This window comes from Schistocerca nitens, chromosome 8 (genome assembly GCF_023898315.1).
Source record: "Schistocerca nitens isolate TAMUIC-IGC-003100 chromosome 8, iqSchNite1.1, whole genome shotgun sequence".
NCBI lineage: Eukaryota > Metazoa > Arthropoda > Insecta > Orthoptera > Acrididae > Schistocerca > Schistocerca nitens.
Window position 1 is genome coordinate 160,252,559 of NC_064621.1, and position 72,089 is coordinate 160,324,647.

Sequence of the window (72,089 nt, forward strand, 5' to 3'; positions counted from 1 at the left end):
GAAGTTGCAGCATTAGAAATTTGCAGCGAAATGCAGGAAGATCTGCAGCGGATAGGCACTTGGTGCAGGGAGTGGCAACTGACCCTTAACATACACAAATGTAGTGTATTGCGAATACATAGAAAGAAGGATCCTTTATTGTATGATTATATGATAGCGGAACAGACACTGGTAGCAGTCACTTCTGTAAAATATCTGTGAGTATGCGTACGGAACGATTTGAAGTGGAACGATCATAGAAAATTAATTGTTGGTAAGGCGGGTGCCAGGTTGAGATTCATTGGGAGAGTCCTTAGAAAATGTAGTCCAGCAACAAAGGAGGTGGCTTACAAAACACTCGTTCGACCTATACTTGAGTATTGCTCATCAGTGTGGGATCCGTACCAGGTCGGGTTTACAGAGGAGATAGAGAAGATCCAAAGAAGAGCGGTGCGTTTCGTCACAGGGTTATTTGGTAAGCGTGATAGCGTTACGGGGATGTTTAGCAAACTCAAGTGGCAGACTCTGCAAGAGAGGCGCTCTGCATCGCGGTGTAGCTTGCTCGCCAGGTTTCGAGAGGGTGCGTTTCTGGATGAGGTATCGAATATATTGCTTCCCCCTACTTATACCTCCCGAGGAGATCACGAATGTAAAATTAGAGAGATTCGAGCGCGCACGGAGGCTTTCCGACAGTCGTTCTTCCCGCGAACCATACGCGACTGGAACAGGAAAGGGAGGTAATAACAGTGGCACGTAAAGTGCCCTCCGCCACACACCGTTGGGTGGCTTCCGAGGTATAAATGTAGATGTAGATGTTAGATGTAGACATTGGAGGTTTCACAATTCCGTACCCATGCCGGGGTTAAGAGGCAATACGGTGCAGCCTTTGTGTTAACAGAAGTGGACGGCGTGGCACCGCGCCTCGGAGGGCCCAGGCGTGGCACGTGGGCCGAGGAAGACGCGGCCCCGGAAGATCAAAGGCTCCAGTTGGCCCCGTGATAAGCTGCCACGCAGACTGAACTAGCGGAGCGCGTAGCCGACGCGAAAGAGTTCTCATCGGCGCAGCAGCCAAGTGCCGGGATTAAATCCTTCTCGCTGGGGGTCCTTTTGAGCTCAAAGAGACTGCCAGTCGATAGCTTCGTCCTGACCCGAGCCGCTCTCTGCAGCAATAAAATTCTTTGTCTCGCTGTAGAGGCTCCAGATGTTCGTCTTCACCTGTCAGCAATAGACTGCGTGTATCCCCCCCTATCTGCCAGCACATTTACTCGTACACAGATAGCTTCGCGCCAAAGCACAGAGAACGGTGGCGCACTAACTCATCACATTCTTATCAAGACCTCAGCTCTACGTTTCTCTTTACCAACCTAAACGAGTCTATTTAGTATGCATAGAAAGAGGAGAACTATGGTCTTAAAACGTACCTCAGTAGGTCATCATGCCACTAAATGGATTCAACGAAACGTTTTTTAGTTTTTCCTAGGTCCTTCCCGTTTTTCTAATAACTGGCATGTATATCACTATACCCTTAGTAACAATTCGTTAGACATATAATACATTATAAACTGCAACTGATAGCACATATTCATTTGAATTTTCACTCTGAAAATGCGTTGCCAATGTGGACGAAGTATAGGGTGAATAAGTCTTTCTGTTATTGGTTCAAATGGCTCTGAGCACTATGGGACTTAACTGCTGTGGTCATCAGTCCCCTAGAACTGAGAACTACTTGAACCTAACTAACCTAAGGACATGACACACATCCACGCCCGAGGCAAGATTCGAACCTGCGACCGTAGCGGTCGCACGGTTCCAGACTGTAGCGCCTAGAACTGCTCGGCTACTCCGGCCGGCTTTCTGTTATTACAAAATATTGTTACTGAGGAATTATGCTAGATACAGCTATGTGGTTTGTTTCAAATGATAACACATGGAGTTTTTATGAATACAGTTCTACATGTGCTCTGGCCGCTTCACTTACAGAAATTTCAACAGTGGGTAGTGTTCCAACAGGATGAAGCGACGCCCAACTGGATACTATTTGTCTGCCAGTTCTTGGACGAAACCTTTTCGGACACATAGATCGGTAGAGACGGTCCAACATCATAGTCAATACGTTCAACAGAAATAATGCCTTTTTTGTGGCATTGCGTTAAGTTTAAAGTGTTCAGCTCACCAATTTGTGAAGTGCAAAACTCTTACGGTGCGAATACGAGATGCGGTAGAGGCGGTGACGGGGGAGATTTTGGCAAAGACATGGAGATACATTTAATGTCGCCTCTACGTTCTAGGGGCAACAGATGGAGCACATAGATCTTTTGAGATAAGCTACCATTTGCAACAAACCGCTATGCTGTATGTAGCACAAATCCTTAGAAACAAATTTTTGTAATCATGGAAAGACTTCATGTCACCCTGTATAGTGCGATTATGATACACACATACCCTAAAATGAACGAAAAAGTCGTTTTTTGAATGTAGGCCATCTATATAATTGTTGTCTAGAGCCACGTTTTGAAGTATAGCCTAACTACGTAATCCTTTTGAACCAAGGGCAGAAGATTAGAATTTGATGCGCCGCTAAAAAGGTCGTTTCAGGTGGGGTATAAGCTCTAAGTGGGGCACAGTTTGGAAATGAAATCTGCCACGCAGTTTCGAAGTAATCGTGCAGGCATTCGCCTAATCGGCTTAGGGTAATCACGGAGAAACTAAGTCAGTATAGCTGGGTGGTGATCTGAACTGTTGAACCGTCATCATCTCTGATATGAGTCTGGATACTACGCCACCGCGCTCTGTGTAATTAATTTAGTCGTATGACATTCTGAGTCAGTCTCGGATTAGATTTAAAAATAGCTTTCTGTTTTCGTTATCGATGTACGAAATTCTGCGAATATTTGCCATATGCTAATATCCAAAAATCTGCTGGGGCATTTCAACAGGAAATTAATTATAGGGCACATTTTATTGGTAACTGAATTTTATTGTTGTTTTATTGAAGCAGGTCTGATACGACGGTATGTGTGAGACATTTGGGTTGAAGACTGACCACACTACATAATACACACGAGAATCTTTTACTTTGGTTAGCGCGCCTGTATTAGAGATTTTGGTGTGGAGTACTGAAATGGCTGATGCGGTGACTCATGAGCAGTGTGTGGGTTTACCTCAAATTTGACTTCAATTGGATGGTGATTTAAACGAAAGGTCCACATTTCAAAAAAAGTTTTACTAACTGGGAAAATATTTCGTAGTGGCAGCTTGTTTTCACTTTGAGAAATGTCTCACAAACGGATCGTTCGCTGTCCCATGTTTACAGAAAAGTTCTTGCTTTTCTTGTCGTGTGTGTCCACCAGTGTCAGTTTTCGTTGTTATTTATGGTATGATACATTCCGTATATGTAGCAGACTACATGCCAGAAATTTCGTAAGAACAGAGTTGTTATAATCCATCCTTACCCTATTCCCTGTCCCTGAGCTAAATGAGATAGATCAGTTCGATCCAATTGTCTATCAATCCTTTTATTTTTCAAGCCACCTGCCACAAAGCGTGTGAGGTTGAGAAAGTTTTTAAAAAAGTTGCCGTCATTATTGAGCACTTTTAGTAGCGCCTGCGGACTAGCAACCCGTCAAACACACTTACTGAAAATGTCAATTACTGAAATCAATTTATTAATTTCTAACTGGCTGGTGTTTTCATCTCTTACAGAATTACAACGTCTATCTCGTATCGTGGAATGTGTTTACTGGCCAAGACCGCGCATTCCTTGCGTCGTAGATTTTGACATCAGGGCCCAGAAGAAGTGTCACCCTTCTTTCTTCCCTGGTGTCTATAGAACTGGGTACGTCTGTTTTTAAATATCTCGTTATAGAGAGTAAAAACTGTTTACTCTGTTATTAATTTATCTCCAGTCGTCAAAAAACAATACAGCTAATTAGAAATGAAATAATAAGAGGCGCATTGGTTTTTATGCTTCATAAGAAAAGCGTTCAGTTTCGTAGGTCATTCATGCCTATGTCCACGCACATACACGCGTTCAGGAGCAGATGGCGTGACAATTTCTCGTGCTACGTTTCGCGTGTTTGCTCACCAGACATTTTCTGACGTAAATTGCCAAGCGTGGCAATCACAACAAGTGATAAGGGGCAGGAGATCGCGTGCTATACGCAAGAATTTTTCGAGGTATTTGAATTTTAAGGGGGAGGTGGACTTCTCGAAGGTGTTTGCGAGGAGATATTGACCAGAAGCCTACGCGAAGATTTCTCTTGCAGTATTAATCGTGTTTCCTGCTTCCATATGGTGCTACGCTGAGTGTAACCACTATATCGGCAAATTTTTATCGTACACTTTCTGATTGTGACGGCGTTATGCATTATAGACCCCAACAAGTAAACTGGGTCAAATATTTTCGGTAACCATGATGTAATACTGATTCGTACGCCGTTACGCCAACAGCCTAGCCGCAGTGGTAACACCGGTTCCCGTCAGATCACCGAAGTTCAGCGCTGTCGGACTGGGCTAGCACTAGGATGGGTGACCATCCGGTCTGTCGAGCGCTGTTGGCAAGCGGGCTGCACTCGGCCCTTGTGAGGCAAACTGGGGAGAAACTTGATTGGGACGTAGCGGCTCCGGTCTCAAAACTGACATACTGCCGGGAGAGCGGTGTGCTGACCACATGTCCCTCCACATCTGCATCCAGTGACGCCTGTGGTCTGAGGATTACACGGCGGCCGGTCGGTATCGTTGAGACTTCCAAGGCCTGTTCGCACGGAGTACGCCGTCGCTAATTCGACGAAATTTATGGAACAGATGTATCATTGGTGCTTTGCACATCACAAATAATGTTGCACTGTGTCTTACATAACTGCTGCCTTACGTATTCTGGTAAAGGGCGTGGGAGTTTTTGTACGCTTTGTAGAGCGTTTGGTGCTGTTACGTTAGAGAAAAATTAGCGGTTATATTTGAATTTCTGCGGAAGCCATGACTATATTAGCGTCCCTCCCTCTTAGATATCATATTCCGTAACCTCTACCTCACGATGAGTTGTGTCGGCCAATGGCAATCTCTATTTGACTGTTTAAGAGGACCGTAACAATACTCACGATAAATTCAGTACACCTTCTAACAAGAGAACCTCCCCATCGCACCCCCCTCAGATTTAGTTATAAGCTGGCACAGTGGATAGGCCTTGAAAACCAGAACACAGATCAATCGAGGAAACAGGAAGAAGTTGTGTGGAAGTATGAGAAAATAAGCAAAATATACAAACTGAGTAGTCCATGCGCAATATAGGCAACATCCAGGATACCGTGATCTCAAGAGCGCCGTGGTCCCGTGGTTACCGTGAGCGGCTGCTGAACGAGAGGTCCTTGGTTTAAGTCTTCCCTGGAGTGAAAAGTTTGCTTTCTTTATTTTCGCAAAGTTGTGATCTGTCCGTTCGTTCATTGACGTCTCTGTTCACTGTAATAAGTTTAGTGTCTGTGTTTCGCGATCGCACCGCTAAACCGTGCGATTAGTAGACGAAAGGACGTGCCTCTTCGATGGGAACCGAAAACATTTGATCGCATAGGTCAACCGATTCCTCCACAGGAAAACACGTCTGATATATTCTATACAACACAGGTGACGGCATGTGCGTCACATGACAGGAATATGTTTTCGACCCACCTAACTTGTACACTTGGCGAATGGGCTAAAAGATTCGTCTATCTTGCCCGATTTAGGTTTTCTTGTGGATGTGATAATCACCCCCCAAAAAAGTAATGAAAACATAAGAGTTTGTGACATAAACTGTAAATAAAAAATTAAACTTTTCACCCAAGGGAATACGTGAACCAAGGACCTCTCGCTCCGCATCTGCTCACGCTAACCACGGGACCACAGCGCTCATGAGCTCAGCCTCTCCTTGATGTTGCATATGTTGCGCATGGAGAACTCAGTTTGTATATTTTGCTTATTTTTTCATACTTCCACACAACTTCTTCCTGTTTTCTCGATTGATCTGTATTCAGTTTTCAAGGCCTATCCACTGTGCCAACTTATAATTAAATCTGAGGGGGGTGCGATGGGGAGGTTCCCTTGTAAGAAAGACATCAAGATTGCAGCACCAGCATACCCATTTAACCTTTCCTCCAATTCAACCTTTCACCACTCACGAACTTCTGTTACCCATAGTTGATGAATCATCAACTTTAAGTAGTTCTGTTTCACTCTATGTGCCATCAACATCGTCGTCGTACCTAGTCTTGAGATATGTGAAATCAGTTTTGAGCGAGAAAAAACACGTTTCTGAGTCACAAGCTAAAATTTCTTTGCAGACGTATGTGACCATACTTTCTTCAGCACTCAGTGATACAGATAGCCTTGAGCGAAACTGTTTATATTACATAGATGTGAAGCGTTTCAGTAATCACGATCTTCAGAATCTATAGTGTAAATAACGGTGGTGGTGGTTAGTGTTTAACGTCCCGTCGACAACGAGGTCATTAGAGACGGAGCGCAAGCTCGGGTTAGGGAAGGATTGGGAAGGAAATCGGCCGTGCCCTTTCAAAGGAACCATCCCGGCATTTGCCTGGAGCGATTTAGGGAAATCACGGAAAACTTAAATCAGGATGGCTGGAGACGGGATTGAACCGTCGTCCTCCCGAATGCGAGTCCAGTGTGCTAACCACTGCGCCACCTCGCTCGGTGGATATGGAACGGATATGGAACAGCGATGTATTTACTATAACATTGAATCAACCTACAGATGACTGTATTACATAGTTACCACTCAAAATTGGCACAATGCAAGAAAATATCTTCTGAGAACTCCCATTTCAAGAAAATACGTGACCTGGATGAAGACTGAGTGACAGCTGGCATGCAGTATCGTGCGAACAAAAACTATGTATGTTTGTATGTCAACGTTTTGTCTTCACTACATTGGCGTACCACAGCGTATTTCCTCTTGGTATTATATAACATTATTTTGGATATGCTTTTTGAGTATACGTTGAACTTTATGTTTTTGTATGTATAATTACGACTTTCATAAGGCTTTAGTCTGCAACCGCACTACATAGCTATTAACCATTAAGACGATACCTCGGGGTGCTGTTATTCCGTCCTCTAGCGACGCGTAACATTTTCCTCGTGCTTACCAACATACCCCGTACCGGTGGCATTGGCTGCATACCGCTCACATGTCAAGAATTTGCAGTCAATTGATTGTGCTCTGTTCATTGTCTTTCAGGAGCTGTTTGATTTTATTGTTACAAGTGCTTTGTTGACTCATCTATTGCTTCACTTCATGTTCTATGAAATACGGGGGCTGGTTGAAAATGTGGAAACACCTCGATAAATACATCCTTGAACATAAATGCAGGTGCTAATCAAACCTGGAGGCTGCAATGTTGTATTTAACAACGAACGTCATCTGTGCAATGTGCACAATACGTTGCAAGTGTCAATCGTGGGAAAAACTGCGTTCTGTGTAATTGATGATGATCATGTCCCATACTCCGAGGGGCGTTGGGGACGATGCGGGAGACCCGCACGGCCGTACTAGGCAAGGTCCTAGCGAAGGTGGTTTGCCATTGCCTTCCTCCGACCGTAATGGGGACGAATGATGACGACGACACTACATCACCCAGTCATCTCGAGGCAGGAAAAATCCCCGATCCCGACGGGAATCGAACCCGGGCCCCCGTGCGCGGGAAGCGAGAACGCTACCTTAAGACCTTCCCCGTATTCCCGTAGATTCAGTCACTATCATCAGTTGTTCATAAGCCACCACTGTTAAACATCTCTGCTTAACTTCAAATACCATACATTTCATATCACTATTTGACTAGCTAGTCTAGTCGTTAGCTTCGTTGGCTACTGACTTGCAACTCTGCTTCTGTTTCCAGCGACAATGATTGTATGGTGGGAAACTCTCGAACGAGATTTACTCGTCCTCGTGAGGACTGGAAACTGGCAAAGTGTTTTGAAATTAATATTTAGTGGTAGAGTCAGACAGTAATTCACAGAAATAACCAGTCCCAGCCGAGATCGTCCTCCTTCAAATCACGAAATTAAGTCAAAATATACTTCAATCGTGCAAGCAAGTAACTACATTTTCTACGCAGCTGAGCTGAAACTTTCGAGTTCTGTGAAGTTCTTTGTAACAGTGCCAACAAATATACCTTCCAAAATGTGTTGGGAGTATAATGACAGCCGGCCGTTGTGGCCGAGCGGTTCAAAGCACTTCAGTCCGGAACCGCGCTGCTGCTACAGTCGCAGGTTCGAATCCTGCCTCAGGCATGGATGTGTGTGATGTTCTTAGGTTAGTTAGGTTTAAGTAGTTCTAAGTCTAGGGGACTGATGACCTCAGATGTTAAGTCCCAAGGTGTTTAGAGCCATTTGAACAATTTTTGTATAGCGACGAACAGCCGATGTGCCATCAAATTTTCGCGCAGCTTGAAGCCACACAACTTTTGTCAGTACCATCTTCATAAGCACACTTCTCCTTTTAGTAATCCGCGTACCCAAAGACCACAATGGACTGAGGTGACAGAACTCAGGGGGTAGCTATATGATGATATACCGATGGTGGTAGGATCGTGTACACAAGGTATAAAAGAGCAGTGCATGGACGGAGCTGTCATTTGTTCTCAACTGATTCGTGTGAAAAGGTTTCTAACGTGATTATAGCCGCACGACGTGAATAAACAGACTTTGAACGCGGAATGGTGGTTGGAGCCAGAAACATGGGACATTCCATTTTTAGAAGCATTAGGGAATTCACTATTCCGAGAGCCACAATGTCAAGAGCGTGCCAAGAACAACAAATTTCAGGCATTGCCTGTCACCACGGAAGAAGTAGTGGCCGAAGGCCTTGACTTAACGACCAAGAGCAGTGGCGATTGCGCAGACTTCTCAGTGCTAGCAGACAAGCAAGACTGCTTGAAATAACCGCAGAAGTCAATTTGAGACGTACGACGAACGTATCCGTTAGGACAGTGCGGCGAAATTTGGCATTAATACGCTACGACAGGAAACGACATCGCCTGCAGCGCCTCTCTTGGACTCTTGACCATACCAGTTGGACCCTAGACGACTGTAAAACGGTAGCGAGGTGAGATGAGTCCCAATTTCAGTTGGTAAGCGCCGATGGTAGGGTTCGATTCTGGTGCAGACCCCATGAAGGTGTCAAGAAGGCACTGTTCAAGATGGTGGTGACTCCATAATAGTGTGGGGTGTGTTTACAGAGAATAGACTGGATGCTCTGGTTATGTTAGGCTACTTGGAGCCCATCTACAGTCGTTCGTGGACTTCATGTTCTCAAACAACTAAGGAATTTTTGTGGATTGGTTCAAATGGCTCTGAGCACTATGGGACTTAACATCTATGGTCATCAGTCCCCTAGAACTTAGAACTACTTAAACCTAACTAACCTAAGGACATCACACAACACCCAGCCATCACGAGGCAGAGAAAATCCCTGACCCCGCCGGGAATCGAACCCGGGAACCCGGGCGTGGGAAGCGAGAACGCTACCGCACGACCACGAGATGCGGGCAATTTTTGTGGATGAGAATGTCATTGGAACACGGGTGTTCGCTATAGATTTGAAGAATATTATAGATAATTCGAGCGGCTGATTTGCCATCCAGATATTCCTACGTTAGTCCCAGATAACATGAGTTCCATAAAATCGAGAGGCCAGTTGGGGCACAAAATCCATCACCGGCAACACTTTCACAATTATGGGCGGCTATAGAGACAGCACAGCTCAATGTTTCTGCAGGGGACTTCCAAAGATTTGTTGAGTTCTTGCCACGTTTAGTTGCTGCACTACGCAGGGAAAAAGGCGGTCCAACACGGAAGTAAGAGACACGCCGTGACTTTTGTCACCCCAGTGTGTACCACCGCCAGGCGTCCGGCCGTGGATCAAGGGTCAGAGCGCAGTGGAGCTGCGGTGGCCCCAGTCGCTGTACTAGATGTGCCGGCTGGTGCCGCGGCTGAGTCGCGTGGATGCGTCGCGCAGCTAGCGGCGACCGCCTAATTAGGCTAACACGCCTAATTAACGGACAGCCCGTGCGCGCCCGCGCAGCACCACGTAACAGCTGGCTCTGTCCTGCACGCCTCTGGGCAGACACACGCAGATTGTGCACGGTTTAGCAGTACCTACCCCCCTAACCAAATTCCTAAACTTGTTCACTTACACGTAAACCTACCCAAGCTATATACTTCGATTTTAATCGCCTTTGAGTATGTTTTAGTGTAGGGCGACATAAAAGACACAAGTTTTTTTATACGAGCCCATATTGCCGTTAAGGGGGTGAAACATCCTCTTGAAAAAATTGAGTTTAACGTTTCTGAATGAATACCGTTTGTTATGGCGTAACCGCAAGCGCCCGGAACGAGGACAACGAATGAAAGACCAGAGAAGAAGGTAAAAAGACGTCGGCCAATGGGACCACACTTAACGCTGACAGGTAAGGTGAGATTCTGAAAAAGCTCAAACGGGCAATTCAGAACCGGAGAAAAGGAATGTTGAGCAAGGGCGTGCGCATTCTCCATGACAACACTCGCCCACACATCGCTCGGCAAACCGTTGCTCTCCTGCAACAGTTTCAGTGGAACATAATCACCCACCCACCCTATAGTCCTGACTAGGCGCCCAGTAACTATCACCTGTTCCCTAGGTTAAAAGAACATTTGGCCGGAAAGCGATTTAGCTCCGACGACGAGGTGAAAGAAGAGGTTCATAACTTTCTGAACAGCATGGCGGCGAGCTGGTATGACATGGGCTTACAAAAACTGCGACAGTGTCTACAAAAATGCATCGACAGAAATGGTGATTATGTCGAAAAATATCTAAATGTTCAAGCTGTAAACTGATGTAAACCACTGTAGAAATAAACAAGTCTATGTACTTATAAAAAGTAGGAGACCTTACTTTAGGGATTACCCTCGTACAATTTCTTATGTTTTCTATCAGGGAAGGATTGATGTTTGTAATATGTTCGATCCTACAGTCCTCACTTCAGATGACAAACACACGAATTTCTTCTAAAGCAAACTAAGTGATTGTATTCTAGTTAATTCCACCTCCGTTGTGAGACAACAAATGTGCTCAGTCAAACGGAAACTGATAAGAGGGAAATGTCACTATGTCCCTGCGACCGAAAAGTGCTCAATTGGTACATCCTTTTGATTGTGACAACTTGTGTTTTATGGTCTAATAGTGACTCTAATAGTGGCTCTTTATTGATTTACGTAAAGTTTTTGAAGACTGTTGTGCTATTATTTTTAATTATTGATCACGACTCAGGGAATACGCTTCATCCTTGTGGCCTGTTTTCTTGTGCTGTCATCCACAGACTCTGTAATGATCGAAAGTGTGTGTGTATGTTTCAACGTAACTGTTAGACTTCGAAATTAAGAGGGTCGTTCCGAAAGTAAGGCCTCCTATTTTTATTCATGATCCCACAGGAGATACACGAATCACAAGAGCACACCTAAATAGAGCAATATTTCAGCTACAGACTCATTTTTCCACATAGTCACCACCACTCGTTATGCATTTTGCAACGATGAACCAGAGCCTGCATGCCACGCTTGTAAAAATCGGAATCAGCTGAGGCTAACCACAGCATCCCAGTCTTGAAAATGTTCGCCACGTAGTCCATCTTTCAAAGGCCAAAAGAGATGGAAGTCTGCAGGCGCTAAATCGGGACTGTACCGTGTATGTAGTAACCCAATCCAGCCGAATTTTGCAATGAGTTCTTGGTCACAAAACTGGTGTGGAGCTTGGCGTTATCATGTTGAACGTAAAAGCTGGTCTTCTTCTCTGGCATTGCCCTGGAAAGTTCGGCTTTCAGCTTAGTCGGTGCTGTCATGTAGAGTGCTGAATTGAGAGTTTCGCCGGCTCCAGGACATCCGAAACAACCACACACTGGCTATCCCAGAAAACTGAGCGCATCACTTTTCCTGTGTCTCGAATTCCTTCTTTGACTGACAATTCACATGTCGCCATTCCACGCACTGTCTTTTGGATTTCGGCTCGTAGTGGTGACACCACGCCTCATCTCCGGTGACGACGTTATTCAGAAAACTGTCACCTTCATATTGATCCAACAGGTTCCCACCAATTTCCATTCTTTTCTGTTCTTTGTAAGCATTCAAGGGACCCATCTCGGCAAACTTTGCGATAACGAAGATGTTACAACATTGTTTCCAAGGCATTACAGCTGACATTCAGCTTTGCTCACAATTCGCTGGTCGTTATCCGCCGATCAGCACAGATGAGTTGATCAAGACGCTCTTCATTGAGAGAGATGACAGCTGTGCAGGGGCGACCGGGCCGTGGCTTGTCATACACCCCCTTTTCATCACCTTGAAAATAACGTACCCATCGCTTCTCATTGCTCACGTCTATTGTATCGTCTCCATGCACCTTCAGCAAGCGTCGATGGATTGCAATCGGCTCAATTTCGTCAGCAGTGAGGAATTCAATCACACATCGCTGTTTTAAAATCGCGTTTCTATCAGATTCCAAATTGTAACACTTCTCTGCTGGTGCCAACTACCACAGAACAACGGAATCACCTGCAAATCAAAGAGGAAGGTTCAGGCATTAGCACTACATCAACGACATCTGGTGTGGATATCCAGAGTCACCACAAAAAAAATAGGAGCCATTACTTTCGGAACGACACTCGTAATTCGCTGAATGCGAATTCTTTAACATCAGCTATAGATCCACCAAGGAACAGAGCCATATGAAAATTTCTGCAGGGCCGTGACTCGAACCCACGTTTCCGGCTTGTCGCGAGCGCCCACCTTAACCACATCGTGATATGTAGCATGTAATAATATTGTTATGTATTAATGTGAGAGTACGAGAGAGAGGGACAAGACATTCTTTATTACTCTGTGGCGTAGTGCACTTAGATAATTATTATTAGATAGTAAAGCTTTTGTTGTTGTTAAGATTCAGTTTCATGGGAGACGAGTTTGATCTTAATTGTGTAGTACAAATCGACGCCATTGCGAGATTGTGAAAGAAATTTATATGATAGAGAATCGCTAATTCGTGGGCGAGAAGAATTACATTGACACTAAGGTCAATAAAACTTCGTTCATTTCAAAAAGGTACGTGTTATTTCCACAAACGACGTAAACTCGAGTGTCATCAATTAATGAATACCAGCTGGAGAGCAATTCTGACGGGAGCGTTCAGTTCTAAATAATTTGATGCTTTCTCCGGAAAAGACGTGATTTCACGGATCATTTTGTTTTTTTGCCACCAATGTTTCTGAGAACTGAAGGCAAATCTGATTGCTATGCAACAGAGCCCCGACGAATATTTCTCCGCTACTTAAAGATTAACACTTTCAGCTTCGATACAGCATCTGCAGCAGCTGGAGCAGATCAGCATAACAACGGAAGCGTATAGTGTGAAAGCAGTTTCAGCCATCGCCCTGTGTCCCACCAACGGTGTATGTCTGTGTGTGTGTTATGTTGAAGTGAATACAATCACTCATACATAGGCCTATAAAGCCACAACACAAGTTGGTGTGGGAAACAAAATGGCTCTGAGCACTATGGGACTTAACTGCTGAGGTCATCAGTCCCCTAGAACTTAGAACTACTTAAACCTAACTAGCCTAAGGACATCACACACATCCATGCCCGAGGCAGCATTCGAAGCTGCGACCGTAGCGGGTGCGCGGTTCCAGACTGTAGCGCCTAGGACCGCTCGGCCACTCCGGCCGGTGTGGAAACATCTCAGTATACTGTATAGGCAAAATACAAATAACAGTAAGTGGAGACAGCTGTGTGATTTTATAATCGTCTATCCCTGCACGGCTCCTGAATCGGCCCAAAATTACCCCTGTCACACTGTCTACATCTTTAAATCGTACTTTACTGTATTTCGAACAGCTGTGGATCGTCAACATTGTCTTTCAGACATGCATGTAGGTTCCCGTTAGTCGTTCTCTGAATAGACATAAAATGTAATATAAATTTACAGCAGGAGATTATATATATAAGCAATACTCACCGTTACCCGATCAATCGTTGTATCGGTATATAATAACCGGCTTTTTCAACAGTTGCGTATCCGGCGACAATGGAGAGTGTCCTCATTTATGTACTTGCGAAATCACGTATTCGCTCTCCTTTCTGTACTGATTTAGTCCACTGGAAACCGACAACAGATTCAAGTGACCAGTTAAATGGGCAGTGACGAAGACGCGTGTATTCAGTCTCCGAGTATGCGGAGACAACGAGTTCGGAGATGACGTTATAGGAGCCGCTGGAGAATTTAAAGCGGGTACATGGAGCTGATTTCCTGTTTCTAGTGGACGGACTTGTAGTAAGAAGAATGGATGATATATGGGAGAAGAGAACTGTTTGTTGGATTTTAGGAAATGACGGAAGACAGAGACGGCGAGTAAATGGAATGCGAGTAGCTAACCGAAAAAAAAGGAGTGGCGTGAATGATCAGATTAATACGTCAGTTGATGTTAAACGCTCTCGTAAAACAATGATGACCAATAACACTAAATAGCAGGGACATTGCGAAATCAAGAACTGCTGGATATACAAAATAGGAACTAATAAAATTTAATGAATGTACAACTCTACATGCACCATTTTGATGCTAGAGTGCAATATATTTATACCATGCTACACCCTCTACAGTACCTTCTAGTGACTCTGCCAAACTCACGTAACCCATACAAGCAGCAGTAACTGTCTTAATTACAGTTCGTCGAGAAAGAGTTATTATGGCCATCTCATCTTCAGTGATTCACTACTTGGTCAGTGCCTCCCGTTTCTGTGGAACTGACTTTGTAATTGCCGTCCTACAAGCAAATCCGGCTTTAGAGGCGAGGAAGCCCTTCGCGTTTCGCCACGTGCTGAGCAGAAATGTTGACGGCAGAACAATCTAAAACGTCGATGCGAGGATGAAAGAACTCTGTTACGTGGCATACGATACACGCAGTAGAAAATTACAATCTCTCAGTAATTTCCGATGCCTTACCATGAGGAAACAGAGGGGTTATCTCGATGGTCACTTTCCCATTAACTGTCTTCTAGTACAGTTTTCGTTGTTTTCCTTGATGACAATTACAGAATTGGGCCGTTTTCTCCACTTTTAAAGGAATTTGAAACACAACAGACGATATTCGCAACCAAAAAATAATACGCGTCTCTCCTGTATTATTATACTCAGTTATAGCTGTGCGATGAATCTCAGTATGTCAAAAGTTCGGAAGACTTATAATACCGCCCTTGATAGTAGAAGATCCATTTATCTGATTCGTGTACAGTTTTAAATGCGTCGGTACTACAACTACCTTCCCGGCTATATTTATTATATACTAATCGGTTGGATCTAGCAGTGAAACTTACTTTCATTTCACGACTGTTCCATCCTGTGGTAATTTTAAGCATCAGCGAACTGAGTAAAGGCAACTGTGTCTAACTTAAGGACCGAGATGCCCCTTTACTCTCGTTATTGAAAAGACTTGAGTACACGCTGAAATTGTCATGAAGACTGCCAAAGCTTTCCGAAAATTTACTTAGGCCATGGGAGTATTTAACGCCAGACTGGCATTGAGGCCTTTATACGGAAAGAACTAGCTCAATGAAATTACGAACGTATGAGCAGCTGCCAAAAGCAATACGGGGGAAAAGTGGAAAGCCTAAATAAACACGATACTGGATTTTCGTTCTCAGGAATACGTATGCTTTACACGTTCCTAAATAACTGCACGGATTTCGAATACATTCAGCTTACGTATTCTTTGTTGTGGGATCAAACGTACTGTAACTAATAATGACAAAACAATATCCAGTTAATGTAAGTTGGGATGGAATCATTTAAGACGTTACATTTACTTTTTTAGTGAAGTAAAAAGTAAAACTTTCAAATTAGGAATTATTTTAAAACAGGCAGGTTGGTGGACGTATCAACTCTAGACGCACATCCATCTCAAGACAGTGTTTGTACGACTCTGAGGCATTACGCATGACACAAAAGTAATTTGTTGTATATACACACAGAAAAGAAACTGAGGCACGAAAAGCAATGTGGCAACCTCTTCCTATCCAATAACCGCAGTACTGGCTATTTTTAATGTTAAGGTGGACGATAAAGGTCTCAGGGAAGTTAAAAAACAAGCCCGGTTGCAGAGTTTTGTTTATGTTCGCAGTAATAGCTGTGCTAGTGGAAAACTTGCAAAGCGGCAGGCGCTTCTGTGTGCAAAAGTGCGACCAGGACGCCGGCGGACAATGGCGGCAGGCAGCCGCAGAGGTACAAAGCGACGCTGCGACCTGTGTGGAGCACGCTAGCTCTGCGACGGCCGGAAGGCACAGATAGCGAAGCGCGGCGCTGCACCGCGACACCTCGCCAACCACTAGCACTGCAAACGGAGCCACAGTCGTCTTCAGCCTTTAGCCGATAGTAGGGGAGGCGACTGTGAAAGAGCGGGTTGGGCGGCTCCACGGAAATTAATGGTTCTAGATGGAAATCACTTTACACATTTTTTGTAAAAGTAAATAAAATAGCAGACAACAGTGCCACCTGGGGAACCTCTGTTGTATCAGGGTTGCCCAGGGAAGTGAAACTGTTTGCGTGGACAATCGTAACCTGGACATTTGTTTTTAATAATAAGAGTAAAAAAAAAGCAGAAACTAGATCATTTGGATGTGACGTTAGAAACTGCTGCAACCAAGTAACTAACAGGACTTAAAAGAACAGTTCCCCTGATAAAGTTCTCGGAAAATCACGTGAGTGATTAACTGATGCAAAAGTATCAGAATGTGCTCGTCTTTACTTTCAGAAATACAGCAGTGCTTCGAAGAACTGTCACCCCATCATCTACAAAACTTTGGAACATATTGCTGGAAAGATAAAGCCAGTTTGAGAAACTGTGGACTCTCCTGGTTGGAACAGATGAATTTCACCTAGTGAAAACACTTTCGCATATGAACAATTAAGGTGAGCGTAGTACAAGGGGCGTTCAGTAAGTAATAGAACACATTTTTTCGGCCAGTTTCGGTTGAAAAAAATGCAGAATTTGTTTACATCGTGAACATTTTCCCTCCAGCCCCTATAGTTTCTTAAAGTTCGGATATGTGGCGACGCTGTATGTAGCCTTCAAAACGGTATCTGTGACAGAGGTGCGTTCCAAGCAGAGACCTACCATTGTATTTCTTTTGGTGGAAGATCATGTTGTTGTTGTTGTTGTGGTCTTCAGTCCTGAGACTGGTTTGATGCAGCTCTCCATGCTACTCTATCCTGTGCAAGCTTTTTCATCTCCCAGTACCTACTGCAACCTACATCCTTCTGAATCTGCTTAGTGTATTCATCTCTTGGTCTCCCTCTACGATTTTTACCCTCCACGCTGCCCTCCAATACTAAATTGGTGATCCCTCGATGCCTCAGAACATGTCCTACCAACCGATCCCTTCTTCTAGTCAAGTTGTGCCACAAACTTCTCTTCTCCCCAATCCTATTCAATACTTCCTCATTAGTTATGTGATCTACCCATCTAATCTTCAGCATTCTTCTGTAGCACCACATTTCGAAAGCTTCTATTCTCTTCTTGTCCAAACTATTTATCGTCCATGTTTCACTTCCATACATGGCTGCACTCCATACAAATACTTTCAGAAACGACTTCCTGACACTTAAATCTATACTCGATGTTAACAAATTTCTCTTCTTCAGAAACGCTTTCCTTGCCATTGCCAGTCTACATTTTATATCCTCTCTACTTCGATCATCATCAGTTATTTTGCTCCCCAAATAGCAAAACTCCTTTACTACTTTAAGTGTCTCATTTCCTAATCTAATTCCCTCAGCATCACCCGATTTAATTACACTACATTCCATTATCCTTGTTTTGCTTTTGTTGATGTTCGTCTTATATCCTCCTTTCAAGACACTGTCCATTCCGTTCAACTGCTCTTCCAAGTCCTTTGCTGTCTCTGACAGAATTACAATGTCATCGGCGAACCTCATTTATTTCTTCTCCATGAATTTTAATACCTACTCCGAATTTTTCTTTTGTTTCCTTTACTGCTTGCTCAATATACAGATTGAACAACATCGGGGAGAGGCTACAACCCTGTCTTACTCCCATCCCAACCACTGCTTCCCTTCCATGTCCCTCGACTCTTATAACTGCCATCTGGTTTCTGTATAAATTGTAAATAGCCTTTCGCTCCCTGTATTTTACCGCTGCCACCTTTAGAATTTGAAAGAGAGTATTCCAGTCAACATTGTCAAAAGCTTTCTCTAAGTCTACAAATGCTAGAAACGTAGGTTTGCCTTTCCTTAATCTTTCTTCTAAGATAAGTCGTAAGGTCAGTATTGCCTCACGTGTTCCAGTGTTTCTACGGAATCCAAACTGATCTTCCCCGAGGTTGGCTTCTACTAGTTTTTCCATTCGTCTGTAAATACCATAGTGTAGCAGATATTCATAGGCCCTATCAGAATGTCTGTGCAGACCTGTCAGTGAATAAAAGCACTGAGTCATTAGGCGAGGTGTACGTAATCATCTCAACAAGGTCTCTCACGAAGCTGCCAGATCTCCCGCATGCCGGCCCGCCAAGCACAGCTGTGACTCTTGCAATGTTGGAGTCAATCATTAGACGTGACTCACGTACCACAAACAAACACTCGCTGCGCACCTCGACGTGTCTGTTAGTAGTGCTGTCACACTCGTCCATCTGTTCGGATACTGAAAGGTGTGTGCGCACAAGGTTTCTCATCTGTCTTAAAACCCCGGATCTCGAACCTTTCGAGTTCCATCTACTTGGTCCCATGAAGGTTGCACTCCGCCGCAAGCATACATGGATAACGAAGACTGTATTGATGCATCAAGATGTTTGAACCTATGCCTCCACTAGAGTGGTACCATGCGGTTGTATAGGCCTTCACAGTAAGGTGGCGTAAGGTTGTCGCATTGAACGGAGGTGATTTTGAAAAATACTATTTTGCACCCTAGTCAGTGGGGAATAGTATGGTGTATTGGAATCCCGAATAAAACCAACCTGCTTCCAGAAAAAAATTGTTGCATTATTTACTGAATACCCACTTATTCTGCTGAGTATGTTTAAGTTGTACGAGGTGCGGCTAGAAAAAAACCTGACTGATGCTGGAAAAAACATTTATTTACAATTATTCACAATTTCATGTTATCTCCTTCAATGTACTCTCCTCCTCGGTCTCTACACCGCTCCATACGAATTTTCCACTGTTCATAGCAATGCTGCAGATCATTTTCGGTAAGTCCATACATTACCTCCGTCGCTTTTTCTTTTACTGCTTCAACAGTCTCAAATCTAGTTCCTTTCAAAGCTGACTTGACTTTAGGGAAAAGAAAAAAGTCACAGGGGCCAAATCAGGTGAGTAGGGTGGATGATCTAAGATGGGAACGTTGTGTTTTCCCAAAAACGTCTTCACTGACAACGCACTGTGAGCTGGGGCATTGTCTTGGTGAAGGATCCATGACTTTTTTCTCCACAAATCGTTCCGTTTTCTCCGTACTCGCTCACGTAGGGTAGCCAGGACGCTAATGTAGTAATGCTGATTCACTGTTTGTCCCTCTGGTACCCAATCAATGTGCACAATCCCTTTGATGTCAAAAAAAACAATCATCATTGCCTTGAATTTCGATTTTGACATTCGTGCTTTTTTTTGTCGTGGAGAACCAGGAGTTTTCCAATGCATCGATTGGCGTTTAGTTTCGGGATCGTAAGTAAAAAACCACGATTCATCGCAAGTAATAACATTTTGTAAGAAGGTGGGATCACTTTCAATGTTTTCCTGGATGTCAGAACAAATCATTCTTCGGCGTTCCTTCTGTTCAATTGTGAGACACTTTGGAACCATTTTTGAACACACTTTGTTCATGTTGAAACTTTCATGAAGAATCTGCCTAACACTTTCCTTGTCAACTCCTGTTAACTCAGACACTGCTCTGATTGTTAAACGGCGATCTTGTCGAACAAGTTTACCGATTTTTTCAATGTTTGCATCAGTTTTTGCTGACAATGGTCCGCCAGTGCGAGTGTCATCACTGGTGTCTTCGCGGCCATCTTTAAATCGTTTAAACCACTCAAACACTTGTGTTCGCGATAAACAATCATCGCCGTACACTTGTTGTAACATTACAAACGTTTAGCTTGCAGATTTTCCTAGTTTGAAACAAAATTTGATGTTAACACGTTGTTCTTTCTGTACACTCAACATTTTCCGACGCACAGACAAAACGTCAACTACTTAAAACAGACGCCACGGGCAGACTGAGTGCAGGAGGCAGATGAAACTCGAGCAGTAGGCGGAGCGAGAGTCACGTGACAGGCCACGCGACTTTCAGCCTTATTGCATTCGTTTTATTGTTTCACCAGTACTAGTCCGGTTTTTTTCTAGCCACACCTCGTAAAGCATCACTGTCACGGATACTGTTGAGTTTCAAGATGAATGGGAAACGGAAATTATAACACTAGCAAAAATATGAGAGCGAACGGTGAACCACCTTCATTTTCATATTAAATTTTCATGTCCTTCCTGAGAACAGGAATATACTTGAATGAAGTTCAAAAATGTGTTTGTGTGTGTGGACGTGTGTGTTGAAGGGGGAGAGACGTTTACTTTAATAAACCTGCAGCTACCTCCAATCACTGCTTTGAGAGATCACTAAAATTCATTCAGCGGTTCCCCAACACGCTACATCTTAGCAAAATCAAAAATCACTGCTAAATACAGACTACTTCAATAAAAAACTAGATTTGAAACCATCAGATACGAGTATATCATTACTAAGCGGCGAAGATCGCACTTAAATGGTACAATTTCAATAAATTTCAAAAAATCGCAAGCAGTGTATTTGAAATACGGAGATAAGGAGCTATGCGAAAAAATAGGAGGCAGACTCAAAAATAATTTCACCTTCCGTTCTACAATGCATTATCGAAAAACCGGGCTCCTACAAGTGCACTATTTTCCAACATAATCTCCTTCCATTCCTATTCACTTCGTCCAGCAGTCACAAAACTTGCAAATCCCTTCTAGGAACAAGGTTTTTAGTTGGTCTCTAAGCTAATTTTGACCGCTGACTGCGCCTCTGAGGAAAATCGAAGACCTCGCAAAACATCCTTGAGCGGCCCATCCAAACGAATGACGTTGGGAGCAACATATGGACTATAGAGAAGGTGTTCCTGTAGTTCAAAATCCAATTTACTCTTGGTTTCAACAGTTTGGTAAGCCCTGTGTGGACAGGCGTTGTTTGCAGCGAATTGTTGGCTTAGTTTGTTTTCCAACTACTCACTGTAAGATTCCTAGTTGATGATTGTTCCTTTTGTCGTGTTCCGTTCCAGTGGAAGCCCATTTGTGTCCCAAAAATGGTACTATAACCTTTCCTGGCCATGATAGTCTTAAATTCTTTTGTATTTGATGATCCAGTTTGTTTCCATTCCATACTCTGGGTGGTACTGTGATAGAGGTGAGCCTACGTTTCGTCACCGGTGTCTGTCCTCGTCAAAAATGAGTCGCCTGATCTGTTGGTATAGTAGAATGGACATTGGGAGACGTCAACATGCTTGACTTTAGTTGTTCAGTACGTAGTCTTGGTACCCATCGAGATAAAAAAAATTGAAAATGAGTACATCATGGATGATTTGATAGGCAGAACCAAGACTGATGCCCAAATACGACGCTACCATCTCGCCGGTAATTCACCTATCCGCTAAAACCGTATCTTGAGATTACTGAATCTTTTTGACTGTGGTGGACGTCGAAGCAGGTACTATTTCCTCCTCAAGTGGCACACTTGTCCAACCACTTTCAAACATCTCGGTCCACAAATAAACAGTTATAAGTGATGTGCGTGGTACTGGAAATCAACCATTAATTGCAACCGCTTTTACCCCTTGTGAACGAAGAAGTCGATTCACTGCTCGTTGCTCCCCCTTGGTCAAACTACTAGCGGAGCTGACATTCTTACGCTCTCACTGACAGAACGCAGCTAAAGTGGTTGAGGCTGAATGACCCGTACATTTGCAGAAGGCAGCGTGCGGATTTTAAAGGGATTTCATAACAAAAATGTTGATAATTTTTAAGTCTCCATAATATGGTGATGGGCAGGCAAAGAAAAATATGTTGAGTTGAATGGAGTGAGTGGGTGAAGAATACAAGGCAGAAGAGGGTCAAAGGCCTGTTGCTCCCTTTGCTCTTTCAATTTCATCACGCGATGGTGAAGACAGTGTTTTGGCCCGTTTTATTTTGCCTGTCCTATAGTATGAAAATACACCCGAAAAATGGTTAGTTAGCAATTGAAGACAGGTATAAAAGGCGGTCATTGCGTTCACGACTGAAGACCACAGGAGAAAAGGGTGGGAAGTACGTTTTTTGTCAACGTCGCTATAGTTTATTCGTGTAACTTATATTCTGCATTTTACAGAGCACAAATGCTTCGTAAATGGCTGTGCAGCTCGAGGCAAAATAAATACAATAAAAATAATTCGTTTGAAGGGTAGCCACAAAAATGGTGACGCTTTTAATGTACATATACAGGGAGAAAAGGCGATAAGTTAAGTGCCTACTGTGACAGAAGGACGCACTTCTATGTATGTCGCACTGTACTATACTAACAGTGGATTTTTTAAAGTATTGAGTTCACGAACGTGCCCTTAATTGAACAGCCAGCTGTTTATTATGCACTTCTAACTTAACCTTAAATCATATCCTCAGTTTCATTCTGTCTGTTTTTTGCCATACATCTTGAGTCATACAATGTGCCATGGATCACGAACATGAAGGGCGCAGGAAAAAGAAGATGGGGGAGCACTCCAAGAAGCTGAATTTATATCACAAACATTTTTTTCATTTATTGTAAATATTTAAAACCTATGAATGAAGAAAATGTTTTATACGTATAATTTGGTACTACCTCCTCTGCCCTTGAGCAAGATCATGTCGCACTAGTTTCAATTGCCTCCTATACTTATGGGAAAAATGCTCTTACATCATCTGAAGTAATTCTTACTCCCATTAATATGTATTATCAAAAGTAAACGAAGGTTTCATGAACAGAATATTAGTGTACGAACTCTGGTGTTACATGTTTCGAAATTGGTCTCCGTGGTTTTCATACTGTGAATATGTATACAATTACAGAAACTAGCCACAGTCTTTCTGCACCAGACCAACTAGTTTCTTTTCCTGCAGGCTCCAAGTTTCCCTTTGTTCTGGTTAATCTCTAGTTTTGTTCTGGAAAGTCAGTGGTACAAGTGGAATCGACAGTTTAGAAGCCCTGTAAGCAACATATCGTTTACAGGGTAGAAGTAATGAGGTAAGAGGTAGCTCTATTGAACGCCCATATTTGCGACCAGTAACATTTGTCACGGAATAAGACAAGAGAGGATCTAACGAAATGCAGCAGTTAATTATTAATCCGATTAAAACGAGGAAAGACGAACGGCGCTGCAAAAGGCGCACCTAGCCGTGTGACGTCCTTTAGCGTAAGCTCATAAGCCGTTTAAATGTTAATTAAATGTCTCAACTTTGACGCGCATGCTTAGCTCGCTTTAAGCCATTCCTTAGCTCTCAAAGACATTTGAGCAAGAAGCGTAAAATCGCATACACGGATACAGAGTGAAGGATCAGCTATTAAAGTTTATTCTGTACTCAAAAGTTGATGATTCCGAAAGTGAGACCAATTTATGAGCGTTGGTTAGTAGAACAAAAAAAATGGTTCAAATGGCTCTGAGCACTATGGAACTTAACATCTATGGTCATCAGTCCCCTATAACTTAGAACTACTTAAACCTAACTAACCTAAGGACATCACACAACACCCAGCCATCACGAGGCAGAGAAAATCCCTGACCCCGCCGGGAATCGAACCCGGGAACCCGGGCGTGGGAAGCGAGAACGCTACCGCACGACCACGAGATGCGGGCGGTTAGTAGAACAGGTGGCCCGTAGGCACGGAAATACAAATATACGACGGCGTGATTAAAAGTAATGCCTCTGAATTTTTTTATGTGAAAGCTCGGATAGCTTTTAAATAATACGAAAGTTATTAACATTCTACATCTTTTTTCTTCATGTCTACATATTTATTTCTCAGTATAAACTATAGTCACCCTGGCTACGAACAGATTTCTCCCAACGACAGACCAGCTTGTTGATAGCGTCACTTTGGAGTATTTGACTTAGCTGACGGACCGACACCTTCACCTCTTCTTGTACCACTTTATCTGTCTGAGTGAAGTCCTCGAAGGTGTTCTGTAAGTTTTGGAAACAGAAGAAAATCGGATGGGACCAGGTCCGGATTGTATGGAGTAAGATCGATGGCAGCGTAGCCAGTGTGTCTGATTGGCAGACCACACACGAGCGCTGCGAAATCTGCAGCATTGCCACGCTGAAGTAGAGAGTGCTTCATGTGTGGACGAACTCTTCGAATTCGAAACGCATTTCTTCACGCTGTTTCTCACATACCGACATAGTTAAACACCGCCATGTGGCACGCTACGATTCGGAGCCTCCGATATCCGCAGAGGACTGCAGACATGTAGAAATGAACGATAAAAATGTAGAATGTTAAGAACATTTACTTCATTAAAAGTGCTTTAAGAGTTCTGACGTCATAGCGTGGAATAGCACGTTCGGGAGTCTTTCCGAACGTGCAGAGCAATATCTGGCATGTCAGATATTCTGAGCGTGCGTCTGAGCGTTGACCAATGAGATGGCACAACGGCACCTACGTCACAAGCACGATGTCTCCCTTCAGTACAGAGTTGTGAGGCGCCATATTTTGGCATTCATTTCAAGCCTATATGTATATATGCTGCTTCTGAGCACCAGCAAATTGAGAATCACTGGAAAACCCGTTGTTAACTGTGTGATTCGTTCCAATAAAATAATGAGAAACATAATATTCGTGGCAAAAGAATTATTGTAACTTGCGTATTATGAGAGTAGGCTATTAGAGGGCAGCGACACACTGAAAGTCCACCCAAAACGCATTGTTCTTGGTACAATTTGTTATAATTAAATCTCAAGTAGTAACATACCTACCATTAAAGTTTTCAGCAAGCGGTAACATAATATGATTAGATGCGAGAAGTGTGATGTTGATTTAGCGTAATGAGTAGCCTCACTGTCCAGTATTGAGTTGTTTGTTGGAGGCAGTGGTTCGTGTCTTGAAACTTCCCAGTTACTTTTTCCTAACATTCCCGTTTTTATTAAGTCCTGATACTTTATTATTAATTTAATACAAGTATATAATATATCTGATGTTATGTAAATATAAGTTCTCCTTATTTTTGAGGGGTGACTTTGTTAGATTGGCTTAATCTACAGGACAGCTTGCGCTACTTGCATAAAGATATTTTGCTCCTTTTTCTATTACGCTTCGAAATTCACATGTTGCAAAGATTCTGCTGGGTAGGAACTGTGATCAAGTAAGTCTGACCTTGGGGTTTTTCTAAAATGTGGGAATGATGAAATAACGTTTATCTTATGCGGAGAAGTATTCCAAATTTGTAACACTGTTTGTAATGGAACTTTTATAAGCCTGTGTCCTTATTGATTGGACATGGTACTTTCCTTTTCGTGGAAGAGGGAGGAAATGTGCGTTTTAATACAGCCTACGTGATCTGCCTTGGCCGCTGAGTAAACAGTGTGATTTACGAACTAGAAACATCCGTCAACTGCCGCTGGAGTGCCTTGCGATCACGTATAGCACGTTGGTGCCCACGTACCGTATGCACAAGTCGCATCGTTTCTGAGTGTTCAGCAGCACGTCGAACTTGGCACGCTCAACGTTAACGTTCGACAGCACGGTCCGTGTGCCGACGGCTTTACCATGAACTTTAAAACGTCGATTGGAAGCACAAGCAGAGTTTTACAAAGCGACCTTGATGGGCGGTAAAAAAGAAACATGTACATATTTTAAAATCATTTTTATTAGGTTTTAGCTCTTCGCAAGGAAGATAGGTGCAGAATTTGATAAAGGTTCGATTAAAAGTTTGTCATGTTTTATAACACGTACATCAGTATAGATATCGTCGCAGAAGAAGCTGAGTAGCACAGTCACCGTGGTGTAGTGCTTACGATGTTACACTGTTGCATGGAGGGTCGTGAGTTCGAAACTCACCTTAACTGTAAAATTTTAATTTCTATATGCTGTTCGAGTACAATCTAGAAGTATCCACAAATGTCAAGAATCATTGTACTGGGGTGTTCTGAAGCCGTATATACACTGTGTGTTCTGGCCGGAGGCTGTTCGCTCAGCGCTCTTGTATGTGCAAGTGCTGAATAAACCTTCGTTAAGTAAAGTTAGTAGTGTTCGTCATTCATATAATTACACCTCCTTCCACGTGAAATATTACACGTACTGAAGCAATTTCCTTGCCATACCTGGGTTTTACATAAAGTACCTCATCTAGATATTACTGAATATGAGCCATACAAGTGTATCACTGCAGAACAAATTAGTTTATTTCTACTACCTTTTTACCACCGAGCGAGGTAACGCAGTGGTAAGACAGAGGACTCCTTTTCAGGAGGACTATGTTTCAAACTGACATCCGGTTATTCATGTTTTGGTGTTTCTTGATTTTCCTAGCGTAAGGTAAGCGCTGGGATGATTTCTTTCAAAAAGTGAGCCATATTTTCTTCCCTATGCTTCACCAGTACTAGCTAGCTCCGCTTCAACTTACCTCGTTGTCTTCGAATTTGCAAGAATTGTATTAGGTGTCAGTTTCCATGTGTAATTTTGTAGTTTCTTAGAAACGACGTTATTCTCATTGTGTTCTAACATATTTTTTACCAGATATTCCCTTATTAAATAATAAGGTGGTCGTAAAGTAAACTGAATAAAGCAAAAATGTTGCTTATTTGGTTACTGCTTTCATATATCCGTACAATTTACATTACAGTCCAGTTATATAATTTACAGGGAGATAATGGCGCAAACTAGTTTCTGAAAGCAATAACTTAAAGCTTGATCTGGTTATGTTCGTTGCAAAGTAGCTATCCACCGTAAATCAAATTCGTTAAGCAAATGCAATGTCACTACCACGATATTCTTCCACAGTTCTGCTTCAGTGATCCATGTAGAAAGTATTGACATACAGAATTAGAATTTTCAAAGTGCAATAATTGAGCCTGTGATTTGAACGGACAAATTATGGAGTTATAAGACGTAATAATCTCTTATTTTGTGGCAAAAGGACTAAGTATACTGCCAAGCAATGTTTCGTAGATAGAGCACTGACTGTTCTAAGCCGCATGCAGTGAAACAGAAGTATCGATCCCGTCGTTGCCGATGCGCTATTGTGTCACAAATTCTGTGCAACGGTTTCATTCCGCCGTGAAATGCTGTGGCACTCTGTCATACGATCCGCAGTGAAATGCTGTGACGTGGCAACGGGGAAGCTGTCGATCGCCATATGACGATAGATGACCAGACCGCAACTCGACAGCAAGTAATTGCAGCTTCACCACCGGCTAGCATTAGTGGCCACACTGACCTTTCCCTCGTGGCTTTTACGAGCCACAACCGGGCGATGACTCGACAGCGCGAACAGCCCCGTCACGATTTGCACTGCGTTACGAAACAACTGGGCGGCAATGAACCACATGCGATTCATTTTCGACCGAGGTCGCCGCTCTAAACTGAATAGCCATTTGTAGGTTATAGTGCAAGGGATACAAAACTTGACAGGTACGTTAGGCGTCTGAATTCACAGTGGTGAAGTTCTAGAATGATCGACGCGAATTCATAAGAAGTGTTGCTTGTGTACACATGTTAAGCTGAACCCGATGTTCACGTTACCGTTTTATAAAAGCTGCGAAGAGACCATATCATACTCATTTTCAGTAGACGTAGTTTCAGTCCTATTCCCAGCTCAGGAAAGAGTCTGACCACTTCTCACTTTTGGTAAATAGTATATGTTTTAGTCTATGGTCACATTTATTCTTTATTTTGTCTACTGGCTATCGTTTCGGTACACAATACCGTCCTCAGGCTATTCCCTAACACGAAGTTGTCACGCTAACTTCCCAAGTACGTTTGTCAAAAAGTTTGAGGATAGTACTGTGTACTCAAAAAGGGAAGCCAATAGGGAAAATAAGGAAAAAGTGCTACTATAGACTAAATTTATTTTTTTGACATGTTGATCGCTGTGCCAAGCGGCAGTAGTCGGGAATATGTTCACGTTTTGGATACAACTGGAACGGATGCTGTAATCTGATTTTTGTTTTGGATCAAGACAGGCGTAGTAATTTCTTATGGAGATAGCAGGAATGTAATCTGCTTTCGGCAATCCAATATAGTTCAAAAGGAATCAATAAGGGAAGCAAGTGTTTATAGAGGTTTGTGAACATGATTCACTTACACAAATATTGTTTGTCTAGATAGCACTTTACTTTTTTTTTAAATGGATAACCACTTTCCGCAGACAGCCATCATCAGATCAAAACAAAGAATCAGTTCGTCGTATTACGTCACATAATACTATCTGATACTATATGATCGTACCCAGTATACACTGATCAGCTGGAACACTATGACCACTGATCTGTTATCAATATAAACACGTCCAGGCGACAGTAGCGTCACCTGGCGAGGAATGACTGCTAGTCAGACACAAGCACGGTCAGTCAGCGGCTTGTCCGTGTGTAGAATGGAGAAGTCGCACGATCCATCTGAGTTTGACGGAGGGCAGATTGTGATGGCTTGGAGGCTCGGCACAAGAGCTTCGGAAACTGAAAGGCTTGTCGGGGGTTCGAGGAGTGTTTTTGTGAGTGTCTTCAACATGCGGCGAAACCAAGGTGAAACCACATCCAGACGACGTGACATTGGGCTGTCACTCCCCATTACGGATGTCGTAGTCTGGGTAGACTGTTAAAACAGGACAGGCGGAGAAATGTGGCGGAATTAATATCAGACCTTAATCCTGGGCAGAGTACAAGAGTGTCCTAACACACAGTGCACCGAACACTCGTAGCGATGGACCTCCGCAGCCGACGAGCCATGCACGACATCGGCAAATACTACTGAAATGGGCACGTGAACACCGGCAATTGACTTTGGCACAGTGGCAGGGCGTTGCATGGTCTGCTGAATGTCGATGGGAGGACGTGAATCAGTCTTCTTCCAGGGGAACAGCTCCTTGATGCCTGTACTGTGGGACGGAGACAAGCTGCCAGCAGCTCCATTATGCTCTGGGGAACATTCACGTGGGCATCAATGGATCCAGTGGAGCTCATGCAAGGCTCAATGACAGCCTAAGAGTACCGTAGACTGGTTGCACACCACATACACCCCTTTATGATGATCACGTTTCCAGACGGCATGGCATTTTTCAACAAGGTAATGCGCCATGTGATATAGCCAGGAGTATGATGGAATGGATCCAGGAACAAAGTGACGAGTTCTGATTGATGTGCTGGCTCCCCAACTGGCCAGATTTGAGCCCGATCGCACACATCGCGGATGTGATTGAACATGGTGCCGGAGCTTTTCGCCCCAGTCCCCGGAATTTACGGGTATCAGATATGTGTGCAGATGACGCGCTGGCTCTCTCCATCGACCAAACAAGGCCCCATTGATTCCATGCTACGGCGTGTCGTCGCTGTTACCCGTGACAAAGGTGAACATACCTCTATTACCTAGGTGGTCATAATGTTCTGGCTGATTAGTGCAAGTACGAGTACTCAGTGAACCTACCTGTAAATCGTTAACATGCAGTTATATTTAGAATCAATGAAGCAGCACGTACCGTAACGTACCAATTACTTTTTTACAGAGTCATCCGTATTTTTCTGGTTTGATGCATCCCTCCGTTTCTCAGTATCAAATGCCAAATTTTTCATATTTGCGTATTTCCTAAGATTATCGTCCGTTGTTAGCTATTTAACGTGTTTTGAGTTGCTGTCAATCAAAAATTGTTCCTAGCACCGCTCCTCCCAGTATAAAAGCGATTATGCGTGGGTGCTTTGGCACGCGTCTCGCCAAGCAATTCATGATCTTGGTAAAATTTCTTCTCAGACTTACTTATTTTCATCATGTCTTAAAAATTAAGTGGATAAATAATATTATAACATCACTCTGTAGGACCATATTTCAAACGTTTGCAGTTACTCCCTCAGTTCCACAAATGCAAAGAATTCTCTCAGGATGGCAATCAGAGACATCGTGAACAATAATAAGAAGCTCTTAACATTCATTCAAATTATCGTAAAAATTACAACAATTAAAAATGTCAAGAATGATTAGGTGACTTCGAAAGCCGCGTAGCTGCATGAAGATACTGTATTCACAACTGCCGGTTTCATGTCGGTATAGACGCAGATTTATAGTATTTATATTTTGATAATGTAAATGGGCAATTATAGAGTTCCTGCACTCGGAAAATTATTCATGTTAAAAGTCAGCCGACGTTGGTGATTTGTTATAAATTGAATACACCCAAGAGATTCTTGTCAAAAATGAACAAAGTATGACTTGTGAATGAGCCAGACCGGATTACATCTCGAAGGATATATTCGAGGTTTTTTTGTAGACATCAGCTGCATAAAACTGGTGTATGTAAAAAATCCCTGTGATATGCGCACTTTCGCCATATTGCTTACAGACATATCTTGTAGACAGGCCTTGGAGGCTAACAACACACTCAACTGGATAGAGAACCTCGCCGTATTTTTAACTTCTCTTAGCTGTTCTCACTGGCGCAACATCCGTGCAGCACTGGAGCTACACGACAAGCACGAAGACACAACCGGCGCCAATAGCCCTACATGTGGCACATTGCTTCCAACATTGTCGTGGACACCTTATGAATACGTCATGTATGTACACAAAGCTGGCTTTCCTCCCAGCGTTAAAAACAATTTCGATATGTTAGCTACATTCGGTATGCAGCAGTGTATTACCTAAAATGCACCAAACATAAAATTACGAGCAATTACATTTTGTACTGCAAATCTTTCAAAATATGAGCTGTGTTTTACTTAATTTTGAACTATCAGAATAACTGCAAGCTGCTTGAACTGAAATCTAGGCACTCCACCAATCCGGTTGCTTTTGCATCACATCGCGTGTCGCATTCGTGTATCGCGTATCATATCTCCTCAGTAAGAATCATATCTTACAAGGTGCTCGAATGGATACAATTTATCACATGGCAAACACCAATACGCTCATGCAATCCATAGAAACAGCTCGTGCTGCTGCCACCTGTGAAGGCGCAACGCCGCCAGCCCGTATTGGAAATGTGTATATTGGGCTGCCTATCTGCACTCGCGATCTAATCGATGCGACATGCGGAGCAGACGTTTTTTCTACATGTTTTGACACGCCTGCCTCCTCATGGTGCGCTCAACAACTACAGAACAGCGCGTATTAAAAATGGTAAGTTCGAGAGGGGTGGTTTTATGCGTATCCTGTAGTTTCTGTGCCATCGCCTGCTGAAATCGCAGAGATAATTATGAAGAACCCTGTATTTAAGATGCAATACACTGAGGTGGCAAAAGTCGTGGGATACCTCCCAGAATCGTGTCGAACACCCTTTTGCATAAACTCCACGTGGCATGGACTCAAAAAGTCGCCGAAATTATCCTGCAGAAATACCGAGCCATGCTGCCTCTATAGCCGTTCATAATTACGAAAGTGTTGTCGATGCAGGATTGTGCGCACGAATTGACCTTTCGCTTATGGCCCATAAATGTCCGATGGGATTCATGTCGGGTTGTCCGTGTGGCCAATTGATTTGATCGAATTGTGCACAGCTTTCTTCAAACCAATCGCTAACAACGGTTGTCTGGTGACATGACATCGTTGTTTGTGAACATGAAGTCGATAAATGGCTGAAAATGGACTCCATGTATCCGAACAGAAGCATTTCCTTATAAATAAATATTTCCCTGAGGCAATTACGTCTCTTTTTATTATCCACGATAATGATCGAAGCAGACGAAGTGAATTAAAATTTGTGCTGCGGCCGGGTCTCTAACTTTTTTTTTTGTAACCATATATATTTATTTAAATATTTTAACAACGAAACATTTAAAAAAAGACATTTTATTCTATTGATCTATTATCCTAGTGATGGATAATATTATTGTCATTTTATATGTTTTCATTTTTACATTTTCCTTTTTCGTTTTTCTCTTATTGTTTGGTCCATTAAACCCTTTTACATGGCCATTTGTCGTCTTTTTTTTTTTTTTTTAGGGGTGTAGAAATTGCAGGACAGGCATAACAGTTTATATTTGGCATCGTTGCATTGATTTGAGTTTATGTTTCTGTATGTGATGCACTTGTGATGCCACAGGCACATTGTGTATTCTGGTTTGATCTCTTCCTCTAGTTACACTGTTTAGTGGGACAGTATGAAGGAAACGTCACCATGATAGGTGGAGCAGAAGTGGAAGAAACTTTTTTTTTTACATATACTACAGAATATACCTAATTGAAGAAGAGAGAAAATTTTGCCATATTACATAAGAGAAGCAGAAAGGATAGTGTGAGTAATCAATAGAATTTTATAGGCACAAAGTAAAGGAAATCAAAAATATCTAATAATAATAATAATGAGTAGTTGGCACTTTCCACTAAGGAGCACTTTGTGTCACTGATTTCACTAAGAAGAAAAACTTTATACTACTATAATCTTCTTGCTTGCTAGGCAGAAATGCTAACCATTGCACCACTGCAGTATAATGGTGAACATTGCTGCATGAACTACCTACGCTTAGTGGCCTCGCCAACACAAATTTTAATTCATTTCGTCTGCTTTGATAATTATAGTGACAATATGTAAGGGAAAGATGAATTGAAGTTTGTGTTGAGGAGGGCATTCAGCGTAGGTAGTTCGTGCAGCAATCTTGACCACCGTACTGCGGTGGTGTAATGCTTAGCATTTCTGCCTAACAAGCAAGAAGACCCGGGTTCGAGTCCCGGCCGCAGCACTAATTTTAATTCATTTCGTCTTCTTCGATCATAACCATTTCCATTCAATGATGGGCTGGACCGAGTCCAGTCCGTGTAAACGGAGCCAATACCATTATGGAGCCACCAGCACCTTGCATAGCGCGTTGTTGACAACTTTGGTTCACGGTTTCACGGGGTCTGCGGCACACACTAACCATACCATCCGCTCTTTTCAAATGAAATTGGGACCCACCTGACCAGGCTACGGTTTTCTGATCGTCTAGGATCTAATGGCCGTGGTCACGAGCCTAGGAGAGGTGCTGCAGGTGATGTGCTGTTAGCAGAACATTCGCGTCTGCCGTCTGCTGTCACAGCCATTCACGCCGAATTTCTCCGCACGTTCGTTGTACGTCACACACTGTTATTTCACGTAGTGTTGCTTGTCTGTTAGCCCTGACAATGCGCAAACGCCGCTGCTGTCGGACGTTAAGTGAAGGCCGCCGGCACTGCGTTGTGGTGAGAGACACTGCCTGAAAGTTAGTATTCTCGGCGCACTCTTGGCTCTGCGAGTCTCTGAATATTGTATTTAGTAACGATTTCCGAATGCCCCATGCGTCTAGCTCCAACTACTATTTAGCGTACAAAGTCTTAATTCCCGTCATGCGGCCACAATCACGTTGGAAACATTGAGAGGTGCCATGAGCCCCCTCTCATATTTCTATCTTACTCTGAGTAATTCGATTTTCCTCTCTAATTGCATGAGGTGAAAAGTCGCTATTCCTTCACACGCGGACTTCCTACGCAGCGTCCCTAGTCACCTGGGTGGTCCGGTAACAGGCGGGTTCTGCTGTTTCTTGAAAGGGTTAAGCCGAAGCCGACGGGTGTGAGGGAGTCGAGTGGATGCTTTCCAGACGCCGACGTTGTCATAAGAGCGGCGGCGACACGCCCAGAGGGGCCACAAGGAGCTGCTAGGCTAGAGATTCCGTTACTTCGCAGAAACTTAGTGAAAACCGTTTCTGCCGGGCTACCAGCGAGGCGTGGGAAAGACTTGTGTTCCCAGGCAGTCTTGGCGGGCAAATTCCCGCGTTTTCTGCAAAATCATAACTGTGATTGGCTTGCTCAGGGAATAGCTCCGTGACGTAGCGAAATCGGCGCAGAAATTGGCGCCAAATATCTCCATTGGTGGAATAGTACTGCATAGGCAATAGAGGGGTATTTTCCGCAGGTTTTCGAGTTGCTGATTGGAATGTACAACCACGACCACTGTCGTGGGGGCGGGAATGTTGTGTGTTCGGTTTGTACAGGTGCTCTTGAGAGAGTCGGCTCTCGCTTTTCGGTCAGAGTAGGTTACAAGACTGAGCTCTCGCTGCTCTGGACAGCCTGCCTTCTGTTGGCTATCTAATATACTTTTATTTAATTGTAACTGTTTGACGAAGTTGCTAAAGTTTCGACTTCAACGTAACTTTCCGAGTACAGTTGGCAATTGAGCGTTTTGCGTACAAGCGGCCTATGTTGTCTGTCTTGAGCAGTTTTGGCTAAAGTTGACTGTATCGGAGTTACTGTGTGACTTTGCTCGTTAAAACCAATCACTGTACCGTCAGTGATTGTGTGGCGGTCCTTCTTCGTCTCCCTCAGAGGCGCATTTGTATTGATAGAAAGTCTTTAGTCTGGAACAACCAGAGCAGGATAATTTGTTTCGGGCTATACTCGCGACATTATCATCACCGCGATAGGACGTAGAAGCAACTAGCCATCGCTTCCGGTACGCCAGATCGTGTCCTTGCAGTTAAGAAGACAGCTTGGTAATGTATGTCCGCAGCATCGGCAGATTAGGGAATTTGTTCTGTGATAATGAGAGCTTACCAGAGCGCGCCTGTTCCCGTCTTTCCTTACGTGGTTCTGTCTTGGATGTTCATTGTCTGAGTTCTCACTACTGTAGCAGCAAATAATGTTGGGTTGGCTGGGTGTTTCTCTTAAGATTTGAGTTGCAAGGGTTTGGCTCCACATACCACTTCGTCATAAATGTCACAATCTAGTTTCTGAACAACTTCACTTTCATAGCATTTATTTGAGTATCCAATTTGACGTATTGTAAATGTTTCGTGTGTTTTGTTTGTTATTTTGCGTTTAGTCATAAGAAATCAAATTTTTATTTTGGACAGAACTTTCATTCTGCTAATTGGTAGAGCAACCCTTTCATTTCTCACTACGTTAATGAAACTTTCCTTAATTTCTATCCAATTAAATTATTGCAGGTGCCAAACTCTTTTCTACTCCACTTGCAGGGTCGATTACAGTCAGTTCGCGTTTCTTCTTAATCCATGTGCAACAGCAAAAGTAGGAGTTAGAAAAGGGGTGGCTTAGAGCATCATTTCCATATGAAAATTCGAGAAGAATTTAGTGTTGAATACAGTGCTAGCCCCGGCACCTCGCAACATTTTCATATGAATCGCGTGAGTACAAATGACAGCTTAGCTCTTTTATACCTTGTGTACGCGATACCACCACCCACCATCTGCACATGTGTATACCGTTATTCCACGACTTCTGCCACCTGGGACTTGATTTTCAGCACAAGATAGGCATATCTTAATAGACGGTACTATTAGACAATCCCTACGAAGGAAATTAAGCGAAAAGGCAAGGGTGCATTAATGAAACCATTTGGACTATTAGTAACCCAACAGTAGCAATAGCGGATTGTTATGACGTGCAACCTGGGGAGACGAGCTGGGAGCAGGGCCCTGTGGCAAGGCGGCAGCTGAGTCAGCCGTGGCGGCGCGGCAGAGGCGGCGCCTCTTCGCCCCGAGAGCGGCGGCCGGCGCGAACAATCGCCCTTTGTGCCACGAGTGCCCTCGCCGGCGCTGCCCCCGGACGCCCGCCTCCGCCCCCACCACCACCACCACCACCCACGCTGCCGATCGAAACGGCGCGACGCTCGTCTCCGCCCTCCGACCGGCCGACAGCGGTGCTTTATAGGCCTCGGAAAGCCACCAGCCGCCGTATTGTTCCGGACGTAGCTGGCCCGTGTTCGATGCCGTACTGTTAGCTGTACAGTTTCTTTTACACTACTGGCCACTGGCCATTAAAATTGCTACACCAAGAAGAAATGCAGATGATAAACGGGTATTCATTGGACAAATATATTATACTAGAACTGACATGTGATTACATATTCACGCAATTTGGGTGCATAGATCCTGAGAAATCAGTACCCAGAACAACCACCTCTGGCCGTAATAACGGCCTTGATACGCCTGGGCATTGAGTCAAACAGAGCTTAAATGGCGTGTACAGGTACAGCTGCCCATGCAGCTTCAACACGATACCACAGTTCATCAAGAGTAGTGACTGGCGTATTGTGACGAGCCAGTTTCGTGGCCACCATTGATCAGACGTTTTCAATTGGTGAGAGATCTGGAGAATGTGCTGGCCAGGGCAGCAGTCGAACATTTTCTGTATCTAGAAAGGCCCGTACAAGACCTGCAACGTGCGGTCGTGCATTATCCTGCTGAAATGTAGGGCTTCGCAGGGATCGAATGAAGGGTAGAGCCACGGGTCGTAACACATCCGAAATGTAACGTCCACTGTTCAAAGTGCCGTCAATGTGAACAAGAGGTGACCGAGACGTGTAACCCATGGCACCCCATACCATCACGCCGGGTTATACGCCAGTATGGCGATGACGAATAAATACTTCCAATGTGCGTTCACCGTGATGTCGCCAAACACGGATGCGACCATCATGATGCTGTAAACAGAACCTGCATTCATCCGAAAAAATGACGTTTTGCCATTCGTGCACCCAGGTTCGTCGTCGAGTACACCATCGCAGGCGCTCCTGTCTGTGATGCAGCGTCAAGGGTAACCACAGCCATGGTTTCCGAGCTGATAGTCCATGCTGCTGCAAACGTCGTCGAACTGTCCGTGCAGATGGTTGTCGACTTGCAAACGTCCCCATCTGTTGACTCAGGGATCGAGACGTCGCTGCACGATCCGTTACAGCCATGCGGATAAGATGCCCGTCATCTTGACTGCGAATGATACGAGGCCGTTGGGATCCAGCACGGCGTTCCGTATTACCCTCCTGAACCCACCGATTCCATATTCTGCTAACAGTCACTGGAGCTCGACCAACGCGAGTAGCAATGTCACGATACGATAAATCGCAATCGCGATAGGCTACAATCCAACCTTTATCGAAGTCGGAAACGTGATGGTACGCATTTCTCCTCTTTACACGAGGCATCACAACAACGTTTCACCAGGCAACACCGGCCAACTGCTGTATGTGTATGAGAAATCGGTTGGGAACTTTCCTCATGTCAGCACGTTGTAGGTGTCGCCACCGGCGCCAACCTTGTGTGAATGCTCTCAAAAGCTAATCATTTGTATATCACAGCATCATCTTCCTATCGGTTAAATTCCGCGTCTGTAACACGTCATCTTCGTGGTGTAGCAATTTTAATGGCCAGTAGTGTATATTTACGAGGGGGGCTTTCAGTAAGTAGAGCTACAGAATTTTCCGTAAAGCTGGTTAGCTTTATTCAGGATTCTAATACGCCGTGCATCGACATTCTGCTGCCCGTGGTATGCATTCTTCACTGGGCCAAACAGATGGCAGGTGCGAGATCCGAACTATAGGGTGGATGAGGAACCCAGCGTGCACACACTTTTCAGCACCCCAACTGGTGGACAGGTGTGTCAGCAGTACCCGCAGTCAATAGTTGTGCAGCGAGGTATCTGATCTGACCATCACCTCGAATGAGAGGGTCCACACGTTCCAACGATGTGGGTGTCACAGCCGCGTGCCGCCTGTCGGCACGCGGGATAGGTTTGCACGAACTCATTACAATGATGAGCAACAGCCTTGCCGCAGTGGATACACCGGTTCCCGTGAGATCACCTAAGTTAAGCGCTGTTGGGCGTGGCCGGCACTTGGATGGGTGACCATCCAGCCGCTATGCGCTGTTGCCATTTTTCGGGGTGCACTCATCCCCGTGATGCCAACTGAGGAGCTACTCGACCGAATAGTAACGGCTTAGGTCAAGTATACCATCATAACGACCGGTGAGAGCGGTGTGCTGGACCCATGCCCTCCTATCCGCATCCTCCTCTGAGGATGACACGGCGGTCGGATGGCCCGGTAGGCCACTTGTAGCCTGAAGACGGGGTGTTTTTTTTTTTTTTTTTTTTTTTTTTTTTTTGCAATGATGACAGGCGCCTCGCCCAACAACTCACCATGCTTTTGTTCTCTTGCAGGTCTCCGCAGTAACTCTGCAAGTGCCTATGAATATCTACGATGCTCTGGTTTTCTGCCAAGACAAACTTAGTGACAGCTCTCTGTTTGGAACTCACCTCCGTTACAGACGCCATTTTGAAGGCTGCGTAAGCGCCGTCACCTATCGCAACTTCGCGAAACTATAGGTTCTGAAGCAGGAATATTTCATGATGTCTCACAACAAATCATTTTTTTTTTCAACCGGAATTGGCCGAGAAAAAAATGTGTTGCATTTTTTATCGAACGTCCCTCGTATTTATCTTAACTGATGGTCGATCGCACAGTAGCCACATGACCGTTTTCTATACATTATATTTTAAAAGAAATTTCGGCATGAACTACGTAACTAGGACTATTAGTTACACAGGGACATTACGTAGTGGCCCTCTATGATACTTCTTTATAACTGAGAGCTTTAGGAATCAGTGCTTGGTCATCAAATTCTTCCAGTAGTTCTCATAAAAACTCGAAAAAATCGCCTTTAAAGATTAGAAGACTTCTGAGAGCTCTTAAGTATAAAATATTTGTTGGTTTTTACAAATTTGTCCGTAGCTCGGACAAATTCATGGATTCGCAAGAGAAATTTGCTCCGAAATCTAAACTAAGTTCAGAAAGTAACACCTTAATTCTCTCGAAAGCTTATTAGAAGATCAACTTTTTTCCATTACCAAAAATGATAGACATTAATATTATGTATGTCAACCAACTACCTATGGAGAGGAGAAGTCTTCAGACTGGACAAAGAACAGACACGTTGGATAAAAAAAATAGAAGTTTATTTTTGGGTGACATGACAAGCAAAGGCTCTGCACTTGTTACAAAAAGGACCGCTGTTATTCTAAAACAAAATGCAACATACGCGACTTATCTGACGTAGTAACAATATGGTATAAAACTGTGGACAACATGACAGAAATTAAAACCTGAACGCAATCGATATTAGGGAAACAAACTTTTGAAATGTAATCTCTTCAATAAATTAGCACTTCGTTTTATAAGGGCTGGCAATATACAAAACGGAAAGGCTCAGAAATCAGTTAGCCTTTACTTCACGATCTGCGACAGACTATTTTCTATCAACAATACTATGCTTGTAGTAGACTCGAAACTGTCTGATAAGAAAATATCAGTGCCATCCTTTGATTACTGGGAAAGTACGTGAGCTACGTCATTAACGATCATGGAGCTGACAACACAACTGATATATGAAGTGTGAATTATGTAGAATTATTAAGTACTCAGACAGCGAAAAGAAGTACGGAAAGATGGTAAAATTCTTTTCGAAAGAATGGATATTGATCAGGAAATCAAAAAGAAAAGACAAATATGCGGCAATCATTACAAATTAGGCCTTTGATTAAATCTAAAAGCAACTGAACCAACAACACAACACAACACAGAAAGTGTCCTGCAAGAAATAGTGCTAAAAATTTTTTGAACAAACAAATGTTGCATATTAACGCACCTTTTGTCTGTTTTTTTTTTTTAATTCTTATCTTCTAACATTATTCATTGTGTCGGAACTGCCTCGTATGTCCCTACATTGCTCCGGAATTTAAAGTGATTTCCCCGATGTCATCCTCTACCAATTTTTTTTTTCATTCTTCAGTAAATAAGACTCTTTGATATAATCTGAATATTCATTTTGATTTTGCGACTACAATTTAGCGAACACGCAGAAGAGACGCTTTTTTGTGTCCCGTATCAAATTCGTGTTTTGCTGCCGACGCGATATTGATTTTAAATCGACGACGTTCTGGTCTTTATAAATGAATGTTGTGAGGACCAGGAGAGTGCGTGGTCTAAGTAAGTGGATGGGCAAAGCCAGTTAGTAAACAATATGGAGAAATGGGGCCGTAAAAGTCCAATACTTCGATTTCGCTTTGATTACCTAATATCGAATTTTAATCCCCTTGAAACCCGAAAATATGCACGGAATGACATTTTTGCGAGTGCGTTTGGACCCGACTGTCTTATGATGCCTGAGTCGCTCTGACGTGTGGGTGCTGCAGCACTACCACAGTTGAGTTTACGGTAGAGTTGTTTTCGGCCCACAGAGAGAATTTGGCGGCTGCGGCCAGGCTGCGGTTGGAACGCGGCGGACGAAAGCGGCTTTGGTGTGGCGAGCGGGGCGCTCAGAATGCACGCAGCGTCTTTGTGCGTGCCGCTCGCTGTGTGGGCGAACCCTGCATAGGGTCTTTGCCCGGTAGAGCGTACGCACACGCGACTGCTGCCGTCAACTGGCTCGACGAACATTCCCCCCTGCCCTCCTCGTTCACCCCCCCCCCCCTTCTCCTCCTCAACCGCCTTCACCGTTCACCACACTGACGATTACAATCGGCAACCGGTGCTAGCCGTGCCACAGACACCACACCACAGCAGAACACGCCTCTTGAGATGCAGAGGTTATTAACGCGTCAGCCGCGCGAAGATTAGATCGAACCAGATTAGATTACACGTAATCGCTTTGCGGCGAAAGACGAAAAATTTGTTTGCTTTAATGAAATATCGAAATTCTTCGTATTGCGATAACAAGTTGCACGTTCCGTTTCAACAGCAGGGTCTAACCTTCAGGTAAATCTATATACCACGCAAACCACCTTATAGTGTTTGGCGAAGGGTACCTTGTGCATCAGTCATCTTCCTCTTTCACGTTCAGTCGAAAATTGTTCACGGCAAGAATGGTTGTTGGTAAGCTTCCGTGAAAGCTCTAAACTCTTTCATTTTACCTTCATAGTCTTTTCGCGAGATATATGTAGGAGGGAGCAATACATTTTTTGAGTCTTCTAGGAACTTACGCTCGCAGAACTTTTAACAATAAACCGCGCACCGAGATGCAGAGCCCCTTTCCTTGTGGCATCTGCCTCTGCTGTTGGCTGATAATCTCTGTAACGCTTTCGCGCTTACTATAGTTTAAACTGTGACCAAACGTGCTGCTCTTCTTTGGACCTTCTCTATTTCATCTATCAGTCCTATATAGTACGGATCTCAGACTGACGAGCAATATTCAAGTATTGATGGAACGAGTATTTCGTAAGCCACTTCCTGATGATGGACAACACTCTCTGAGCGTTCTTCCAGTGAATTTAAGTCTGGCAACTGCCTTACCTGCGTTTAATTTTATGTGGTAGTTCCACTTGAAATCGCCCCGTACTCAGAGATTTTATGGATGTAATTACTTCCACTTACTGTTCTGCAATAGCGCAATCACATAATAAGGGTAATTACTATTAAAAACAGTCTTGATCACGATTTATTTAACAAGGTGACCGGTTTCGACCACTACTGTGGTCATCTTCAGACCATTGAGTAGGAACCTCTTTCTGTTTGAGAATCACTAGTAGTGATTCTCCAACAGAAAGAGGTTCCTACTCAATGGTCTGAAGATGACCACAGTAGTGGTCGAAACTGGTCACCTTGTTAAATAAATCGTGATCAAGACTGTTTTTAATAGTAATTATTTATAAGACATTGATCACTGCTGTTCCCGTAATGCATTCAAAAGTAATACATAATAAGGGGTCTGTCTGCCTATTTATGTTAAGTGCGTTACATTTGTTCATGTTGAGAGTCATCTGCCAATCGCTGCACCATGCGTCTATCGTCTACAGGTCTTCCTGCATTTAGCTACAATTTTCTAGATCTGCGACTTCTTTCTATACAACAGCATCATTTGTGAAAAGCCTTATGGGACCTCGGACGCTATCGACGAGGTCATTTACAAATACTGTGAAAAGTAATGGCCCTATACCATTCCCTTCGCGCACGCCCGAAGTTACTTTTACGTCTGAAGATTTCTCCCCGTTGAGAATGACATGCTCTGTTCTGTTTTTCAGGAGCTCTTCAATACAGTCATACACGCATTCCGTACGGTAGTATTTTGTTCATCAGGAACTGAACAGAACGCCTTTCGAAAGTAAAGATACATCGCAGCAACCTGGGCGCCGGTATTTAGCACTGTTCTTGGTCTCGTGGGGAACAGAGCGAACTGGGTTTTCCAAGATTGTTGATTTTCGGAACCCGTGTTGATTTCCACTGAAATTTTCAGTCTCCAGAAATGTCATAACACGCGAAACTAAAATATGTTCCAAAGTATTACAACAGGCTGGCGTCAGAAATAAAGGTTCCACCTTTTCTGCGTCTATTCGACAACACTTACTGAAAGCGAGAATTACCTGCGCTTTTTTCCAATCAGTGGGACGGCTCCGCTCCTCCAGCGAACTAGGGTACACTGCTCTTCGAAGAGGAGCTACTTCTTTAGCATACAATATGTAGAAGCGTACTGATATCCCGTAAGCTCAAGCGGCCTTTCCTCTATCGAACGATTCCAGTTGTTTTTGTATCCCGCAGTCTCTTGTATCGGTATCTGTCATTTTGACATGCGCACGACTATTGAATTTAGGAACTACATCCACTTGATCTTCCGAGTGAAACAGAAAAATATACAAGAATATTTTTTTAAAAATGAATTACACTTTAAAAACGTTAAAAGCAGCAAAATAATCTGATTAAACAGTCTCCGTATTACTTAACACGTAGTGCTCGTCATTTTCTGCTGGATTCGTTTTTCCCATCGGCTGGCATGAAACACCTTGTACACTGCTGGCCACCGTAAATGCAACACCAAGAAAGACAAGAGGTAGCACAACAAAATTTATTTTGTAGATAACATGTTGACCAAGTATCAAATGATTACGTTTACAGACGTCTGTGACATGTGGTTCCTGCCAGAATCAGTAGCCAGATTAGCCGCCATTGTTGGAGATCACCGCTGCCACACGTCTCGGCATTGAGTCAAAGAGACGTTGCATGTGTTCCTGGGGTACAGCAGCCCAAGCAGCTTCCACACGTTGCCAAAGATCATCTGGTGTGGCAGCTGTGGATGTAATCTGGGTCACTCGTTGAGCAACCATGGACCACATGTTTTCTATCGGCGAAAGATCCGGAGAGCGAGCCGGCCAGGGAAGCAATTCAATCTGGTTATTGACGAAGAACCTTTGGACAATGCGTGCCACGTGTGGTCGCGCATTATCCTGTTGAAATGTGGCTGTGGCCGAGCCCTGAAGGTAAGGAAGGATAACTGGCTCCAGCACCTCGGATATGTAGCGCTGGCTATTTCAAGTACCGGCAATGCGTACTAGAGGCGTGCGAGAGTAATATCCAATACCGCCCCATACCATAATACCCGGTGCAAGACCAGTGTGGCGGCGCATAATGCAGCTGTCCAGCATTCTCTCTCCACGGTGTCTCCAAACTCGAATCCGACCATCGTGGTGCTGCAGACAGAAGCGTGCCTCGTCAGTAAAGACAACGTCATTCCATTCTGCCGTCCACATCCGTCTGTCATCACACCATTGGCGACGGAGACGTCTGTGGTTCTGCGTCAGTGGTAGACGAAGCAATGGACGTCTTGCGGACAGACCACTCTGCTGTAAACGGCGTCGAATGGTACACGCAGACACTGGATGATGCGTTACAGACGCAATGTGCTGTGCTATGGTTCGGGATGTCACTGAGCGATCCGTCACTGCCACGCGCACAATTTGCCAATCAGCACGTGCAGTGGTGCACCGAGGTGAATGCGATCGACCACGTCGGTCTGTCGTACCCTCCTGCATCCAACGGTCACATATCCGCATTACAGTTGTTTGGTTTCGTCTAACACGACTAGCGATTTCTCTGTATGATAATCCACAATCTCGGTAAGCCACTATCCTTCCTCTGTCGAACTCGGATACTTGATCAAACGATGTTCGCTGTTGTCTACGAGGCATAACTGATCGTCTTGTGAAACAACCACAAGGTAAACACACGTGCCGAACGTACACTCGTCGAAATCGCCAAGCCTTAAATGGTGCTATGAGGTGGCGCCACAGGCGCGCGTGATGTGCGTCTGCGCTGAAATTGTAATCAGTTGCATATCTCATCGCTGCAAACCCATGGTGTAAATTTCACTTGATTCGGATGCTTCCTTCAGGGTGTTGCATTTACGGTGGCCAGCAGTGTACATCTATTTCTGCAGCATGTTTACCGTTAAACGTTAATGCGCGTTCCGACGCATCTGTCATCAGAAGCTGCACTACCATAGGCTATTTGCTGTTATTATGTCAGCAGTAGAAACAGGTCACCGCTATTCACAAGAAAGAGTCACGATAGGTGCGTTGCGGTATACTGGTTCCGTTTGAAGGTGGCGCTTTCGCTACAATTTTAAGTAATTCACCTTCATCCGTTCTTTTACTGTACTTAAACCTATACCGTCTGCATGTTCGTACGGGTCATGACCGAAGGAATAGCGCGTTACAGTTAGGCCCAATGTTGTTGTTGTCGTCTTCAGTCCTGAGACTGGTTTGATGTAGCTCTCCATGCTACTCTATCCTGTGCAATTGAACTTTTAAGCATGTGTATTGATCTGTTTCAGTTCCATTAGTCCTCAGTACAATTTGATTCATCTCTCCACGCTCGTTTAACCTACGCCTGCATTTCACATCTTCGTAGCTATTGCACTCCACATCCATTTCAAAATGCTTACTGTATTCGAATCTTGGTGTCCCTGTTTTACTCAAGTTGTATCATAAAGCTCTTTCTCTCTCTCTTTACTAGTTACTCGATTTACCCATACAGTATTCAGCATTGCCCTGTAGCACTACATATCAAAAGCTTTTACTTTGTTTTCTTCTTCACACTTACAGTTTTTAAATATAATTTTACGTCGCCGTGTATCAGTTTTCGATCAGAAAAAGCATAACAATATGCAAGTACTACGATTTTAAAAAAATGTTAATTTATGCGAAGTCAAACAGAAAGAGCTCACAACAATATTACTTCAAAGCAATTGCCGTACTCTAAATTCATCATAATCTAACCACGGGTACAGACTGAAGTGAAGTATCAAAGTTGTGCGCTGAAATTAAAACCACAAAACTGGAAACCCGTAAATGAAGTCAATATAATTAAACTTTCATAAAATGAAAAATATCATCTCAGTTCCTGGCAATAATTCATTATTCGATTTCGCTCGCTCAAAATTACGTATTGTTGACTCAAACGACCTGAATATGAAAAGAGAAACCGGTTGGAAACCGAATATTTCTGTTACAGAATGAAACATACTGTATTCTTGCACTGAAATGATAACGTCATAGTGAAGTGAAGAAGATTGCAAATGTTGTCTCCCTAATGAAATTATTCTATTTCTCTCTCCAGACAAGAATTAAAAATGCTTGTAGTATCATGTTCCGTAGCAATGTCTCGTACATACTGAACCTATGTAGCCTGTTTCGTAACTTTATATGCCCTGTTATTTTTATATCGGCTTGCGCTGCAAAGAAAAGAAAGGAGTGAGAAACTAAAATTTTAAGACTTGGTGGTTTGTTACAGAAAAAAAGCCCTCGTTGTTGTAGAGTTTCAAAGGCAGCTGGAATATTCATGTTGAAACATGAAGTGTATGAAAGGTGCCTCGTTCGGCCGGGTGAGATTAATTAGGTATCCGTCTGTTAAGCAAGAACTAGCTGTTGTGCCTCTGTATGGAAAAAAAATGCAGGGCACACTTCCAGATGCAAGCGATAAACCGAGCAGGACTTTGGAGAGAAACTTAATATTTTAAATGATTTTTTATAAAGTGAATGCACTCTTCGAACTCATAAAACGTATTTTTGTCGTGCTGGAATCGAAGTATTCTTAAAAACAACTAATATTTTCCAAGGAGTGCACGTAACAGAATTACTTATTCAAATATATTCTTCAGTGAATTTTTCTGTTAATTAGTTAAAAAATTATTGAATTAAGATGGTGAATTGAAGTAAAGTGGGCTTGGTTGATATAAAGTCAGTCAAGTAATTTATGTAAACACAAATTTCGTAGGAAACAATAGCTTCGGCAGAGAAAATTACTAAGTATCAAGTAACGAAAAATGACATTACTAAATGGCAAAAAAAAAGACTCCCAGCCATCCCTCTCCAGTCGCATGATGCACATCTAACAGCTTCCATGGCATTGGCCGAATTTAAAAATCTTAAATGCTGTCATAATCTACACAGTATGAGGTATCATGTCACGTTAAAATTTTTACAAAATAAACCACGTATTAAAAATAGAAACTGTGTAAAGATGTCTTGAGGCAGCGTAGCTAACGGTGCGAAAATTAGCTAAAATACATTCATCCAGTATATGAGAATAAGAGCGCTTAGCGACGAGAGAACAAACTTACACACAATTTCAAACCTTCTGAAACTTTTTCCCGCTGACACCCTTCACAAAAAAATAAAAGCTAAAAGGTTTCTCCCTTTCACATTTTCGCAGTTCATGCCGTAGAACTTCAGCGGTCTATCATGACGTTTTTCTTCATTACTTCTTTACTGCTAAGTCTATTCCAAATACTTTTTGCAAGCAGCATCCACATGTGCCACCGAATGTTCCTGCAAAATTATACTATTCTACGACGCACTGCTCAGGAGAGATCGCGTCATAAACATTGAGAAGATTCGTCACTTTTGTCTCTCTCGGACCATTATCTGGTAGGTCTGAAAGAGAGAGAGAGAGAGAGAGAGAGAGAGAGAGAGAGAGAGAGAATATATTCAACGCGCGTTTCGTCATGGTAACGTTTGGTCGCCGCGAGGCGCTCAAAAAACTCCAGTGGCAGATGCTATAAGAGGCGCTGTGCATGACATAGACGTCTATTATTGGAATTTCGAGAGAGCACTTTTCGGGAAGAGGAAAACATTACTTTGTCCCACATAAAACTCGCGAAATGCCCGCGACGAGAAAATTTGAGAAATTAGAGCTAATAGAGAGGCTTGGCGACAATCTTTCTTCCCTCGCGCCATTAGCTAGTGGAACAGTGAATGGCGATCAGTTAGTGGTACCAGAAGGACTCTCCTAAACGCGCCGTCAGGTGACTTGCCGAGTACTGATGTAGATGTAGAGGTATGTGAAAAAGTTTATAACGGAGGGCAAATTACGCAGACTATACTCATCCAGAGTTTTTGAAAAATGAGAGCTCTTGTGACATCCAACAAATTTTGGACATAATCTGAAGGTTTTCCTTTACTTCTTCTCAGTTACATGCTTTACGTCAAATATTTAGCTATTTTGTACATGCGAGTTCAATTCTTTGAAGAATCAGGGGTGGTGGTATGATAGTACATTTGTTTTTTTAGCAAATTAAGATATAACTTACAAGAACTGAAAGTAGTAAGACTCCTTCACACAGAGTAAAATTACGTTCGGCTACAATTTAAAAAGAACAACTTCAAATATTTACAAAAAATGTGAAAAATACATAACTAAAAAAATTAGCACTCGATATTGCCACCTTGATATCAATATATCGTGGGAAAAAATATTACTGATACCTATCGATATACACTGAAGCGCCAAAGAAACTGGTATTGGCATGCTATTCAAACAGACAGATATGTAAAGAACTGGAAAACGGCGCGGTTTTTAGATTGGTTACTGCCGGTACAATGGCAGATCAAGTGAGTTTGAACGTGGTGCTATAGTCAGCGCACGAGCGATGGGACACAGCATCTTCGAGGCAGCGATGAAGTGCGGATTTTTCCGTACGACCATTTCACGAGTGTACCGTGAATATCAGGTAGCCGATAAAATATCGTGTCTCCGACATCGCTGGGGCCGGAAAAAGATCCTATCAGAACGGAACCAATGACGAGAGAAGAGAATCGTTCAACGTGACACAAGTGCAACACTTCATCAAATTGCTGCAGATTTTAATGCTGTACCATCAACAAGTGTCAGCGTGCGATGCATTCAACGAAACATCATCGATGTGGGTTTTCGGAGCCGAAGGTCTAACCGTGTACCCTTGATGACTGCACGACACAAAGCTTCACGCCTCGCGCTAGGTCGAAGGTTCGAATCCTGCCTCGGGAATGGATGTGTGTGATGTCCTTAGGTTAGTTAGGTTTAATTACTTCTAAGTTCTAGGCGACTGATGACCTCAGAAGTTAAGTCGCATAGTGCTCAAAGCCATCTGAACCATTTTACGCCTCGCCAAAGCCTGTCAACACCGACATCGGACTGTTGATGACTGGAAACATGTTGCCTGGTCGGACGAGTCTCGTTTCAAATTGTATCGAGCGGATGGACTTTTACGGGTATGGAGACAATCTCTTGAATCCATGGACCCTACATGTCAGCAGGGGGCTGTTCAAGTTTGTGGAGACTCTGAGCCGGCCGGTGTGGTCGTGCGGTTCTAGGCGCTTCAGTCGGGAACCGCGTGACCGCTACGGTCGCAGGTTCGAATCCTGCCTCGGGCATGGATGTGTGTGATGTCCTTAGTTAGGTTTAAGTAGTTCTAAGTTCTAGGGGACTGATGACCACAGATGTTAAGTCCCATAGTGCTCAGAGCCATTTTGGAGACTCTGTAATCGTATGGGGCGTGTCCAGTTCGAGTGACATGAGACCCCTCACACGTGCAGATACGACTCTGACAGCTGACACGTACGTAAGCATCCTGTCTGATCACATGCCTCCATTCATGTCCATCGTGCGTTTCGACGGACATGGGCAATTCCAGCAGGACAATGCTACACCGCCCAAGTCCAGAACTGCTACAGAGAGGTGCCACGAACACTGTTGTGAGTTTAAACACTTCCGCTGGCCATCAAACTCCCCAGACATGAACATTATTGAGCGTATCTGGTATGCCCTGTCCTGCAACGCGCTATTCAGAAGAGATTTCCAACCGTCGCACTTTTACGGATTTATCGACAGCCCTGCGGGATTCATGGTATCAGTTCCCTCCAGCACCACTTCAGACATTAGTCGAGTGTATGCCACGTCGTGTTGCGGCACTTCGGCGTGCTTGCGTGGCCCTACACGATGTTAGGCAGGTGTGCCAATTTCTTTGGCACTTGCAGTGTATTTTACAAAACATGTAGATATATCGACATTTCATCAACAGCCCTAATTCGCTGTGCAAATCACGACCAGCAAAGGTGACGTTTCATTGTGACTGTAAAGGTAGCAATACTCTTATCAAGAGTAAATACGGTGCAGTCTGCGCGGCAGGGCTAGGTTAGCCGTCACAGGTGATCGATCGCTTCCGCGAGACAGGTAGGGCGCACCTGCGAAGGTTTGTGCTCTGAGTGGACCAGCGCGACCCTTGGGTCCGAAGAGCGGCACAGTGGCGAGGGACCCGCCTGTGCAAACAGCGGCCGCGACGCGCGCCCGCTGTTTGCCCTGCTGATAGCCCGCTGTCTGTCAGCCCATTACCTCCAGTGGGGGCGTCGAAGAACACGGGCCCGCATGGAGATGAGGGCCGACCTCATATTCTACTACGTGTCTGCGTCAAGGAGCGGAAGTACCCCTACTGTCTGACAAGGGAACTACCTGACCTCGAAAGCTCAGAACAGCTCGGAAATGTGCTTTGAACAGAAATCGTACAATCCAAAAGAAGTGCTATGAACCTTTCACATGCCGAACGCAGCTGTTGCCTGCTAGCGCCATTCGAGCCTATTGTTGTGCAATTCCTGGGCAGGTCACAAAGATCGTACACTACTGGGCATTAAAACTGCTGCGCCATGAAGATGACGTGCTGCAGACGCGAAATTTAACCGACAGGAAGAAGATGCTGTCATATGCAAATGGTTAGCTTCTCAGAGCATTCACACAAGGTTGGCACCGGTGGCGACACGTACATCGTGCTGACATGAGGAACGTTTCCAACCAATTTCTGAAACAGCAGTTGACCGGCGTTGCCTGGTGAAACGTTGTAGTGCTGCCTCGTGTAAGCAGGAGAAATGCGCAGCATCACGTGTCCGACTTTGATAAAGTTCGGATTATAGCCTATCGCGATTGCAGTTTATTGTATCGCGATATTGCTGCTCGCTTTGATCGAGATCCAATGACTTAGCAGAATATGGAATCGTTGGGTTCAGGACGGTAATACGGAACGCCGTGCTGGATCCCAACGGCCTCGTATTACTAGCAGTCGCGATGACAGGCATCTTATCCGCATGGCTGTAACGGATCGTGCAGCGACGTCTCGATCCCTGAGTCAACAGATGGGGACGTTTGCAAGACAACAACCATCTGCACGAACAGTTCGACGACGTTTGCAGCAGTATGCACCATGGCTGCGGTTACCCTTGACGCTGCATCACAGACAGGAGCGCCTGCGATGGTGTACTCAACGACGAACCTGGGTGCACGAATGGCAAAATGTCATTTTTTCGGATGAATCCATGTTCTGTTTACAGCATCTTGATGCTCGCAGTCGTGTTTGGTGACATCGCGGTGAACGCACGTTGGAAGCGTGTATTCGTCATCGCCATACTGGCGTATCACCCGGCGTGATGGTATGGGGTACCACTGGTTACACGTCTCTGTCACCTCTTGTTCGCATCGACGGCACTTTGAACAGTGGACGTTACATTTCAGATGTGTTACGACCCTTGGCTCTATCCTTCATTCGATCCCTGCGAAACCCTTCATTTCAGCAGGATAATGCACGTCCGTATGTTGCAGGTCCTGTACGGGCCTTTCTGGATACATAAAATGTTCGACTGCTGTCCTGGCCAGCACATTCTCCAGATCTCTCACCAATTGAAAATCTGGTCAATGGTGGACGAGCAACTGACTCGTCACAATACCCTAGTCAGTACTCTTGATAGCCGGCCGCGGTGGCCATGCGGGTCTAGGCGGTTCAGTCCGGAACCGCGGGACTGCTACGATAGCAGTTTCGAATCCTGCCTCGTGTATGGATGTGTGTGATGTCCTTAGGTTGGTTAGGTTTAAGTAGTTCTAAGTTCTAGGGGACTGATGATCTCAGACGTTAAGTCCCATAGTGCTCAGAGCCATTTTAGTACTCTTGGTGAACTGTGGTATCGTGTTGGAGCTGCATGGGCAGCTGTACCTGTACACGCCATCCAAGCTGTGTGACTCAATGCCCAGGCGTATGAAGGCCGTTATTATGGCCAGAGGTGGTTGTTCTGGGTACTGATTTCTCAGGATCTATGCACCCAAATTGCGTGAAAATGTAATCACATGTTAGTTCTAGTATAATATATTTGTCCAATGAATAGCCGTTTCTCATCCGCATTTCTTCTTGGTGTAGCAATTTTAATGGCCACTAGTGTACGTTGTTGGAGGACTTTATTCTGAGTAAGGACGCAACGGTCAAGATATTGTCACTAAAAACAACAAAGTATTGCAAACCTTTTTTTCAGGCATTGTAAGTTCTGCATAAGAGGGATCGTCGATTTTGAAAGAATACAATTTAAGAAACCACAAGTAAAGTCATTTCATTACCAGACTTCACTTTATGCTATTCAGTTAACTTTCTGCAGCAAGTGCAAATCTGTTACAACATGCTTGGCAACAGGCAGGCTACGACATTGATATAAAAGATTTTTATGAATTAGTTATACAAAAGCAACCTTTAATTGCGGAAAGGGTGAATAATTTACAGAAATGTCTGATATAACACTGAATGCAGTATGTCTTGAAGCTGTATTCGCGGCGTCCCCGCTTGACAACATAAGCGACTGAGTTATTCCAAGAGTCATCAACGAGTCGTAACGGTACAGAGTATGCGCAGTATTGTTTACGGTTTCATGAATCCAAAACCGTTACTACAGTTCAGAGGCAATTCAGGATTAAATATCGCAAGTCATCACCCCAAAGAAACTTTTGTTAATTGGTACAATCGTTTCACCGAAACTTGCTACGTATCGCTATAGGAATGTGCCAACTTGGATTGGACGTGGCGGAGCTATATCGTGATCACCATGATCGCTGATTAACCCCAGTTGACTTCTGTGTAAGGGGTTACATTAAAGACAGTGTGTTTCTTGATCCGCTTCCGGGAAATGTCGATGAGCTCCGACAACGAATTCCACAGGTAGTTACCACCATATGATGATGACCTGCTTCATAGAATTTGGCAAGAAACGTATTACAGTTGGGACATTTGTCGTGTTACAAATGGTAGTCACATTGAAGATTTGTAAATAAAACTTGAAGATATACTGCATTCAGAGAGGCATCAACTTTTTTGGAAACTATTTACCTAAATAAAGCTTAAGTTGAACAACTAATGTAATTAGTGTAGCGTTTGATATTTAATTTAGAAGCGAATTCAGAAGTGATGATGAATGTGAAAAACTGGCTGTAGTGACAAGTGGAAACTGTTCTTTCCACTTCGTTATGATCAGTTGATCTAAATCGCGCTCCTGCTCTTTGAAGACTGAACAGCGATGCAACATTGTCAGATCATAAGAAAAAGTTTGGTTTTCAGATAGTGCAATTATTTCAAGCAGAGGACAACACAATAATAAGCCACGCCATTGAAATAAATGTGCTCCTGTGCTTGTTATATTGGTATTTTGTTTAAACGCGCTACCATGGTTCCTCTCTTAGATCTTGCGTATGTGACGAAAGAAATGGCTTTAGCGATAAGACTCTCAGTATTTAATGTGATAGGCTCATACCATTGTTTCTGCGATGAGTGTTTTATCACGAGGAGTGTTTAAGCACTTTTCGTGCAGTTCTGAACGTTCGAGATCATGCACTTCCCTTGTGAGACCAGTATTACAGGACTTTTCCTTTTTCCTTCAAGCAATGGAGCTTGAGGCTTCCAGTGGATCCTGGAGGTACAAGAGTTGTGACTGACGATAAACGGGCAAGCATGCAGTAGAGATAGTAGAACAGAGTGACGAGGTAGTTTACATCTCCATAAAATTGTAATAAAGTGTATGAAAACCTGAAGAAGATCCTCTACTGGTGCAGGAACTAACAACCAACCCTGAATGTAAATAAACGTAATTTACTGCGCATAAACAGGCTAAGAAATTTGGAAATTTGTGGTAAGATCTTACCACACAAAACTGCTGAGGTCATCAGTCCCTAAGCTTACACACTACTTAATCTAACTTAAACTAACTTGCGCTAAGGACGACACACACACACCCAAGCCCGAGGATTCGAACCTCCGACGGGGGAATCCGCGCCGACCGTGACAAAGCGCCCCACACCACGCGGTTACCCCGCGCGGCTAAACAGGCCAAGAGGTTCACTACTGTTCAATCGCTCTATTGGCGTCAATTTACTGGAAATAGTAACTACCGCAAAGTACCTAGATGTAACCATGCGGAGTGATCAAGAATGGAATGAGCACCTAAAACAAACAGTAGGAAAACCAGATGCCAGGCTGACATTCATTGGGAGATGCGTAAAGGCATAAGGGCATTCACCAAAGAAAGAAGTGACTGACGAAGCACTTGTTGGAATGAGTCTTGAGCATTCATCAGTCTGGAATCCTGATGAAGCTGGTTCAAAATAAAAGAGGGGGTAAAGAGGGGGTAAGGGTAAAGAGGGGGTAAAGGGGGTAAAGAGGGGGTAAAGAGGGGGTAAAGAGGGGGTAAAGAGGGGGTAAAGAGGGGGTAAAGAGGGGGTAAAGAGGGGGTAAAGAGGGGGTAAAGAGGGGGTAAGGGTAAAGAGGGGGTAAAGGGGGTAAAGAGGGGGTAAGGGTAAAGAGGGGGTAAGGGTAAAGAGGGGGTAAGGGTAAAGAGGGGGTAAGGGTAAAGAGGGGGTAAGGGTAAAGAGGGGGTAAGGGTAAAGAGGGGGTAAGGGTAAAGAGGGGGTAAGGGTAAAGAGGGGGTAAGGGTAAAGAAAGGGTAAGGGTAAAGAGGGGGTAAGGGTAAAGAGGGGGTAAGAGTAAAGAGGGGGTAAGGGTAAAGAGGGGGTAAGGGTAAAGAGGGGGTAAGGGTAATGAATGGGATATATTGGTCAGTTCGCATGAGAGCCTTATGGAGATATTCGAAAAAGTTTCAATGGTGGACTCGTAGAAAGGAGGTGTTGTGTATCACCGAGAGGTCTGCTGTTGAAATTATGAAAGAATACGTTCTGAAGAAAAGTTGAGAATGTGTTACTTCTTCCCAGATATGTCTCACGAGATGAATATGATGAGAAAATCATAGAAATTACAGTTCATACTACTACTATTAGTGAATGGCACAGTGAAAGGGTGGAGGGAGTAGTTGTACCGCAAATACCCTCGCCACGCACAGTATGGTAGTTTGCGAAGTATGAACACTTATCTACCTTCTCTCATGAGACTGCAGAAAGATGTGTGACTGGAACAAAAACATAAGCTCACAATCGGGTAATAAGGATATGAAACCTCCCATTCGTCACTGATGAATCTTTCGTCCACATGAAGGTTTTGATCAAGCTTCCGGCGAGCACCATTAGACCAGCGTGCAGTAGGGACTGCGTGTACAGGGTCGCATTACTGATATGAATTTGTCAAAAAAGCGTGACAAATCAAATATTAGCAGAACGAAATTGGACCACCCCAGACGCAAGGGCGGCGTGAAATTTGATCCGTGTACGCCATATGAAGCAACAGCGTGAATGCAGAGTGTGGGGTGGACCGCGAGGGACGGGACGCGGACAGGCCATAAATTAGAGGCTGTGTTCCGGCAGAGGGGCGGCGGTGCGCCCTTGTCTCTCATGTCGACGGGCTCTCATTCCGTGGAACAAAAGCGGCGACCCACTAGAGCTCTACTGCAGCTCGTAACCATACAGTTTGGTGAAGTAAACTCCAGAGAAAATTTTCACTGCAGCGGATCTGTAACTTCCTGGAAGATTGAAACTATGTACAAGACCGGATCTCGAACTGGGAGTCACTGCCTTTCGCGGAAGAATGCTATACCTACTGAAGTGTCCAATTCGTCCCGCCCTCTCAGGTCAAACCAGCTCACACTACGTCGCAGAGTGGAAATTTATTCAGGAAACAAACCTCTAGGCTGTCGATAACCATTTCCCTGAGTGCTAGTCCCGTAAGGTACGCAGGACGACTTTTCGGAAATTTGGAAAGTGAGAGGTCGTCTTCTGCTCTTCAACCTTTAGGCACTTGTGCCTGTTTCGTCTTCAGTTTTCACTGCCACGTCGCTCTGGATCTTCCTACTTCCTCTTCTTCCTCTTGGCTGGAATGGAATGGCCTGACGTGGTTCTCTGTACCATCATTCTTTATAGATGATGTTTCCATAACGTCTTATTTCAACCAATTTGCCCATTAAGTTACAAATATTTACCTGATATCCTCCTCTCTTCTTCTATTGTATTCCCTGGTAACAACTAACTTTCCTGAGAATTCTGTTACTGATGCTTGCAGTTTACTTTTGTTTCGTTTTCAAGAGATTCACAATTCACTTCTACATACTAATACAGGCCTTATGAAACTGAAATTTGTTTCCTTCTATATTTTGTTCCGGAATGGTTTGCTTAACATTCCGCATACTGACTGGTATTTCTTAATATTACTTTCTATCTCACTATCCTTATTATAGCTTATATCGCTTTCTAAAAAATTAAGGCTCGAGACCTACTCAAGTGCGGTGCTTTCTATTGTTTTTGATCCGGTGGGGTGTTAAATATGATGAGTCACTATTTTAATTTTCTTTATTGGTATACCGATATTAAATTCCTATTTTACCATTTGATGTAATATATACACTGTTTTTTGTAGCTCATATTCACTTTCCTCCAAAATTGTTACAACATTTGTATGCATAAGCATATTAACAAACTTATTTCTATTAATCTGTGTACCTGGATTTACTTCCTGTCTCTATCTACCAAATAAATCATTACAATGCACACTAAATACGGTTGGTAACAAGCTACAGCCTTGTATAAGTCCCTTATTAGTAGTCATTTCTTCAGTTTTATTGCTGGTAACTTATTATTATTGTTACGTCCTTGGACGGATTTTTATAGCTTCAATAGGATGCGTAAGACATCCAGCTTTAGTCTTAATGTTCCATAGCTTCTTTTTGTTCACATTGTCAAAAGCTTTTTCGAAGTGGGAGCGTTTCCTGGACAGCTCGGTCGGTAAAGCATTTGCCCACGAGTTACGGACACCTTGTATGTTAACATTTATTTTTATCGGTTTCGCATGTAGTACTGTACAGGTATTAGAAGTACAATCCATTGATTTAGAAGAAGTTCTCATACGAAAATACATAGCGTTGCTGAAGTTAAGTCCATTCCTTGCAGCGTGTGGATATTTTAATCGCGCTCTTATAGTCGTTGATGATTGTTCAAAGTTTTTTTCTGTTGCCCCACACTTGTTCACGTCTCGTACTAGTCTTTCAATATGACGTCGTCCTGGAGAGTGGGTGGCGATGTCACTGGTTATGTTACTTTAGCAGTTTCTTCTCTTTTGGCCACACGAGACTGTGGCATGTCCTTCCATAAAATAAGAATTTAAGATGGTGGCTGGGAACCGCGCGGGATTAGCCGAGCGGTCTTAGGCGCTGCAGTCATGGACTGTGTGGCTGGTCCCGGCGGAGGTTCGATTCGTCCCTCGGGCATGGGTGGGTGTGTTTGTCCTTAGGATAATTTAGTTTAAGGAGTGTGTAAGCTTAGGGATTGATGACCTTAGCAGTTAAATCCCATAAGATTTCACACACATTTGAACATTTTTGAACAGGTACACAAACACTGTCTCATGCCAATTATTGCACGAGAATTTCTTTCTCGAAGAAAAAAGAAGCCGATATAGCGCTGCTCCTTAACCAGTGATATGGCAGAGCCTTCGAGGTTGATATTCTGTTCGAGTCCTATCTGGTCCACTACCGTTTCACCTACAGCGTTAACCTTCGTCCGTGCTGGCTTATCTGGAGCGTTCCAGGCGACTGGCGTTGCTTCGCAGTATCGGCTGGACTATCTCTTGGCTCGCGACGCTCAGGTGATTCACTGAACACACTACCCTGCAGCATAACTCAGATGGTAATCTGGCTTGTATTCCCTGCTCTTTAAGAGTGGTGTTTAAAACTGAATATGCAAACTAAGTTTTTTGATCGTGTTTCATTCAGCTGTGAATGAGTGGCGCATTTTCTTCGATCAAGAAAAGCTCTTTAATTCTACTCTGGCATAGCTCGCTAATAACATTGGAGCCTTGTTGCATCTCTGTTAGTGCTGAAGATAACTGAAAAGACATTATTTGCGTTAATAAGATAGAATAATACAAAGCACTATATTTTGCCAGTGGACTTGCTGCAGAGGTAACACCGGTTCCCGTCAAATCACAGAAGTTAAGTCTGTTAGATTTGGCTAGCACTTGGATGGGTGAGCGTCCGGGTCTGCCTAGTGCTCTTGGAAAGTGGGCTGCACTCAGTCTGTGTGAGGCCACTTGAGAAGCTGCTTCATTGAGAAGTACCGGCCCTGGTCACGAAAGCTAACAGTGGCCGTAGAGCGGTGTCTGACCACATGCCCCTCCATATATGCATCCAGACCCCTGTCGCCTGAAGATGACACGGCGGTCGGTCGGTACCGCTGGGCCTCCCGAGGCCTGTTCGGGCGGAGTTTAGTTTTAAGTGTACGCTATAATATACATGTATTTGCGTATTTTTAAGAAATATGATCTCTTAAGGTACAGTTTCTAAAACCATGATTACAATTTCCTTTACTGTTCAAATGGTTCAAATGGCTCTGAGCACTATGGGACTCAACTGCTGAGGTCATAAGTCCCCTAGAACTTAGAACTACTTAAACCTAACTAACTTAAGGACAACACACACATCCATGCCCGAGGCAGGATTCGAACCTGCGACGGTAGCGGTCGCGCGGTTCCAGACTGTAGCGCCAGAACCGCTCGGCCACAAGCGGCCGGCTCCTTTACTGTCTCACAGTACTTGGTGACAAGCGAATAAACGAGTGGAATCTGATTTGCCTGTTTCAGTTGCTTCAATTTTTCCTAGAAAAGATTCTAAGATGTTCTACGGATGTAGAATAAAACATTCACAAACAGATTAAATGAAGAAAGAAAGCCGGCTGGTATGGCCGAGCGGTTCTAGGCGCTTCAGTCTGGAACCGCGCGACCGCAACGGTCGCAGGTTCGAATCCTGCCTCAGGCATGGATGTGTGTGATGTCCTTAGTTTAGTTAGGTTTAAGTAGTACTAAGTTATAGGGGACTGATGACCTCAGATGTTGTTCCATAGTCCAGAATGAGATTTTCACTCTGCAGCGGAGTGTGCGCTGATATGAAACTTCCTGGCAGATTAAAACTGTGTGCCCGACCGAGACTCGGACTCGGGACCTTTGCCTTTCAAGGGCAAGTGCTCTACCAACTGAGCTACCCAAGCACGACTCACGCCCCGTCCTCACAGCTTTAAGTTCCATAGTGCTCAGAGCCATTTGAACCATTTGAAGAAAAAAAGTATTTTTAATAGAAATATTCAATGTAATTCCACATTAGAAACTGTCAATTTTATTGAGTTATCTAATAATTCTCTACGCAACAGAAAATACAAAATTCGGGAAATAATAATTCTAAAAATTTTCAAACATGGATTTCATGCTGACTAGTAGTATTGCCTTTCTTTCTTTCTTTCTTTCTTTGTTTCTTTGTTTGTTTCCTGCTTCTTGAACATCTTCATACCTTTCATCCCTATCTTTTTTTTCCTTCTACTCATTAACAAATATGTCAGACTACATAACTAAAGGGCTAAAATGGTCACCCGATCTCCCACCCCCAGTTGCAGGATGCCTATCTAATGTCTTCCAGGGAAAATTTTGATTTTCAGTATTTCATATAATTATTGACCAAACCGAAAAACTGCAAAATGCTGACATAATGTACTCATCAAGCGGTATAGGTTTACGTCAAGGACTAAACACAACTAGTGTAATATTAAAGCAGTGTGCGTCCGAAGGCAGCATAACTCATGCTGCGCGGACTATCCAGACCATATTCATCCAGCTTTTAGGAATGGGAGAACTTGGCGACTTCCAACAAGCTTTACACGATTTCAAATGTTTTCGAAACTTTTTCTCACTGGTACCGTCCACAAATTAATGAAATGTTTTAATTTGTTCCTTCTTTACTATCATCTCTGTCCGCAATAAATTTTGCAACCAACATCCATATACACCTTTGAATGTACCTGCAAAATTATATCACTTTATGACACACTTCGTGAGATATGACGTCATAAACATTGAGATGTGTCTTCATCCATTATGGTCTTACATCCTTAACGTCAAATGTTTAACACACTAACTCAACTGTAAAATCATCAGACATCTGAAGCCGTTTCATACCTAGGAGATCGATTCTTTAAGAGTCGGGTGTAGTGGAGGAGGGTGTTTATTAGTAACTGCGAATTCGCGACGTAGCAGTCGTCTGTGCTCATTACAGAGAATGTTTTTCCTCTTTCTACTAAAATGGAGAACGTGTATGCACTAGTGGGTAGTCGTTGCTGTCGTCATTAGTTATAACATAAGTGTGATTTTAATATCAGTAGATATAAAAAAAATTCTGCAATCTTTTGAGATTAACTTTGTGTGACACACATTCAGGAATTGCAGCAGATTCGTTTATGAAATGGAAATACATGAACGGGCTTCTTGTTACACACTTATAAACTTCCTCTGTAGATTGTAGACTCCGTAGACTCCGCATTCACGGAGTTTCGAAACGGCTTGAGATTTATGATGACCTGACCACACAACAAAGATACTGTGCATACTTTTGAATTAAAAATCGGTGAAGGTATTTTCCAAATTAGTACCAGAAGTTGCCTCCACCACGCAGTGTAAGGTGGCTTGCGTGTTCCAAAGACATAACTATATTATGATTCCACTTTTAAGCGATCTATGTTCTTTCACTTTTTTAAGGGCTCATTCTCTAGGCAGAACTATTAGAATTCGTACAGTTCCAATTTAGACTTAATACGGTTCCTCTACATCACCGAGGCGGGGGCTTTCCATGAGGCCACGACCTCTTTCCTGCCAGTGGACCAAGTTATCCGCTCGTAATGACTTCGTAAGAAAAGGGAAGAAGGAACTCTGGCGTTTACAGTTCCGCTGGTAACAAGGCCATTAGAGTAGGAGTACAAACTCTGATGATATTAGGATGGAGTAGGAGTTCTGCCGTCTCCTGCTCAGAGACATCCTTGTACCTGTTTTAAATCACTTAGGAAAAGCGCGGTAAACCAAAATATACAAAGAACTATAATGTGTGTGTGTGTGTGTGTGTGTGTGTGTGTGTGTGTGTGTGTGTGTATGTGTGTGTGTGTGAGAGAGAGAGAGAGAGAGAGAGAGAGAGAGAGAGAGAGAGAGAGAGATTGTAAATACAAGTGTTATAAATGAGGAAATATTAGAGTTAAGAAAATAGCTTAAAATTATGTACGGTAATCGATGGACAATTTACAATAGAAATGAACCAAAAATATTACATCCCGGTTCTGTGGGAGAATTTTGTCGAAGTACTACATGTAACTCGAAACTTGGCGACTCCAAATTATTCGTAAATGATTTTAGGTATCGAAATGAAGTATCCGACAAATGATGCTGTGGAAAGGGGTAAGCAATTTGTTGTGCTGGTAACATTTGTTTCTTTTTTAATCCACACTAATATTAAAGCAAATCTGTTCCGTTTAAATAAAGCGATATAATTTTTAGCGACATTTGAAACCTCTTGGGACGAGGTGTTTAGCGATATCAGATTTGTAAAGTTCTGCGTTCAAAATTTCGCATAAACAGATGCGTAATTTTCTTACTGCATTTGCTAAGGCAGGCTGTTGAATGCGTAAACATCGTTGAACTGTGTTCGGCCGACTGCCGGAAACTGTGCGTTGCTTAAGACAGGCAGCTTTTTATCTCGTCTACCTCGGTACTTGTGTTAAGATAATTAACTTTTTATTTCACTGCATACCTAATCAAACGTGATACAGTACCGCTGAACTCTTCTTTCCAAGGTGTGCCGAACGTTGTTGAAATATACCGCCTCATTTCAAGAAATATGGAAAAAGGGATTATTTGCCACTCGTTTCAGTAGTTACTTTGTTAGCTGGCTTTTGGGTTACCGTATTTCAAGGACTATAAGACGCAGTTTGTTTTTGAAACATTACCTCCAGAATTAAAGTGCGTCTTACACTCTCAATTAATATAAAAATGCCCAGCGTTTGATTTAAAATTCCCGCCAGTGTTAAAAATGGCCATATATTCGATGCCGCGGGAAACCTATCTCCGTCTGGTATCACTGTATTCAACTGGCAGAAGCAGTGCACTGATGTGAAGAACATTAGTTGCGGGAATTTGCAAGCTAGCTAACGCTGTCTCCATACCGAACACTGTCTAGCCTATGATACGTCATATCAGTCTACAGTGCCAGTGAACTTCAACTGAAAGTGATCTGCATTATCGGCAAAGTACAATTTTAGAAAAAAATAAAAGGTATTCATATGATGCGGGCTATAACTTTAAAGTAACAGCAAATGCAAAAGTGTATGGAAAAAGTGCAGCTGAGTGGCATTTCGGACCTCCACCAACAGAAAAAACCGTTCGTGATTCGCATGCTAGCAAAAAAGAACTGAAAAAAATGAATAACACTAAATATGCAAATAGCGGACTGAATGCAAAATGTGCAAAATAGCACTGGAATTAATACAAAAATGATTCAAATATTTGCTCGTAAGCCAGCGCTGAAGTGAACCTCAACAGATTTTAAGGGTGGAGTTGGTTGGTGATACAGGTTTATGAAGTGTCATGGACTTAGCATGCGAACCGGAACCATAACCAAAATACCTCATAAAATATCACAACAGAATGAAGAGAAAATGTTATCTTTCAATTGCTTTATTATTCAACATTGAAAGAAAACCAGTGGGGAAGTAAACCAAATAGCGAAACTCCTCTGACATTTGATGTGCGAGTAACAGAACTGTTGCCATCGAAGGTGCTAAAAGAGTAACTAAAAAATAAAAAAAGTGCACATGAAAAAAATGCACTACACTGTTGTCCTTTCATGTTGTGCTGATGGAACTAAACGTAATGCAACGATCTCTTTCAAGCGCAAAACAATGCCAAAACCTTCTGAAATACCAGCAGGTGTTGTTCGCGTACATCAAAAGGGTTGGAAGGACGAGGCTAATATGAAATTACGGATTAGCAGAGGGTGGGAGAGAAGGAGAGGATCTTTATTGAAGAGTTCTTTCCTCGAGCTAGATCGGTTTAGTAACCATTTCAAAAACTGTGTGAAAGAGAAAGAAACACAGAGCTTGCTGTTATTCCTGGAGGGCTGATTTCAAAATTGCAACCTCTTGATGTCATGATAAATAAACCATTTAAAGTGTATACGAGAGAGGAATGGAAAAGATGGATGAAACCCAACATGATTCAATGTCAAAGGGAGCTTTAAGCGCCTTACAAACAAACAAGAGTGTCAGTGGGTAAAACAGTCTAGAGAGAAGATATTATTGTTAGATCTCTCAAAAAGAGTGGCGTAAGTAACGCCTTCGATGGCAGTGAAGACCACCTTATATATGAAGAAGGCAACGATGACCACGACGAGGAAGAGGAAGAGGATGAGGAGGAGGAGGAGGAGGAGGAGGAGGAGAAAGCTCAGATGACGATTTTTTGGGATTTTAAAGGTTATTTTATTTTTATAAACTAAGAAATTTTTCCTAGTCTGACTTTGCAATGTAATAATAAAAATGGTAGTACGTTATTTTTTTAAAATATTTCTTAGAAGTTAAGGTGCGTCTTATAGCCCCTGGTGTCTCAATAGTCCACAAAACACGGTATTAATCCATTGCCTAGCCTTCATTACAGATATGTTGTTGTGCGTAGTGGTAGAAATGTTAAAAGCAAAGAATTTACAATCAAAGAAGTTATTGACTAATACTAAATATAGAGAATGATGTTCATAACTACAAAACATTAAAATAAATAAATAACTGGGATTTAGGTCTACGTGGGATTAGTAGTATCAAGTAGTGGAGATTTTTTGCTCGTTTAGTAGCTATTCAGGTAGGTTCTGGAAGAGTATCTTGATCTCCAGTATATTAAATAGCGATAGTTTCCGTCCATTGTGCCCAGAGTGCAGTATTTCTACATCTACTGCGTAACTGTGTCTAGTTTTCAGACAGTGCTGAGCTAAGGTAGAATTATCTGCAGCTTCCAGCTTCTCTTTTATTCTGTAACACACTGACTTACCCATTTTTCCTATATCTGGCGCCTCATTTATCTTTACCAACACAAATAACTTTACGTCCAGAAGCAAAATTAAAAACTAATCAAACAAATGTTTAGCTACCAAGAGGACATTAACAAACACGACTGCCTTTCTTGTAACTTCATTCGCTATGAGTATATGAGCACCAGTAGGTCTTTTTTAAATAGCACCCTATGTTCTATATTCGGTAATTCACTTCCTCTCAATGCCCGACATGCGTCTCCATTTCCTTGTGTTCCATTTGTTTACTGTCAACTCCAGCAGTAGGACATACCCCGGGTGGCTGTGTGACAGTGCAGAAGAGTCAAAGTCAATTTTATGTTACGTTTCAACAACGGCATGTTTACATGAACGATACGCTGCAATATGATTTTGAACAGATCTTGAGGAGAGGAAGTGGATTGTCGAATGAAAAACTGGGACGCACGCTGTAGAGGGTTCCATACAAACTTATATGTGTGTGTAGACAGTTCATCCATCCTTAGAAGCGAGAGCCCCGAAGGTTTTGCCTGTTAGCAATGATGCTGGCAAGATACCGGTACCGGGAATTCCAAGACTTTCAGGATTGTTTTAATTTTAAGCTTGAAAATAAATTTTTTCATGTCAAATAATTACAGATTAACAGTTTTTCCTTACTTGTACAGTGAAACATTGCTTCTTGCCAAATGTCATGATTGTAGGTCAACCGGAAATGCCTTTAAGGTTTTGGTGTTTCAGTTTGCGAGTATCGAAATACGTGACAAACAGCCGCCTCTTCTGACTGCATTTATTTAGAACCTTACTTTTTTTAGAGCTCCGAGGGACCGCAGACCTTACTACGAGGCATGATTTTAAACTTGATGTATCTACTCGGTCCTAAAAGTATAGGGTGGTATTTAAGAAAGATTTACTTTTTTTTCAATTTCCGTAACGAACGAAGTTACAAGGATATCATGCCAGTCAGTGTCCATTGCTTCGTTCAGTTTTTATTTTCCTCCTGAACGAAAAGTTACTTTGTGTAGTCAAGATATAGTGTGAGCCACACAAGTGTAAAATCAGCGGCTCGTACTACTTACGGAAAATAGGTAGATGTATGAGAGTCAGAGCTGCAGAACATCACTGGCACGGGAAGATTTTTTTTTTTTCATATAATAATGTTCCACAAGTATATACGGAGAAGTCATCAGGATGATATACCAGGTGATCAAAAACTCAGTATAAATTTGAAAACTGAATAAATCACGGAATAATGTAGATAGAGAGGTACGAATTGACACAGATGCTTGGAATGACATGGGGTTTTATTAGAACCAAAAAAATACAAAAGTTCAAAAAATGTCCGAAAGATGGCGCTTCATCTGATCACAATAGCAATAATTAGCATAACAAAGTAAGACAAAGCAAAGATGATGTTCTTTACAGCAAATGCTCAATATGTCCACCATCATTCCTCAACAATAGCTGTAGTCGTGGAACAATGTTGTGAACAGCACTGTAAAGCATGTCCGGAGTTATGGTGAGGCATTGGCGTCGGATGTTTCCTTTCAGCATCCCTAGAGATGTCGGTCGATCACGATACACTTGAGACTTCAGGTAACCCCAAAGCCAATAATCACACGGACTGAGGTCTGGGGACCTGGGAGGCCAAGCGTGACGAAAGTGGCGGCTGAGGACACGATCATCATCAAACGACGCGCGCAAGAGATCTTTCACGCGTCTAGCAATATGGTGTGGAGCGCCACCCTGCATAAACTCCATGTCATTCCAAGCATGTTTGTCAATTTGTACCTCTCTATCTAAATTATTCCGTGATTTATTCAGTTTTCAAATTTATACTGACTTTTTGATCACCCGGTAAATATTGCCGGCACAGAAAATTTACTTGCTCCTTTCCTTACTGTCATTTGCCGTGGAACGTTGCGTTATACGATTTTGCAAATTATCGTCATAACATGCACGTCAGTTGCAGCTGCTTCATGCACAAATACATTCGATATACATAATCCGTAGAAGAAACGTGCGAGCTAAGTGAGAAAGCGGTAAGATAGTGAATCCAAGTTTCTAAAGGTGCTAGTTTGATTCCAGTTTTTTCTTAAATAATGTCAGTGAAATTCTTTGAATAAAGCCAGAAATACTGTTTCCTCGTAACAAGTCTATCGTCTGGTATCAGCAGGGCGTAACAGATTAAAGAAAAATCCTGCTGAAGAAAATAAACGAAAGTAGTCGGAATGTTGTTCGCGTGAGAACGGTAACCTCAGTAGCGATATCGCAGCGGAGATAACCCCGTATCTTGCATCTCTCACTGGCACAACAGCTAATGCTGTGATCAGCTGCTCGCGGTCGGACGAGTTGAGTGAGATAAGACACTGTTACGCAAGAGATTACATTCTTTAGTGAAAACAGTGTTTATACAACACTCGTTTCACTTCCGATCTTAGCTTTGTTTATAAAACCCAAATCGTAAAACACCAAGATACACAAAAAAGGACACATCACGTACGAATTTTCGGAATGGAACGGATTTATGATGTAGATGTACAGAAAAAAATGATTACAATTTCAGAAAAGTTAGATGATTTATTGGAGAGACAGCGGTAAGTCGACAATATTCTAAGCCCCATTTTGTTGCCCTCATGGCAACCAATTCCAGCCTTATATTTAAACAAGGCAATGCCCATACACACGGCGAAAGTTTCTACAGATTGTCTTCCAACAGAAATGTAAAATTTATGTAACAAGCATGTGCCACTGAGACATAATCACCACGATGTCTCTTTCTTTCTTTCTTTCGGCCATTGTCCCGCACCAACGTGGGGACGGCCGTGATACTACGGGTTTGGCAATGTTAGTTTCAGAGGATGTCCAGATGCACCTCCTGATGCTACCCCGAACCCTCTGGGATGAACTTGGTCAGCAGGGTTGACGGGTCTCTCTCCAAATGAGAACATTTGGAATTTTATGAGCAGGGCCCTGCAGCCTGCTAAGAATTTTGACGATCTAGCGCCGCACCCAATTGAGCAGAATTTGGAACTTGCTCAGGACGACATCCAACAACTGTATTAGTGCCAAGCATAAGGGCCAGAGGTAGGCCAACGTGTTGTTGATTTGTTTAATTTGTGAAGCTCTTTCTCTTTGAATTGTAAACATTTGTTTATTTTTACATGCACATCACATCTACCGATTCCCGTCCCAATCGGATAACTTTACACAAAAATACATATTCGGTAATCATTATAGTAGTTTTATCCTAACGGTGAAAGAGGCGTACTAGGAGAGTGGCAATACTACTGACGATAGTAACAGGTAATGTGGTCTTGGACGCTGTGACAGTTGAAGACGGTCAATGTTGCAGTCATATGCGATGTTGAGGTTCCTCAAGTTTTTAAAGTTTGTTTTTGAAATAATCATTCTCCTAGGAACCAAAAAATTTTCATCTTTAGATATTCATCTAGTCTTTTTCTTATTTCAGCAAACAATTTTTACAATGATATTGTGTTTTATGTGCTAGACCCAGGATTTCGTAACTGTATATGAGTAAAACATCGTCCAAAAGTTCCAGCGACATAGATAATTGGTAATAACCCTTCAGACAGTAGTCGTAGTGTGTCTGCTACTTCAAATGGGCAGAAAACACTAAAATTTAACGTGGGAGAAAATAAGTATACTGCCTGAAGCATCTAGAAGGGTTGGAGAAAAAGAAATAAAATATTATGCTTTGAGAGATTATGTGATGTCATTTCAGTGATTGCAAAATCGACTCAGTTTTACAAAGAGTGTGGTAGTTTGATTCCATCTATTAGTACGAAGTTATAGTCCCCTCTGGTCTGCAAGCATGTTCTGATTGGATTGGGACGGCTGTTGTAATCTCTGGGTCAAAGAAGCTGTCTAAATGAAAACGCCGTAAGTATAAATTACCGCCTTCACTTAAACATACATTTGGGCTGTTGCTATAAGGCGGACGCACGTAGTCTTAGTGTAAGTGCGTGTAATGATTTGGGATCGAACTGATGAAATAGTCGATATCGTTCGCATGGTCTCTATACGACAACCTGAAATCACGATATGTGCTCTATGACCGTAGAAGCACGAAGAGAATCAAGACTATAGCTTCCGGGAAGATAACATGGACAGGAAATCGGAGTAAACTAATTTACAACTGAACGTATTGTAACAAAGCAGATGATGTTGGTATTAATGTCATCACTCTGTCCTAGGGAACCAGAATAGTGGTAGTGTGCCCCAACTATTTTATATCCTTTGTGACGGGAGAGGAAATGGTGACTCCGGGTGGAATACATTTTTCAGTGGGTACTGACGAGTGTTCGCTGTATAGACCACAGTGCTGAGTATTGTCGTAATCAGATCGTTTCGTAGATACACCGAATAGTGGGAAATATTTGCTCAGTATTCATACCTGGGCTCTGATTTTTTTTAAACGGCGCTGTAGTTCACTCTCGTCGAAGCCAATGCGGTAAGATAAGGATACGTTATGGAGGCGTCACGCTTTCAACAATAATTCATGTACTTCACTTAAAACTTCCGGGCTGATAGGCCTTGGTCGAACTATAAAACTGTCTCCTAACGTTTCGTCTCCGACTGCGGGAGACATCATCGGAGGTAAAACGGCGAACATTGTATGAATAATTCATGTAGTTTGGCATTCTATTACTTTTTTCTACATTTTTCCTTTATGGTCACTGGGTTATTATACGTTTGCGAACAGTTGTGGCCGTGACATGACATCGTTGTTTGGCAACATGAAGTCAATGAATGGCTGCAGATGGTCTCCATGTAGTCTAATATAACTGTTTCCAGTCAATGACCGGTTCCATTGCACCAGAGGATCCAGTCCAAGTAAACACAGCCCACGCCAGCCACCAACTGCTTGCACAGTCCCTGGATGCATGGCTTAGTGGCTCCTGCGCCACACTCAATCCCTACCATCAGTTGTTACCGATTGAAATCGGGATTCATCTGACCAGGTCATAGTTTTTCAGTCATCTAAGATCCAACCGATATGGTCAGGAGCCCAGGAGAGGCGCTGCGGGCGATGTCGTGTTAGCAAAGGCATTTGCGTTGGTCGTCTGCTGCCATGGCCCACTAACGCCAAATTTCGCATCACTGTCCTAACCCATGCGTTCGTGGTGTATCCCGCATTGATTTCTGTGGTTGTTTCAAGCAGTGCTGCTTGTCTTGTCTTTTAGCACTGCCGCTCTTGGTGGTTAAGTGAAGACCGTCGGCACAGCGTTGTCCGTGGTGAGAGGTAATTCCTGGAATTTGTTATTTTAGGCACACCGCTGGCAGTCTGGATCTCTGAATACTGAATTACTTAACGTTGCTCGAAATTGAATATCCATTGGCTCTATCTCCAACTACCATTCCGGGTATAAACTCTGTTGATCCCCGTCGTACGGCCGTAACCACATGGAAACCTTTTCATATGAATCACCTGAGTACAAATGGCATGTATGCCGTACTCCCACCATTTGTAACTGTGCATATCGATATCCCGTGACTTTGTCACTTCAGTGTACGTCAGATTCTGAAGAATTAATTTTTACCATAGGTCTGTAATTGTCGTTCATTTCATGTAGGGTCCGCCCCCGGTAGCTGAGTGGTCAGCGCGACAGAATGTCAGTCCTAAGGGCTCTGGTTCGATTCCCGGCTGGGTCGGAGATTTTCTCCGCTCAGGGACTGGGTGTTGTCTTAATCATCATCACTTCATCCCCATCGACGCGCAAGTCGCCGAAGTGGCGTCAAATCGAAAGACTTGCACTCGGCGAACGGTCTACCCGACGGGAGGCCCTAGTCCCATGACATTTTCTTTTATTTCATGTAGGCATACAATTTATATGCCAAAATATTATGATTAGTGACCACCGCAAGTCTGAAAGCCGCCTTCTGGTACTGCTGGCACCTGACGCGGTAAGGACAGTATATAAGCAGAACAGATAGTAAGGGGACATTCTATATAACTGTGTGACACTTGGATGAATAAAGATAAGAAATAAATACAAGTGGGAAGATGCAGTGATATAAGCAACATCGACAAAAGACAGATTGTTATGGCCCGACTTCTCGACGCGAACATCTCTGATACGGCCGAACTGGCTGGCTGTTTGCATCCAACTTTCTTGGGCATATATGGAAAATGGCTGAAGTAAGATGAAAACACGTGTAGGAGGAGATGTGTCGCATATCCACACTGTATCACAGAAGCGTAGGTCGGATGCAGCCTGTTCTGTAAACCCGGACAGATGGTGGTATGCGCCAGATCTGACGTCAGAGTACAACGATGGTGCAGGTATAAATGTTTCAGAGCTCACTGTTCAGCTCTTTGTTGAACGCATGACTCGACAGAGTACGACCTCTATGTTTTCTCATGTTGTCCGTATGACATAGCCAGTTTCGGTTATATTGGGCACGGTATCATAGAGACTGGACCGTGGATCATTGGAAACTTGTCGCCTGGTCGGGTGAAAGACGCTTCTTATTAGACCAGATCGATGGTCGCGTCGGGATTCGCCGTCATTCAAGCGAATGGCTGTTCGAACCATGCGCCGCGTCACGGACGCAGCCGTGAGGACAGTATCTTGATATGCGGGACATTCACCTGGGCTTCCATGGCGACTGCGGTAGTAGTCCAAGGTAGTATGACAGCTTCGGACTGCCTGACCATTATTGCGGATCAGTTGCTCGATTATCTTCCAGCAGGATAACTGTCCATGCCACTAGACCAGTACTGGAGTTGTTTCAGAAGCGTGACAGTGAACTCATGTTGATACCTTGGCCACCAAATGTGTACGAGACGGAATAGATCTGTGAAGCTAGCGCCGGTTCCACGCTCACAAACCAACGGCCCGTAATTTCAGGCGATTCCATGAACTGTGCGTGTAGATCAGGCGGCATATACCTACGAAATCTATCAAGGATTTTTCTAATCCATACCACGATTCGCTGTTTTATTTCTTCGAAATGTGGACGAACACATTAAGAAAATGTGGCCGCAAAGTTTTTGGCTCAGTGCATCCGCTGAGTACTGTGCTAGGATATTTTTCTCTTACTCACTTTCATGTCTTGCAATGATTTGTTAAGGTGAGAGTGGTGCGGGGTTACGGTTAAACTGTAGGACTCCGTGTAAGTACCTGGGTAAAAGTTTTAGGTTGCAGGAAGATGGGGTCACACCATCTCCAACGAGAGCGTGCTTTGTGAAGCACTACGGTGTTCAATCCAAGCTTCAGGTTTACGACACCTTTAAGACATATCATACAGAGACAGAGGACGGGTGTGGGGTGGAATGGGGAGGGAAGAGTGTGAGTGTGTGTGTATGTGTGTGTGTGAGAGAGAGAGAGAGAGAGAGAGAGAGAGAGAGAGAGAGAGAGAGAGAGAGCACTATTGGAGACGACATTCTCTTTAAAAAAAAGCGTACGTGTGCGATTCGAAGTCGGAACATAAATTCCATCCCCTGCGTCTCCCCTATCAAAGCAGCACTTGTACGAAATGCAAATACAAGTTTATGACAAAGGACGCTGATTGCGATGCGGTGCTGTGCTGAGCTCCTTGTTCCGGTACAAAACGAAGAGGACCTCTTTCTGCGGCGCTACTAAAACCAAATGTTATTCGCAGCAGCCACATCAAAGGAACCCAACTGTTTATCGTCGGGGACCGCTTCGCTTCGTTTCGCGCTGCACAGCAGCTCAGCGTTTCCCACTATAACAAACAGATGTAACGGATGTAAACGACAAACAGATCCTGCATAACGTGAACTTGATCCCTTCGCAGTGCATCTTTCGCCCTCCACGTTCTACCATTATGTGCGGATGTCCTTTGACCGTTTTCCACAGACGCTCACTACAAAAACTCACGAACATTCGACCAGCTTAACGTTTCCGAGAGGCTGGTTCCCAGTAAAAAAAAAATAATAATAATAATAAAAATAAAAAAAAGAATAAAAAACAAGGAAGGGTAGGAGTAGGTCACACGCGCTCTTAGTATTTCGTAAAAACTTAATTACGTACGTGGACAGTCCAAGTATGGGTTTTGTTGAATAAATTTGCGAGTATCAAAATATGTATATATCTTGATAGCATTGACTTAGAAGCTTAAATTCTTTATACCGCCAAGGGACCGTAGACCTAGGTATTTGGCAAATTACAACTTTACACTCTACACGTTGCTGAGAAACAGGGGTGTATAGACAGAGAGACAATAAAATCATACAAGGGTTCCGTTTTTGTCGATTTGGGTACGGAACCATAAGAATGGGCTACAACTTTATCAAGAAATATCATCCGCTATCCTAAGCAATGTGCAATCCCTTAATATTTTTCAAAATATTATAGACAACCGACATAACAGTGGATTCTTCGTGAAACACAATGCGCCTGACACTACAAAACACTTTTTGTTTTACTTCATTTTTTTCTACACAGCCTTTCTTTCGGATTACAAACCCGTTGTTTCAGTGTTGTTCATCCTTTCTGGTTTAAGTGAGCTCTAACCGAACGTGATGTCTTGCAACTGTCAGAGCGTGACAGTAAAAGACACTCTTATTACGTTTCTTTTCTAACTATAATATGCCGGCAACAAAAGTGTCAAATGATTCAAATGGCTCTGAGCACTATGGGACTTAACATCTGAGGTCATCGGTCTCCTAGACTTAGAACTACTTAAACCTAACTAACCTAAGGACATCACACACATCCATGCCCGAGGCAGGATTCGAACCTGCGACGTAGCGGTCGCACGGCCAAAGTGTCATTAGAACACAAAATAAGATATGACTCTCCTCCACATGAACCTATTACATCAGGTATCCCAGATTCCTGGAAAACTACAAAATAAAGTGACTGAAAGCTAATGCAAAAGTGGTGACATTTCTGCTGTATTATTTCCAAATTTTGATGTGATGCGGACATTGATTGG

General features: G+C 43.3%; 1 non-coding gene and 1 pseudogene across 1 annotated transcript; both read left to right on the plus strand.

Moving 5' to 3' along the window:
- Nucleotides 1-4,420: 4,420 nt before the first annotated feature.
- Nucleotides 4,421-4,538, plus strand: LOC126199831 (5S ribosomal RNA; annotated as a pseudogene).
- A 28,342-nt stretch (nucleotides 4,539-32,880) lies between these two features.
- On the plus strand, nucleotides 32,881-32,953 carry Trnav-aac (transfer RNA valine (anticodon AAC)). Its single transcript has one exon. It is a non-coding gene; the product is annotated as a tRNA-Val (tRNA).
- Nucleotides 32,954-72,089: the final 39,136 nt, after the last annotated feature.